We start from the raw sequence: 72,089 nt of genomic DNA, 5'->3' as shown, positions 1-72,089 counted from the left end.
ATAGAAGAATATTAATGGTAATGCATGTGATTTAGAAGTGATTTGATAAGGAGGATTCTGAGAAGATTGTGGAGCAGGAAGCCCTAGTCATTTATCTCCAAATCTAAATAAAAGCACACAGGCAGGATGTGTCCAAGGTAAATACTTTAGAGTTCTGGAGTCTACCGAAGGCTTAAAACTTCCAGAGAGAGATTTGGACAATAAATTGTGGCTAAGATAAGATCAAACAATTTCAACACTTTAGATCAGCAGCTGCTACCCTTAACTCCTTGGAAGATAGCCATGAATATGTTTCTGGAGCAAACATGCATGTAGCTTGTGGGAACCATAGGAGGCAATAAGGACCTTGTCTTCCACATGCTGGAAATCTATGGTCCAGTGACTAATTGTTTGTTCTGAATGTAGAGGCTCAGACAGTCTTGCAATTCCCCTCCCAATCTGGTTGAAGGATCTTTCAACTGTCTCCTTTACTTATTTTCTCTTAGTCTTTCATCTCCTCCGCCGCCTACTAATACTACTACTACTACTACTACTACTACTACTCTTCTTCTTCTTCTTCTTCTTCTCTTCTTCTTCTTCTTCCTCTTCCTCTTCCTCCTCCTCCTCCTCCTCCTCCTCCTCTTCTTCTTCTTCTTCTTAATATTCTCTCTTTTTGAGAGCTGGATATTAAAAACTAAGATATTAAAAAACAAATTCATATGTGGGAGATCAGAAAATCCCCACATAGGCCCAGGAGAAAGTCCACACTCATGAAATCTGAAAAGACACTGAACTTATACCTCAGGCTCCTCTTTACTTGGAAATAGCCTACAAAAATATAAAACAAAGCATTAACAAAGGCAAAAGATTTCTAGCTGGGGAAAGGAGAGAATCTGATGCAGTTACCACATTACTAACCAAAAATGTCTCAATGCGTATAAATTTTTTAAAATGGAAAAATTCAAAGGAGAAAAAACAAACTGTTCTTAAGAATACAAGGCAGCAGACAAACTATATAAGACTTTAAAACTGTCTTTAAAATGTTCAAAGAATTCTAGGTAAAATAATTAAGAAAATTATGCATGAGAAAACAAATATCAAATAAGTAATATAAAGATGAATCTACTTTAAAAAGAGCAATATAATGATTATTTATACCACATAAATATGTAAAATATAAATAAGTTTACGAATATGCAAATCTATAGTTTATACACTGTGAGACATGAATAATTTTTAAAATAAAATAATAATTTAAAAATTCATCTAGAGGGATTCAAAGGAAGATTTGAGCAGCCAAAAGAAATAATCAATGAACACAAAGACAAGATAATTGAAATTATTTGGTTAAAAGAGGAGAAATTTAAAAAATGATTGAAGAAAAATGAATAAAGCCTGAGAGATGTTTGAGACATCATTAAATGGACCAATATCAACGTTTTTGAAATTTCAACATAAGAAAAAGCAAGGAACAGAGATTATTTTAAGAAATAATGGCCCCAGACTTTCTTAACTAAACAGATAAACATCCAGGAAGCTCAACAAACTTCAAGAAGGATGAACTTGGAGAGACTGGCTTCAAGACACAATACAAATTGTCAAAGGCCGAAGACAAAATAGAACCTTGAAAGAAGCAAAAGAAGAGAGACTTGTCACACAGAAGAAATTCTAAAGACTGCATGCAAATTTCTTATCAGAAACTTTGGAGGCCAGAGGCTGTGGGCTGATATATTTAAATTTCTAAAAGAAAAGCAAATAAAAGCAAAGCAAAAAAACAAACAAAAACCCCACAAAAAACAAAACAAAACAAAAATAATAATTTATTTAAAAAAACTATCCATGTCCATAAGAATCCTATAACTAGAAAAAAGGTATAACCAGAAAAAGGTATTTTAAAAGTGAGGAAGAAATTAAGACATTTTAGATAGACACAAGCTGAGGGAGTTTATCACCCTAGACCTACCCTGCAAGAAATATGAAAGGAAGTCCTACTAGTTGAAATAAAATTCCCTCAACATAATAAAAATAATAGGTGTAAATCCACAGTGAAGATCCTACCACCACCACCAACAAAACAATTTAGTACAATAAAGGAAAAACTATCTGGATACACATCAACATGCAATAATCAGTTGCATTTTTCTATAATAACAAATAACAATCAGGAGATTTAAAAAGTAACTTCATTTAAATAGCATCAGAAAAAAATTAACAGATTTATTTAAGGTGAAAGACTTAGGCAATGAAAATTTCAAAATATTCCTTAAAAATTAAAGAAGATATAAATCAATGGAACGATATATCGTGTGCATGGATTAGAAGACTTGGTATTGTTAAAATGTCAAAACTACCCAACATGAAATATAGATTTAGTGCAATCCCCTTTAAGACCCAGTGATTTTGCAGGAATAATAATAAAAAAAATCTATCATAAAATTTAAATGGAACCTCAAGTTATAGCCAATAAAATATTGAAATCTTGAAAAAGAAAAACAAAATTGGAAGATTTATACCTTTGGAGTTCAAAACTTATGACACTGTAATCAAATAATGTGGTATTAGCATAAAGGCAGAAATTTAGATTAATGGAATAGAATCAAGAGCCCAAAAGTAAACTCCCACGTATATGTTCAAATGATTTTTATTTTTTAAGCAATGTAGGGGTTGAGCTTAGAGGTACTTTCCCACTGAGTTACCCCAGCCCTTTTCATTTTTTAATTTTGAGACAGGAGCTTGCAAATTTGCCCAATACTTAACTAACTCAAAGTTGTGATCCTCTTATCTCAGCCTTCTGAGTTGCTGGGATTAGGAGTGTGCACAATCTTCTCTGACATTCAAATGATCTTTGATAAGGGGACCAAGACTGTTCATTGAGAAAAGGTTGATCTTTTCAACAAATGATGTTGTTGAAAGTAAATGTCTACATGCAACAAAAGAAGAAGAGGAAGAAAATGAAGTAGGTTGCCTATCACCATATACAGAAAATAGCTGAACATAGGATAACAACCCAAACTATAAATCTCTTTGAAGAAAGAAGCCGAAGTTTCATAACATAGAATTTTGCAATGATTTCTTGGATTTGACATCAAAGACAGAGGTAAATTAAAAAAAAAAAAAAAGAATAGACAAATTTGACTTCACGAAAATTAAACACTTCTGTGCATAAAAGAACACTATCAGCAGTGTGATAAAATAGGCTATAAAATAGGTGAAAATATTAACAAATCATATGTCTGTATGGGACCAATATCCAGAGCATATAAGAAATTCCTAAAGCTTAATAACAACAATAGCAAACAATTAAAAATGAGTAAAGCTTTCAAATAGTTATTTCCCAAGGGAACATATATAAATGGCAAGAAAGTACATGAAAATAAGCTCAACATCACCATCAGTATGGAAACGTAAATCAAAACCACAATGAGAGACCACCTTACACATATTAGAAAAACTTCATTAAAAAAACAAAAAGGTTGGTGAGAATGTAGAGAAATTAGAAACTTTGTGCACTGTTGTTGAGAATATAAAATGGTAATGAGGAAAACAGTCTGGTGGTTATTCAACAAATTAAAAATAGAATTGCCATATAAGCCAACTATTTCACTGCAGGAAGCCATCTGTGAAATACATGAAGAACTTCTCTCCTCATGGAAGCTGGGGAGGGATAGGCCTTGCAATAGGAACTTTACATGGTTCTCCTGTGGCAATCTCTCACCTAATGCAGGTGACCTTTCCCCCTGCTCTGTTAGAAGGGTTACTCCTAGTAGTACTGAGAAACTGATGGGACTCCATTTTGGAAAAACCAGCCTCTACCTCAGAGCAGGGCCTGTCCAAAGGGGGGGTTGACCCTTGTTCTTGGAAAACCCACAGAGCATTCCCAGGCATGTAGCTACCCTGCTGAGTTATCTGTCTGTAAATAACAGGAGAGGTCTGAGCACCAGATGTCCCTGACTCAGCAATGCTAGTTTCTAGAAAGACCAAAGATTGTTTGAGGCCTAAGGCCTGACCATGATAACCCAAGCAACCCCCTAGCAACAACCAATCAGTGAGAGTCAGGGAAAACATCTAGAATGCCAGGCAACCCCCCCCCCCCCAGTAGTCTCAGTGATTGATAACATGTTAGAAAACATGCAAACCCTCTCGTCTTAAACCAATCAGTTCAAATGTATCTATCCCTTGAACTAACCAATCACCCTTACCCAACTTGTTCCCACCAATGAATGTGCTAATCAATGTTAAGAGTTGTTGTTTGATTTTCCTGTGGTATGGAATGATTTGCTGTGTGAACAAAGGATTGGGACTCACTCCTCAGAACTGCTGTGTCGGAAATGGTTGTAAGTCCAGGCTTGAGCTTGCAATAAAGAGTCTTGTGTGCTTGCATCAGATTTGGCTCTTGGAGGTCTTTTGGGGTCCCTAAAATCCGGCATTACAGTACCAGAGATGGGCATATCCTGTTAGGAACTGAGCAGCCCACATTTATCCTATTTTGGTGAAGAACATTCTATGGAAGGCCTTTGATATTTCCCAATATAAATAAAGCAGACATGGGCCCCATTTTGTCCAGAAGCTCAGTCTATCTGATCAGCTTGCCTGTCCTGCCCCACTTTTGAAAAGACTTTCTGTGTTGTATGGTTTTTTCATCATTTTATTTCTCTTAGCTTTTATGTCTCAGCCAGCCCATTCCACTGAGGGGAGATCCATTCCCACCACCTGCATGTGACATGGGCAGGATTTCACATATCCCCCAAATAATTGAAAGTAGGACTTCAAAAATAATATATGTGTATATATTGTTCATAGTGGCATTATTCACAATAGCTAAACTATGGAAGCAACAGAGGTATTCACCTACAAATGAAAATGAACTGACAAGTGAAATGTGAGATATGCATGCATTGTGTACACACACACACACACTCACACACACTTTACGTTAGTTAATCATAAAGGCAGAATGTAGAAAGGGGGTTGGTTTCCAGTGGCTGGTGGAAAGGAGAATAGAGTTACTGTCTCATGGGCTTTGCAAGATAAAAAGTGATCTGAGCATGGATGATGGTGATGGTGGCCCAGTCATATGCAGACACTTTACATGACTGTACTGAGCGCTTAAGAACAGTTAATATAATAAATATTTTAAGTTATATATATATATTTTTTCACAATAAAAGAGATCAAATAAAGAAAGTCACCCCACAACAAAGCCAGGTACATTCCTATATGCAAAAATAAATTTTTATAAGAAATATTGATTTCTATATTGATAAATTAAGGAGTTGGGAGCAGAATCAAATAATAGAAGTGGAGAAACTGGTTACTGTTGAACCTGGTGATGTAGGTGATTGGAATCAATAATAAGTTGTCTCAATAATAGCTTTCAAGGCATTTAATTGTTCACCCTATGCCCTGGAATATATTCATACAGGAGGGTACTACTGGTTTCATTTAGGAACTGTCAGTGAAGAGTGAATCAGTGTTAATTGTGATACCCACTGTTACCGGTGACAATTTCTGCTCCCCCACATGTTGAAGTACAGCATTAGAGAAGCATGCAGGCTGAGGCAAGCAGATAAAGCAGGATTTATTTAAAAAGGAGTAATTAGACTTCTCCCAGGAGGGAGAAGGGGGCCCATAGCTGGTATCCTGGTATCCCAAGAAGCCAGGGAATTTTGCCTTTTTGTGTGTTCTAGGCTTCCTTTGTGCTCCTGCCCTCTTCCCCCTTGTCCTTCCTGCATATGTGACTAGGCCCAGAAGAGGCTGGTGGCATGGCCAAAAGGCGAGAAGCAGATGGACAGGGGAAAGGCTGGATGGAGCAGCACATTTATGACACATTAATTAACAACTTTCACAGCTCCCTGGGACAGGTTACCTTAGCAACAGGTTGGAGCAGGGGCAGGTTCTTGATAAGGGTGGAGGAAGGGCTCTGAAAGAATTAACTTTTCAACCGCTCCATTCTCTGGATGTGACCTTTGCCTACCTGCCTATCTAATTCTGGCTTCATTTGTCCTCTCAATCTGGTCAGATAACCAAGTCCTAGCTCTGGGTCTCTAACTCATTATCCTCCTCTGGATCTCCAGGCCAGCTTTGATTGTTGAGAATGACATAATGACATTTCTAGAAAAATGTCTTGGGACAAAGATCATGAGGTTTCCACGGACAGATTGATATTTCTAATTTTGCATCTCTGAAAGTTTATTCGTTAGGGGCAATGTTTCTAGTTTCTGTGAAGTCAGATTTTGTTGTGGCCTAAAAATCTGGAAAACAAGGAAAGCTGATGGACAAAGGTTGTTTTTGATGAATTATGAGCTTGAAGCAAAATATAGAAGACCACTAGGAAACCTTGAGGAGAGAAGAGAGTTAGAAAGCAAATGCGGAGTTGCTGGATCTGTGAGAAGGGAAGTTAGAAATTCAGGAAGTCTGGTTATCAAGTCAGGCTGACCAGGAAGGGGGAAGAAGACACCAGAGAGTCAGCAGCTTTTGCATCTCATACCCGGACCTCCTCTGTCTCCTCTGATGACTGTCTTTAGCCACCAAGTCATGCCCTTGTGTACTCAGCAGTGACAGGTAGGTGCAAAGCAAGTACCCACATTTTAGCCCTCATTGTTTACTACGTGTGTACTACTAACTTATGTGCCATGCTGTCTGTATATTCATAAGCACCTTACTTAGCCCTCCCACAATCCTATGATTATCAATCCTGTATTATCAGTCATGTTAAAATAGGAAGAAATGGAGGCTTAGGGAATGAAGGTTAAGTGATGCACCTAAAATTTCACCACCACCTTCTCCTAGTGGGTGGTCTCTGCGTCCAGATCTTTAGTATCACAAAGGTCTTAAGGCCTTAATTTGGGGCCGATATAACTAAGCTATTACTATTATTAGGTTACTTTTTATAGTTTTTGGAACCAAAGCACTTTCTCATATTTAGGGTGAGAGTTTCCTGTGGGTGGAGGCGGCAGGTGTTTCTGGGCTACATTTTATCCTGTCAAGGAAGGCCTTCAACTTGCCACCCACTGTGATTGCTCCTACAATTAACCAAGCATCACTGAAGTGAACTCTGGCTTTAAAACAAAAATATGCTTTTGAAAGCAATCATCGGAGAGGCAAGGAAAAAAAAATAGTCAGCAGTTTTGAAGCAAAAAAGAAAAGGTTTATGAAGAGAACTCTATTAAAGTCCAACTTTCCCTTGCTTAAGGTCAAAAACTTACAGCATGCTGGAATACTATTATATTACAAATGAGTTCCAGCAGTCATCTGTTTTCTTGCTCTTGTCAGGTTTATGCCTGGGGTCTTTCTATGTGATCATTGTTGTGTTAATGGCTGTGAACCAGTGACTAAGCTGTGATACCTACAGTTCTAAAATAATAAAAAGGAGGGTGGGGGAGTCAGCATGTAGTCACAGGGACATTCTTTTTTTCCTTTGGCATCCTGGAACTCAATCTGATATAGATTAACTACTGATTTACAGCTGAAGGCAAGGAAATGGGTCATAGAGGAAACCCCAGCATGTGCACCCTTCTTGAAAGTCAGAAGACTCTTGGTGAGAATGGAAAATTTGAGGCAAGTTCCTCTCCAGTATGTTTGGCTATCTCACTGAGATCAAAGGTCTGTTCCCAAAGGTTTTGCTTCAAGGCAAATTAGCCTCTGAAATGTACATAATGCATCAAGGTCAGAAAAGAACTTTTTTTTAACCACTTAATGAATCAAGCATGTGGCTAGAATTTGTGTTTCATCAAAGATAAATTTGGCCAAGATGTGGGTGTCTAATTTAAAGGAAATGCATATAAAATATTTGTGATCTTCCTTAGGGTAAATTCACAGAGAATATGCATTTAATAACTATAGGGATGGATGAAAGAACAAAAGGAAAGGAAGGGATGGAGGGGGAGAATTTATCAATTCTCTTTTTACTAGTGTCAAAAACACTAGTGTCAAAATTATAAACATGTTCTGCAACTCTAAAACAATCATTTTATAGCCAGATTTTTATCTACCAAATGATTGTAGATTTGTGTGTGCTGGGGAAAGAGGGTTATCTCAGATCTATGAAGTTAATTCTTAAGAAATTTCATTCTGGGCGCAGTGGCGCACGCCTGTAATCCCAGCTCTGAAGACTGAGGCAGGAGGATCAAGAGTTCAAAGCCAGTCTCAGCAAAAGCAAGGTGCTAAACAACGCATTGAGACCCTCTAAATAAAATACAAAATAGTGGTGAGGATGTGGCTTAGTGGCCCAGTGCTCTAAATTCAATTCACTATACCACCACCCTACCAAAAAGAAATTTCAGGAATCATTTAAGTAATTATGTAAAATCTCCAGATTAGGTAGGGAGAGATTAAGGATGAGAGATTAGGGAGTTGGGAAGAGAGAGGAAGAGAATGAAACAAGTCTGTTTTAAAAATAAATCACAGTGGGAGAACAGCATAAAGTGGACTATTGTTTTTGTTGTTGTTATTGTTTGGGGTTTTTTTTTTTTTTTTTTGGTACTGGAGATTAAACCCAGGGGCACTTAACCACTGAGCTCTTTTTACTTTAAGATAGGATCTTGCTAAATTGCATAATGCCTTGCTAAATTTCTGACATCAACCTCAAATTTGCAATCCTCCTGCCTCAGCCTCTCTAGTCACTGGGATTACATGAGTGTGTCACCATTCCTGGTAAGTGGAACACTGTTTCAGAAACACCCATGGAAAGTTACTGCTTATGGGAGTTGCTAGTGTAATCAATCATTCTGAGCAAGGACCTAGGGGACACAGCACAGAATTCAAAGGAGCAGTTGATGAGAGCTTATCGCATGCCTTTTTTTTTTTTTTTTTTTTGAGTTCTTAAGTATTTGCAAGGCATTTGATGGTATGATATGATTTTTATTTCAAAAGTTCTTAAATTTCAGGAAATTTCATGCAAAATCATAATCCAATTTGAATACTAAAATGAGTATCAGAATAAAGTGCTAAAAAAGAGGTGAGAAGCAGCAGCATAGATCTCAGAGCTGGAGAGTCTATGACTGCTTCATGGAGAAAGTGGCATTAAAGTTGTGTGCATTAACTGGAAGGGTAGGGCTCTATTTTCAAAAAGAAAAGAAATAAAGGATTAGAGAGTGCAAAGCCCATTTGTAAGTTGGTGTGGACAACGAATTTGAAGTGTTACCCATGCTCTAAGAGTGAATGGTCTTGAATTCCAGAAGATAATAAGTAGAGAATTTTGAAGATATCTAAGCATGGACATATGTTTGGGGTTGAAGTCTGAGAAAATTTAACATCTAAAAGGATTCTTAATTTCTAAGAAAAGGAATTTATACCTGTATCTGGGAAAGGATCTTGTTTTGTTTTTGCTGTACTAGGTATTTAACCCAGGGTGCTTTGCCACTGACTACATCCCCCAAACTTTTCTTTCTTCTTATTTTTTTTAGTTTCTATTTTTTTTGTTTTTTAATTTTTGGAGACAGGGTCTCACTAAGTAGTTAAGGTTGGCCTTGAATTTTTACTCCTCTCACCTCAATTTCTCAAGTAACTGAGTGTGTCATAGTGCTGAGCAAACCGTATGTGTGTGTGTGTGTGTGTGTGTGTGTTGTGTGTGTGTGTGTTGTGTGTGTGTGTGTGTGTGTGTGTGTGTGTGTATGTGTGTGTATTTACTTGGGATCAAACCCAGGACTTTATGCATGCCAGGCAAGCACTCTACCATTGAATCACATCCCAAAATCCTGGGAAAAGATCTTTAAAAGACATTATTCTTTGCTCAGAAGAATTAAGAGAATACATGCTATTTAGTAAATCCACTTAAGTCACCTTACTTGGATGAGCATACTAGTTCTAAGGATGTCAAAATCTGGCAATACTTTTCCTAAATCATAGACTCACTATCGCCTTTTACACAGGAAAGTAATGTCTGAGAATTTAAGCATGTAAAATAATCTATGTATCACGCTGTTCACTGTAATATTTTTTTTTACAAATATTGGATTCAACCAAAGGGAATTTCAAGAAGAGTCTAGTTAAAATAAATTTATGATTCATACCTAAAAAGAACATCACAGACCTGTTTTAAAAAACAAGACAATTACTCTATGTTAAATGAAAGTTCTCCAAGATTATGCTTTTAAGTAATTAAAAATGGTACAAAGAAAACTTTGAAATAATTTATGTACACGCACACATGCATACAGAAAAACTGACCAGAGTTATCACAATGGAAAATTGAAAGAGCTCCCGGTGGCCAACACTGGAACCATTTTAATCAAAGTAAGATTTGATTACAATCCATAATGTAAAAAGGATGTCCATACTAATATAAATAAGCTTTTGAATAAATAGCAGAAGAGTTCCCATATAGAAGACTTGCAAATAATCTGTGTGGATATTCTCCACTGAAGGATGCAGAATACACTCCCTTCTCCACAAACGTGGGCTAAACATGGTAACCGCCATCCAAAGAGCGTAGGATGGAAAGGGAAAGAGATGAGTAATTTTACAGGGCCAAAACCCTGCAAGCACTATTTTAGCCAGGTAATCAAAGTCAACATCCACAGGGAGATATGATACGATAAAAATGCATTCCTCAAAATCCATGACTCCACCAACCATAAGACCAACACTTTTAAAAACCAGGATCAAGGGACAGTCTAGAAAATACCTGACTATTATTCCTAAATAATGCCATAAAGGTTATCAAAACCAAGAAAAATTGTAAAAAAAAAAAAAAAAAAAAACAATTACAGCCAAGAGGGACAAATGTAATGGAAACTAAGTGTAATGGAATACTTGATAAGAAATTAAATCCCCATCTCTTACCATGCACAAAACTCAAAGTGGATCAAGGGCCTAGGAATTATACCAGAAACCCTATGCCTAATAAAAGAAAAAGTAGGCCCAAATCTTCATCATGTGGGATTAGGCCCTGACTTCTTTATCATGACTCCTAAAGCACAAGAAATAAAATTAAGAATCAGTAAGTGGAATGAATGGGAGATAGGACTGAAAAAAGAGCACTTTCCCATAATCCTTAACATTTTTTCCTGAACTGTGAAAGAATAATACAGAGCCAACACAGGAAATACTATACAAACATTCCCAGAACAGACAATTAGCAGGGCAATGAGACATGCATGTTGCTGGGCTCTTAAACACAGTTTAACCCAAAGGAAGGAAGGAGGCTGAGGACAGTGGGTCTCCATGCATTTTGAGGCCCACTTAAAGGACACTGATGCTTTCAAATCTCCTCAGAGAAATCATTCTGATTCTTCCTTTGTGCTATCAGGCAAAGTTGACTTTTCTCCCTCGGCAAACCCAGGCCTCCAGGAAGTCTATGGCAGCAGTGAGTCAGGGGTGTGCTCAAAGATGTCATTGCCATGAGGAACTGTACCCCCACGCCCAGCCCAAGCCAGCACCAGCTAGTCCCCAGAGTTCTATGGTCAAAGCTTCCAAGGTACTTCTCATTGTATCCTAACAAGGTGTGTGTCCACAGATAGAACAATCAGGAAACATGGGGTGACACTTACTGATATGTTCATACACATTGCGTATATTCTTCTCCCATTTGCTTGAATGAAGCTGCCTAAAACCAAGGATGGTGGTTCATTCTTTTCGGGTATTGGTCCTCTTGTGAAATATTTTGGCAATAAATTTTAAATGCTTATGGGATCAATTCCCCATATACAGTGGAACCCAAGGCATGACCTTAGAGCTTTTCCCCCAGATAACTTAAAATTTACCAAGTCCTCCCTTTAGATAGTCTCTAGGTAAGGTGGTGTAATAAATACATTCTTTACATGTATATTAGTCATCAACAGATCTTTATTTATTTATATGTGGTGCTGAGAATTGAACCCTGTGCTTCACACATGCTAGGCAAGCACTCTACCACTGAGCCATGATCCCAACCCAATTAATAGATTCCTATGACTAGTGTTCACAGACTTGATGTGGCAAGTATTGAGGTCGTCTTCATTTTAGAGATGGAGAAATCAAGTTTCAGAGATATGTAGTGGTGTCTCAATGTCACAGAGCTGAAACTCTGGAGCAGCAGGATTCAGCACTAGGTAGCATGTTTTATGCTTCTAGAGCCCACCTTCTTACAGATTGTATCTGTGCTGTCATTTTTGTTAGCCTGCACACATTTGTATGTGCCATGTGGATGTGTATGCAGGGAGAGACAGTGTGAGAAGAGGAGAAAAAAAATTCAGTGGATGCAATTTTCAAACATTTTCATTTAATAATTAAATCCCTTTTGTAAACCTTTCTCATTTCTTCTTCACATTCTATACTCACAAGCCTTGCGTATTGAGATCATTCTGGCCATTTTTGCAGGAGGACAGGTCCCAAGTAAACCTTGGTCAAAACTCAGCTTTGCCCCTTCATCTTTCCAATTCTTGGGTAGAATGAACTAAGAATGCAACATCCTGAGATGAGGAGGAAACATCTGGACAATTCAGGCTATGTCCTCCTTTCTTATAGAACAGGGTGTTCTGCAACACTTTTCTCTCTTATCCAGTGTACAAAACTTAGATATCCTGCAAAGCAGTACATGTGAGGACAAGACTCCACCCACCCTACACAGCTTGCCTGGGCCTTGGTGATAAGCTCATCACAGATCCTAGGTTTTTGTTTATCCTTGGTGTTTATGGTTACCAATAAATTTGCATTGCCCAATGAGCTATGTAATTGCTCCATTACACCAGATTCATACTCTTGCATCTAGGTTTGTGTAAAAACTTCTGCCTGCCCTAGGAACCTTTACAATTTTACCTCCCATTTGTAATTTTTACATTTAAGCATGGTATATATTGCCAGGCCTAGGGACACAGGCTTGTAATCCCAACAGCTCAGGAGACTGAGACAGGAGGATCTTAAGTTCAAAGTCTGCCTCAGAAAAAAGCGAGGTGCTAAGCAACTCAGTGAGACCCTATCTCTAAATAAAATACAAAATATGGCTGGAGATGTGGCTCAGTTGTTGAGTGCCCCTGAGTTCAATCCTGGGTACCAAAAAAAAAAAAAAAAAAAGAAAGGAAAGAAAGAATAGTATATATTGTTATCTTTTTTGAGTATGACTGAGAATCTCATTATTAGTAAAAAAAAAAATATTTTAAGTGTCATTTATATAGTTCCTCCTCATCATTCAATGGAATAAATTGGGATACTCATGTAATCTTTCGTCCTATTTCTAAGTTGAGGTAAAAAAAAGTTCAATGATGAGATAAACCAGTATAATATGAAAATATAGAAAGGAAAATTTTTTAAGGTGATGGAGATTTTGCCCTTTCTCCTTAGCCCTGAGGTCTAAGTCACACAAGCTTAGAACTGAATATAGGAAGGCATGGGGTACAGCCATGTAGACAATACCAGTACCCTCCTAAAACAGCAGATCTTCTGACCCAGACACCATTTGCTGAACATGCATAGAGTGAAAGTCCAAAAATTATGAGAATTATGCAAATTATTTATACTATAATCATCCAAAAAAAAAAAAAAAAGATGAGGCCCTGGTGAAACCAATCTCTCTGCTCTTTGGAGAGATGGTTGTTTCTGAAGAGTAGATCCCACACTTTGATCTTTGGGACCTAGGATACTACAAAGCCTAAGAGGTAGAGGAGCCCCCTGTACCACATACCCCTCCAGAATCACTGCCCCCTCTGAAAGGTAAGAGCCAGGAGACCAGGACTGCCATTGCACTTAAAGATTGACATTGTGCCCTGCTAGGCTGACCTACCTATTCAGTGTTGTCCATGCCAGAAAGCATTCTCCATACGTCCTCTAAAGATGAGAACTCAACCTCTTGTTGCTTTATTCTGTTATATAGTATTTATTGAGTTCTATATCATATTCTATGCTATACTCTATTTTAGACAGTCTTGCTATGACATTTGATTTAATTTAATATTAAAAATATAATAAATACTATGAGGTAGCCTCTACTAGTATTGCCATTTAAAGATATGGAAAATGAGCCTTCTGGAATACAAATAACCTAGCCAATGTCACCAGGATATGGCACACATAACTGTGTCCATTCATTTGCTCTGTGTTCTTGCTGCATAATTTGGGCAAAGATCCTAAATACAAATAATGACTAAATGCTTGCCATAATTTGTTATTTTTGAAAGATAAATCGATGAGATTCAATAATTATGCTTGGGCAGGAGCAATAAACTGGAACTGCCCCAAGGAAGACAAGACATGCTGTCATTACACTAAGAGAATACTCCTTCATCTATAGCCCACACTGATAACAGACTTCTGATAAAAGCTGGAAAGCTTTTCCTGTATATTCTCTCTTTGGTCTTCAAACCAACTATCTGAGGAAGAAAGAAAACTGTTTCCAAGCACTTTAAGAGACACCCAGGTTGTTGCAGTCTTAGACAAGGACCTAGTCTGTTGACTGAAGTGGCCTTCTTACTATACTACACTTTCCTCTAAGCAATACTCTGAGGAAAGCCTCTCCCCTGTCAATGGCCAACAGTGAAAATCATAAACTTTGCAGTGGGTTTGAGGAGGAGACATTTGGGACAAGGAAGCCTCATTACTACGCTTTTGGGGTCAACACCAATGCCTTTCTTCAGCCCCCAAATGACCTCTTTAATTCAAGCAAGTGATCCCAAGAGTGAACTGGGGCCATATCAGAATGGCACTGGGTTTGAAGGATTACAGGGCCCTGGAGAATTCTAGAACAACAACTCATACTCCTGTGGTAAAGAAGCATTCAGATGTTCCTTTAATTTCACTTTAGTTTTTTTTTGCCTGATAAATATGCTCATATGTATAACATATGTGCATATACGTATGCATCTATTACAAGCATAAATTATCTATATGCATTATTTATAAATAAATAAAATTACTGTAAAATATTCCCTAATCATAAAATTATGAATTCTATGTATATGTCCATTTATTCATCTATACACTTATTCCTCACATAGAAAATGATAATTATAAAAGATTTGTTCAAATAAAATCTAACCTTTTCCCCCTGACTGGGGAAAGCTATGCCAGGTATTATTTTTGTTCAATTTCTATATATTTCTACAATACTTAAAATATCATAACAAACATTTTCACTTTTTAAAAGATGTAGACATTAAAAAAAAAAGACTTTTTTATGAGGTTTGTTTTTTTTCTAAAGACAAAAGATTAATAAATTAAGAATCTTTACCCTGCATTCCAGGCAGGTTTGCATAGTATGAAACCTCAACGAAATCAATTCCCTGCTTTGGCTACAGTAAATTAGGGTTACCATAATATCCTTTTTGCTGAAAACAGTATTAGTTTAAGTCTGTTGTTCCAGGAAAAATATTTTAAAAACCCGTTTCTTCTCCTGTGTCCTTTTCTGGAAGACACATGCATGGCCAAACACTGTAGCACGTTGGGTTCTCAGAAGAAAGACTTGGATACAGAGTTCAGCATGCAGGATATTTATTTAAAAGCACCCTTGCAACCATCACCTGTGGAAAGGTTAAGCAGGGCTAGGAAAGCTCAGTGGGGAGACAGACCCAACAACTGTCTTGGGCTGATCCCACAGGAAGCGCTGAGCTAGAATGGTCCTTCTGTGGTCTGGGTAACTCTGTGGTGTATTTTAAGAGGGTCTGAATAGAGTCACTGTATGTGGCTCATGGATGGAGCCTGGCTTAAGGTGTGACAGCTGTCTCCTGCCAAGGGAATTCCTGATGGCATGTCTGCAGACAACCCTGGTAGCAAATGGGCAACAAGATCTTCGTGAGAGTGGTATTGGGGGACATCTCCATGCTCTTCTACTCTTACTGAAGTGTAGTTTTATGAGCCTCAAGCATGTATTCAGTGATAAATTTGTCCCATCTCACTACAAAGAAAAGAGGAACTGCCTCTAAACATACCAAATGAGGTTGAGAAGGGACCCTAGCAGACCTGGTGGGGCAAAGTACTCTCCCCTCATGGGCCTGAAGATTTGCATGGTCATAGTGGTTAATAAAAGTCACTTTAATTGCATTAAAATCCTTTATTGTAACTTCCCCTTGCCATCATGTTTTGCAATTTTGAAAAAAGACGGAAGTGCTTCCGGTTGAAGAGGTTTATTTTCGAGACAGTACAGCCAAGCTTCTCACTGTCCATTTCTTTCTCTGAGGTGATGAATATTTTTTAACAGAAACACATTACCACCAGTATCAATATACTAACATCATACCAAAAAGTGGCTTTCTGTTACTCCAATGGCCTCTGGATTCTGGAAGGAAGCTTGTATCTCTTGCACGTTTTTCCTGATGGAGGAATTTTGAATTAACTTCAAGAAGGCGACCTCAGGCCCTCACACTATGGGGAGGATTCTTCTAATCTATCCTATCTCAGATCTTTCACTGGCAAGATAAAGCTGAATTTTTCTTTTCTCATTCTTTTTCTTCTCTTTTGATTCTGAATTTACTCATTTATTAATAACAATAAATACTCCCACCAATAACCATAAAAGTAGGTAATACTGCTGCACCTGCGCTCAAAGCTAATGCATAACTTGCCAGAAGGTTTTAGGGTCTATGACACAGTTAAGAGTTCAAACCAAGTCTGACATCAGACTCACTCACTAAATCATTCAAATACACTATCTTCCCTGATGAAAGGGGTTGAAATTTTAAAATGGGCCACCTTGCAAGTGGACACGATCTTGCTTCAGCCTATTTTCTTGTCACTTACAAAAAAAAAAAAGCTGACTGGCCTGTTTGGCCTGATTGGAATATGAATGCTTTAGTGGAGGCTTTTAAAGCACACAGGTTCATTCTGGGTCTTGATGGTGTGTGGATGGTCCAACTCAAAATCACTGATGTAGTGGTAATAATCAGTTCTTTTCAGGGTGGATTGTGCAGTGTTTAAAATAGGGTTCAGGACAAAATGTGTTATTTAGCAAAGCATCATTACAGCTCCAGAGAAAAATGACCCATCATTTGTCTTTAACTCTAGTTTCCCCCTAACCACCCCCACTCTCTGGTCCCTAATTTGGACACGGGATTTCCTCATTAATTTTATAAATGGGATTAATTAGTTCATACCAGCAGAGAACATAAAGTCCTTAAGAACTTCAGCGATGTGACACGTTATTGTAGTAGCAAATGAAGTATTTAGCATTTATATGGTGCTTTAGTTTCAGTGTGCCTATTCTGATCGCACATTCACACACACGTTATAATCCTAATGATCACTTTGTGCTTTTCTATTTGTCATGCTTGTATTTGCAGCATTTAAAATTTGTAATATTAAGCAAAATTAATGCTCATGAAAGCCTGCAGCTGCCTGCCCTGTGTGGTTTTGTGCTTCGTTTTTTTTTCATAGAGTCATTTCCTCCTCTGCTGAGAACCCTAACCAAAGTCTCCCAAGCCACCAAGGTCTATATAGGTACTTTGGGATCAGTGACTCCAGATCCTTCATCTGCAGCTGGTAGAGGTTTGAATGATACCCTGGCAGTTACTTGGTTTACGGAGGGGTCTCTCGTAGGGCAACTTCTCTATGGAGAGCTCTCTATATCTGGCAGTGAATTCCATCATCTTTCAATCTCTTTAAATAAGGTTATACTTTTCTTCAGTGTTTCTTCAGATGCCAGCTCCCAGCTGACAGCTACCTAAAGAAATGCCAGCAGGGTAGACTGTGGTGCTTTTTCACATCTTTTCATTGTAAGGTCATTTATGTGTCTTTTAATTTCTCTATGTTTGGTGGTGGTGATGATGGTGGTGATGGTGATGATTATGGGGGTAGCGGTGACGGTGGTGGTGGTGATGATGATGTTAGTGATGATGATGATGGTAATGGTGATGGTGGTGGTGGTGATAATGATGACATTAGTGATGATGATGATGGTGGTAGTGGTGATGGTGGTGGTGGTGATGATGGTGATGCTGATAAATTGTCATAGTGACATTTCCTAAGCACTTAAGTAACTCTTGGGCCTATACAGTCTTGTTTACTTCTCCTAAATTCTTGTGAATTCATTACTAACACTATGCTCATTTTGGAGAGAATGAAGCTGAAACTTGGAGAGTTGGAGGGGCTTGCCCAGGATTCTATATCTAGGAAGTTCTATTCAGACCCAGAAGATGACATTAAAGGAAGGATGGACCTTAAATTGCACCTCAAATCACCAAATCTCACAATCAACGAGTGGGAGGATTTTGTGCCAGTACTGAAAACAGACAGTGATAATTTAGCATGGTCTGTGGCCTGCTTTGTGCCCACAAATTGTGTTGATGCGCCAAGTTAAAAACCAAGGAATTACTACTCTCAGTCTTAGATTCCTATTTGCCTCCTCCTTTTCTCCTTCTCCCCCATTTTTTTTTAATCCCTTGTAAAAATGACTGCTGCTATCCTGTTCCATTTAGAATTTGTAGTATTCTTCATTTTATAATTCAGGACCTTCTACTCCATGCCCTAATAGGATTTAAGTGGTCTTTGAAGTGCTACTCTTTAATGACACATTTGTGATAATGAGATAATATACACTAAGTGGCCTCTTATTTTTTTTTGTAAAGAAGATACATTAAATTGAGATTTGGGACAGGGCAACCTCCTATTTTTCCCCCCTTTGGCTCTTTCCTCTGTTTCCTTCTCACCTGTTTCTGCTGCAGCTTCACCAAATTACTCCCTAGGAAGGTGACCTGGGATATAGATTCGTAACTGACGTTGACAACTTAATGAGGTGAATCTATCACCTCATTGGCATTAATAGGACTGTACATGTAGGTGCTGTAGAGGGCAGTTTTTAACTTTAAGGAATGCTTCTTGATTCTAGAATTTGGTGTAAAGCAATGGCATGTTTTTAAGTGTATGTATGAAGTTTCAGAGAAGATACTAAACTCTTCTCACATTCTTTCAACACCTGATTTTTTTTCCCCTAAACATTGCATTTACACCAAACCACTGAAGTATACCTGGGTGGAAGACAATGAAGCTGGCAGAGTCTTCCATGCGACAGCCCAATGCTCCACCTATGGTGCCACAAAGGTGGCCTTGGAGACAATTAGCTGCCGTCTCTCTCAGTCCCAAAGTGACATTCCCTTCCATCTGTCTCTTGGTGGTGACAGAGGTTGAAGAGGCTTCTGAACACTGGCTGTTGCAGAGGGAGCCCATTTCTGCCACAGGCTCAGGCTTTCTGCAGGGGCAGTTCCTCTTTGGGCAGAGTTAATTCTTCTCTTCTTCAAGGATAAAAGCAGAGGACTAGTGTGTGAAGAAGGAGAGAAGACCGCTCTTTGAACATTTACAGTGTGATTGGCACATTGAGACTCATCTCATGGAAAATCTATTGCTTTTTACTTGTTCAGAGTTGAAACTCTGATTTTTGAGGCAGACAGAGGGATACAAATCCTAGAGAACTTAGTTTGAAAGAGCATCACCACCCTTGGCATTCCCGTGGCCTTCATTGCCCCAAACAGGTCTTGGATTGAACCTCTCCTGAAACTCCCCACTCTAGGACGCTGTAATACAGAAAGCTGGAAATTGCCAACCCTGGGAACCAATATGTTGCCCTGACTTTTCTTCCAAATTCCTCCTAATTTTGAGCATTTATTTGTGATTCACTCCCTAGTTACCCACCTGTTACTACCCCCTTTTTCTGGAAGTGAGAAGGTTACATGGTTTTGAGTTGTTTTTACAATCACCTCCATCCCTACAAAAAAAGTCAAATGGGACCACAGTAACTGAACAGTGTCCTTAGGGGTCCAGGGTTGTTTGTCACATGTCTGTTTTACAGTGTTGACCCTGAAAAAGTTGAGAACGCTCCATACAACATTGAGATTAGTCTCCAGCAAGCATCGTTGTGCTCTTAGCTGCAAATATCACGTGGAAAGGACAGCGTCACTTTCAGAGCTGCTACAACTCAGGGCCTCAGCCTGCTACCAACTGTAGCATCAAGACAGATAAGGTGAGTTTTTCACTGAAAGATCTAAGACACATGAAGATCCAGGGAAATATCATCCAGAGGGCTCAAAGATTAACGAAACACCCCATCCTCAGTGTGGAGTGAATAAAAACATAAAAATAAAAATGTCAGAGAGTGAAGAACTCCAGCATGTCAAGGGTCATAAATCATTTAACAGCCTTAGCATTCAGTGTGCTTGAAATTAAGCAAGTCATGTTCTTTTTCCAATGTTAATTTGAATAATATATTCTTCATTACAGACAGATTAACTAGTTCTCAGCTGGTAAACAAGCATGTGGAAAACAGGAAATGTTTTACTCTCATTTTAATTTGCTTTTGGATCAGAGTTTAGGGTAAGAAGAGGCCAAGCATCAGGATGAAAAACAATGTGCAATAGCTGAGAGCAACCCACTTTTAGCTGTGCTTCATGAGGTGGAGTTGGTCATATTGATAATACTTTGAGTCTCATTGATCTTCCCATATACCTGAAAACCTTGGTGACACTCTTGCTTTCACATTTCCTATTTCTTCTTTTGTTAAAATGAAAAGTATGGATAATGAAAAAAAATATTAATCACAAGTTCATTGCATGTATGGGTCATTGGTTTCTTCTGATGATTAATTTATTTAAGATATTTGAAACTGCTACCACTGCTATTGATGATGGTAATTTGTATTAAAACCTTATACAGATTTAATGCAATTCCAATTAAAATACCAACAACAGTCCTCATAGAAATAGGAAAAGCAATCATGAAATTCATCGGGAAAAATAAGAGACCCAAAGCAAAATTTAGCAAGAAGAGTGAAGCAGGAGGCATTGCAATACTAGAACTTAAATTATACTACAAAGCTAGAGTAACAAAGATGGCATGACATTGCACCAAAATAGACATGAAGACCAATGGTACAGAATAGAAGACACAGAGACAAATCCACGTAAATACAGTTATCTCATACTTGACAAGGGTGCCAAAAACATACATTGGTGAAAAGGTAGCCTCTTCGAGAAGTGGTGCTGGGAAAACTGGACATCCATATGCAGCAAATTGAAATTAGACCACTATCTTACCTTGCACAAAACTCAACTCAAAGTGGATAAAGGACCTAGGAATTAGACCAGAGACCCTGAAACCTAATAGAAGAGAAAGTAGGCCCAAATCTTCATCATTTCAGATTAGGTCTTGGCTTCCTTAACAACACTCCTAAAGCACAAGAAATAAAATTGAGAATTAATAAATGAGATGGATTCCACCTAAAAAGCTTCTTCTCAGCAAAGAAAACAACCCATAGAGTGGGAGAATACCTTTACAACACACACATCAGATACAGTACTAATTTCCAGAATATATAAAGAATTCAAAAAGTTAACACCAAAAAACTAAACAACCCAATCAATAAATGGGCTAAGGAAATGAACAGACACTTTACAGAAGAAGAGATATAATCGATCAACAAATATTTGAAAAAAATGTCCAACATCTCTAGTAATTAGAGAAATGCAAATCAAAGCTAAGATTCCATCTCACTCCATTCAGAATGGCAATTATCAAGAATACAAGCAGCAATAAGTCTTGGCAATGATGTGGGGAAAAGGCACACTCATACATTGCTGGTTGGAATGCAAATTGATGAAGCCAATCTGGAAAACAGTAAGGAGATTCCTTAGAAAACTTGGAGTGGAACCACCATTTGAACGAGCTATTCTACTCTTTGGTCTCTATCCAAAGACTTAAAATAAGTGTACTCTAGTGACACACCTGCGGGGGGGGGGGGGGGGGGGGGGGGGGGGTGACAAATAACTTGTGTATGTTGATGCAGCAGGAATGGAAGCCCTTTATTGTAGGATAACAGAGGTATTTATACATTTTGCACAGCTTATCTTAATTAGCATAAACTAGATACAGCAGTCAACCAATCAGGAATCTCCACACTTAATGGCTCGCTTTTGTTACTTTACAAACCACTCCCTCTGGCATTTTGCCAGGCGCCATCCGGATGGCTAAAGAAAATCCTGTAGCATTTCACTAAGAAAACAACCTTCTGAACAATTTAGTACATTATCTCAAGGTTTTTTACATTTGAAATAAGCCTTAATAGTACTCATTACTCATCAGCCTCCAGGTGTGGGAGACCCATTGTAGTTACTGCCCTTGGAAATGATCAAACTTCAGGGACGCCAGTAGCGTCTTCTGCCAGCTGTAGCATTCCTGGCAGCCCCAGATGGCCCTGGGGAGAGTCCCAGACTCAAACTGCTTCTGGGCACAGGGAGCAAAAGCCTGCGAGAATGTGCCTCCAGGTCAGGTCTAGATTTGGGCTCACAGTGGCTATCCGTTCCCCTGGGCAGCGGGGCGGGGAAGAGCCCGCAACTGCCGCTTGGAAAATTCTTGCTTGGAAAATTCTTGCTGCGTCATGATAGGCTTGGGCCTGTGGTAGCCGCCTTGTCGTTTCACACACCCTCTGGTATCGAAAAGTATTCAGTAATAGCCTTTTGCTGCAACTTTTTTCTTGATAATCCTTCTTCTTCTGAACTTTCTTTTTCTTTCTGACTAGATTTTCTGGGCTTTTATCAACACATGCCCTAACTATTCTTGGTTCCACTGGGGTGCCTTTTTCCCTTATCAATTTACTTCTCACTCCTTCCATATTTTCGTCACAAAGACAATACAACATTTCAAGACAAAACAAGACACAAACATACTGTATCAATCTTCTCCATTTTCTCGAAATGGCCATTTTTCCTCTCGCCCTATCTGCCTAGGGACAAGCAGATTGCTCCTGTCCTATCTATGGATGGGCAGCTTTTTTCGTCACTTACCCCCGAGTGTCCCGGGGCTCCCCGAATGGGCCACCATCTGCCGGGGGGTGACAAATAACTTGTGTACGTTGATGCAGCAGGAATGGAAGCCCTTTATTGTAGGATAACAGAGGTATTTATACATTTTGCACAGCTTATCTTAATTAGCATAAACTAGATACAGCAGTCAACCAATCAGGAATCTCCACACTTAATGGCTCGCTTTTGTTACTTTACAAACCACTCCCTCTGGCATTTTGCCAGGCGCCATCCAGACTTGTTTACAGACTCTAACACACACCCATATCAATGTTTATAGCAATTCAATTCATAATAGCCAAACTGTGGAACAAACCTAGATGTCCTTCAATAGATGCACAGGTAAAGAAACTGTGGTATATATACACAATGGAATATTACTCAGCCTTAAAACTGAATACAATTATGGCATTTGAAAATAAATAGATGGAGTTGGAAAATATCAGCTAAGTAAAGTAAGCCAATCCCAAAATACCAAAGACCAAATGTTCTCTCTGATAAATGGATGCTAATCCATAATGAGGGGGATGGCATGGAAAAAATGGAGGAGCATTGATTGGGCAGAGGGGAGGGAGAGAGGAAGACATGGGGGTAGGAAGGATGGTGGAAAGAGACAGACATTATTACCCTAGGTACATGTATGACTACACATGTGATGAAAGTCTACCTCATAAACCATCAGAGAAATGAAAAGCTGTGGGTTCATTTGTGTACGATGAATTGAAATGCATTCTGATGTCATATATAACTAGTTAGAACCAAAAATATAAATTAATCAAAAAAGTGGACTGCCTCAACTATATACAGGCAAAGGAAAGAGATTGGTTTCATTTAATTGGTTTTGGTTAACAAGAATTTTTATTGATGAAATGTTAAATTATTTGTGAATACCACTGTTAATTTAAAATATATTTTTTATATTTATTAAATAGCCTGATTTTTCAGGTTGAATCTATTTATCCTGTGTATGTTTTACTTCTATGGAATAAAATTCATTTTAAAGGCAAAATAATAATAATAATAACAATAATAATAATATTTTACCTTGCCAAAAATCTCAACATTCCTGCTTCCTGTTAAATGAAGTACTATGTATGTAGTGAAAAACTTGGCATCTGCCAATTTCATCAAAACATTGTCCATGGGCTGGGGCTGGGGCTGGGGCTCAGTGGTAAAGCACTTGCCTTGCATGGATGAGGCACTGGATTCAATCCTCAGCACCACATAAAAATAAATACAGATATTGTGTCTTTCTAAAACTAAAAAAAAAAAAAAAAATTGTCTTTTTGTGCCATCTCAAGAGAAAGCAGCCATAAGTAACATGCTTTTTTATGATTACTTCATGGCTTGATAAAAATAAAAATCCTAAAAAAATGTTTCAAATTTTTAAAAAACACTTTTTTACTTTTAATTTTTTTTTTTTTTTTTTTGGTACCAGGATTGAACTCAGGAGCACTCTACCACTGAGCCACATCCCCAGCCCTATTTTATATTTTAATTAGAGACAGGGTCTCACTGAATTGCTTAGTGCCTTGCTTTTGCTGAGACTGGCTTTGAATTCATGATCCTCCTGTCTCAACCTACTGAGCTGCTGGGATTACCACCATGCTTGGCAAAAAAATTCTGTTTTAAAATATCTGCCTAACCCCTAATCCTCCTAACCAGTTGATCTAAAAGCACATACAATATGCTCTGTGGTGTCCACAGCAGATAAGAAGAAACCAAGGATGGCTCTGAACTGCATTGTAAAATCAGTGTCATGGTCTAGTCTTAGCACACTTTTAGCTTATTTCTGAGTCTGGGACCCATTAAGATTGCCTATACCTGTCTATCCCAAAACATAAACACACACATGTACATACAAATGCATAGATGTCCACTCTGTTCCAGGCATCTAATTACTACCACTTGAAAATTGAGTAGTTTAAAATGACAATCACTGTCTTTTAGTTCAGACTTTTGTGGACCAAGAATTCAGATATGACTTGGCTGAATGATTCTTATGTTCCATATGACATTGATGGAATGCTCTTCTAGTGTACAGCTGGTGGACAGACAGGTTGAGAGTGTGCAATTACATGGCTGGCATCTTCCTTGGGAAGGATGGAGGGCTGGAGTTCAGGGGAATGGCAGACCAAAGAGCCTACATGTGACCTATCCAGCAGGGTGGCCTCAGCATGGTCAGCCTTTTATGTAGTGGCTCATGGCTCCAAGTGTAAGTCTGTCAGTAATCAAGGGAGGCTTTATATGGTTTTCTGTGACCTCAACATACAAGTCATGCAATGTTACTACTGTCATATTCAATTGGTTAAAGCAGTTGTATATCTGTCCAGATTTTAGGGTTTAGATCTCACTTCTAATGACAGTAGTATCAAAAAATATATACCTGTATTTGAAGTTATCACATCATGCATACACACTCCTTTTTATTCCAAATCCAAAGTTCTAGGTATAAGCAAGAAGATACCCCAGGTAGAAAGAGGTCAAAGTTCATGTCTTTCTGCAAACTTTGGCCTCCTGAAGTGACTTATTTCTGTCTCATTTTCTAAGCGGCAACATAAAGAGCATGTATAGCTAAAGATACATCTTGGATGTGGTTCTGCTGACTTTAAACTGTGTGATATTATGTGAAACACTTGTTGTCTTAGTCTCATAGACCTTATTCTGAGAACTGAAATGAAAATACCTGCCCTTTCTTTCTCACATATTTTTCTAAGAATGAAACAAGATGATATATGCCACAAAACTCAGTCGATATTATTGTATTTATTGTTGTTTTCATTAGATAGTAATATATATCTTATATAAATGGTATGATATAGTTTTAAAAGGAACTAAATGTGCAAGGATAAAGCTTTTCTCCTAATCCAACTGGGTCTTGACACTTTGGGGAACTGAAGAAGTAATAACCTCTTCTTATGTTCACATTTCATTTAACCACATAATTCTTTACTTTTCCTTCCTTCATGCTGTTCTGTCTTATTTTAATTTTGCCAATTATCATGTGATATCAGAGTCTAGTTCAAAGAAGTGGTTTTACTCAGTTGATGGTGAAATAATTTATCCTTCTCCTTCTTTCACTACCTCTGCAGTCTTCTATAATCACAAGCTCAAACCTGAACACTGTCTTCCATGGTAACTCAAAGGAAAAATGAATGCAAAGAACATGTAGATTTGGGATGGGGATGTAGCTCAAGCAATAACGCGCTCGCCTGACATGTGCAGGACGCTGGGTTTGATCCTCAGTACCATATAAAAATAAAATAAAGATTTGTGTCCACTGAAAAATAAATATTAAAAAAATTCTCTCTCTCTCTCTCTTTAAAAAAAAAAAAAAGAACATGTAGACTAGGTTTTCCACTAATGAAATTCTGATAGTCTCTAAAATCTTACCAGTAATCACCTCCTAATATTGGGGAGTAGAATCAAAGAATCAGGTGCTCCTTCAGAAAAACAAAACAAAACAAAAACTAGCTGTTTAGTCATGGTAAGAATCCCCTATAAATATGGGATGGTAGATTAGGGGATTCCTATAATACTAATGGGCTTTATCTTAAGACAAACCTGACTTACAGTTCATTTCCACCAATTATGTCTATGCACAATTGCTAATTTTCAGAACTTGGATTTTTTTTCATCCAAACAGATGACTATTAGGGTGGTAAGATTGTTCTTATCAAGTTGTTACAGGATTAAATGATGTAGTTATCACTGAGCAAAGTATCTGGCACTAAGGGAATCTGAGTCTAGAGGTCACCCTAATGCAATGTTGTGTATCATATCAGCCCACATAAGCCTCATCTTCTTTAGTTCCTCTCTCTCAGGAGCTTCCTGAAGGTCACCTGAATGCCCACCCTGCAGGGAACTGTCCTCCTCTGTGCATCTGGCTGAGCACAGCAGATTGTGATTGCATTAGATTGGCGCCTGGATCATCAAGGCCAAATCTGATCATTGGCTAACTCAGAAAACCTGTCCTTGCAGAGTCATGGCCCAAGAAAGCTCTTCCAAGAAAGGACCCGTCTTATTTTCTTCAAAGAGCAGGTTATTCATAATTGTCAAAATCCAAAGACATCTCCATCATCCACCAGCCTAATTTAATGAAATATCTTGTTCACTGAAACAGAAGTACTCAGAATGGATATTGATTCCAACTTTAACCCAGGGACAAACTAATTTCCTCTGAATAGGGATCTCATTCTGACAAAATGCGATGAACACCCCAGCATTTCCTGCTTCATCCAAAACATGATGTCACAATCACTTAAAGCAACCAGACATTGACAACTTAAGCAGGAGCAAATCAAGAACATACTGCTTATGAAACTTATGCAAAGGGGAAAATGGGCAGATACCAAGCCCTGTGGCTCCTAAATGGAACCCACAGTCTCTGCCATTATCAGACTTATTGTGTTGCTCAGCAAGGAAGGGCAAGAGCAAGGTTTATCAAATCCCCATGCAACAATCATCATAAGTATTAACTTGACAGACCTGGAGAGAGGCAAATGTTACAGCTTAATGGTTACTTAGCTAAGAAACTCAGCCTATTAGTCTATTGCCGCATAACAAATTACAGCAAATCTAGCAATCTTAAACAATGCCCATGCATTAGCCCACTGTTCTAAAAATCAGAAGTTCAGACAAGGAGTTACTGAGTTTTCTGCTCAGGGTCTTACAAGCCTGAAATCAACCTGTCATGTTGTGTCTCCATTTGGAGACACTTCCAATTTATGCAGGTTGTCAGTGAAATTCAGTTCTTTTCCACCTAGGACTGAGGTCCTTATTGATCATCAGGGAGCTTCTCTTTGCTTCTACAGGCCTCTTTTATTCCAAGAGACATGGTGCTATCCACCTTCAAAGCCAGAAGGAGGATTTCCCATGTGTGAAATCCCTTTCACACTTCTGATGGCTGACTTAGTTTCTTTCTTTCTTTCTGACCTCTAGACTCAGATTTAAAGGGCTCATGTGATTTTTGTCAGTCTTATCCAGATAATCTCCCTACTTTAAGTCCAATTATGAAGACCATAATTGTATCTACCAAAGCCCTTCATGTCTGTTATGGTTTGTATGTGAAGTGTCCCATAATAGCCAGTGTGTGAGACAATGCAAGAAAGTTCAGAGTGAAAGATTGGGTTATGAGAGACTCAATGTAATCAGCATTAATTCTCTGACCCCACAGTCACTGAGTGGTGACTGTGGTCAGGTAGAGTGTGGCTAGAAGAGGTGGGTCACTGAGGGTATGACTCCTTGCAGAGTGGAGCACTCTTTCCTCTCCTCTCCTTATCTCTCTTTCCCTCCCTTCCTCCCTCTTCCTCCTTTCCTCTCTCATGGTGCCATGTTCCCTTCTGCTTTCCTCCACCACATTCTTCTGCCATGATATTCATGAATTACCTCCTGTTTCAAAGAATGGAGTCTATGGACTGAGACCTCTAAAATCGTGAATCCCCAAATAAACATTTCCTCCTCTTAATTGTTCTTGTCTGGGCTTTTGATCACAGCAGTGAGAAAGCTAACTAAAAACAATGTCTTTATTTATAAATGTTTGATTGGATACCTGGTGTATATACCATTGGCAGGAATCTTTGGGGCCTTACAATTCTGCATACAACAACAGAAGTTAGGCTTCGATGAATACCAGGACAAGCCTCTGCATCTCAGCTTTTGGTAGAGAACTATTGGATACATTTCAGCTTTAGAGTTTTGGTGAGTGTTTATGGCAACTACCATTTTGAAAATTATTTCCTTGCTGTAAACCATTGAGGTGGGGAAGCTTTTCAGTTCACTTGGGTGGTCATGAGGCAGGTTTATATTCAATATTTTTCTTAGACATCAATCAAATCAAGGCAAGAAAACTACCTTGAAAACATAATTGTTTTGTAGACTAGAAATAAAAAGCAATTATAATTCAATGAGTAATAAATAATAGCAACACTAGCTGTAAAAATTAGATACATATTTTACTTCCATTTTCTTACTAGGTCGTCTTTTTTTTTTTTTTTTTTGAACCAGGGATTGAACCCAGGGATGCTTAAACACTGATTCACATTCCTGGCTCCTTTTTTACTTTTATTTTGAGACAGAGCCTCGCTAAGTTGCTTAGAGCCTCCTTAAGTTGCTGAGGCTGGCTTTGACCTGCCTCAGCCTAGGTCTTCAAATTTTTGAAAGCAATTATATGATTTGGTTTAAATGTGCTTAAAAAGTATGCTTTGCAAGACAATGCTAGCTCTCGGGGTTGGGGCTGGTGAAGGTGAATGTTGAAAACACAGGTTTATGAGCCCCAACCCAGAATTCACTGAGAATCCCTGTGGGTTTGGCTTTGAAACCTGCATTTTAAACAAGCTTCAAAAGAAATTTGTTTGTATTGAGAGTGCTGATATGTTTTTCTCTCTGATGAGAGATCAATTAGTGTAATTTCTGGCTACTTTCTCTGCCCGGTTAGACTCTCTAACACAAGGGATATGAAACAAAATGTCTTTTGATAAATTTGCAAACAATAAATTAGGCATGCTTGACTGAACTCATTTTCTTCTTTTGGGGAGGACCTGCCTGTGGGGGGAAGTATCCTCTGCTACTCTGACAAGATAGGCTTTTTCCCCTGTGAACCCCCAAAACACAGTCAGGCCACCCTGGGTTTTATGAGATTGGATTATGAATCTGTCTAATTTTTCTATTTCTGGGGTCATTTGTCAGAATCATTAGGCTCTTAAACTGTATCCTTCAGCTCTTATATTAACTATAAACTTTAGTCAGTTTTAACTGATGATAATATTTTGAACCTGCATCTGCCTTACTCTATTACTTTATTTCTTAGTTGTTTTTTGTTTTGTTTTGTTTTGTTTCTCCAAAAATCCAATAGAGCGGCAAGCTGTTGCTTTTGGAGCCTCTTAAAATCCCTGATGGTTTACATTTTACATTGGCCCTTCCTCTATTGTGTTAGTAGCTTTTTCACTGCTGTGACCAAAAGGCCTGTTAAGAACAATTTCAGAGGACAATTTATTTGGTACTCATGGTCTCAGGGGTCTCAGTCCATCGATGTCCAACTCCATTGTTCTGGGCCTGAGATGAGGCAGGACACATGTACAAGGCTGTGACAGAGGAAGGCAGCTCGGGACAGGAATGAACAGAAAGCAGAGAGAGTATTCTTCACCAGAGGAAAAAAAAAATCTACCCCAAAGGCACTTCTCCAGTGATCCCTCCTCCAGCCAGACTCTTCCTGCCTAGATTTATCACCCAGTTAATCTCTGGTGGATTACCATGGTCATCAGATTAAGGCTCTCATAACCCAATCATCTCACCTTTACATGTTCTTACATTTTCTTACACATGAGCTTTTGGGAGACACCTTACATCCAAACCATAACATCTGTTCTCCTCTCTGTTCCCTTATCCCAAGGGTATTCCCCCCAAATAAGCATCTGCTTTCACAACTACAGGCTTCAGTTTTCCCCAGTGAGAGTATGAACTGGCATCCTTTCCTGTAATCATAAAATCTCCTCCCTGCAACTGGTTCTTACCCAGCCCATCTCCTCACAATCCCCTTCTTTTATTCCATCCTAGCATAGGCAAGTACATTTCTTCCTTAAGCCAGAAGGTGATTTTTCATCTCATTAAATCTTACCTTGAATGAGAACTGCCTTATTTATTTCTGTCAAAGTAGGAGACCCTGGGATCTCCCTAGCGAACCCTACCAAGGCCATACTGCAGCAGAGGTTATTTTTTAAGGGTTAGTGCAAGTAAATGTCCCCTCTGTGTATATTTTACCCTTTCCACCCACCTGCTAGAACATGCCATATACAACATTTTTGAAAATTAATATTTTCTGTTTTAAGTAGTGATTTATGTTTTTGTTTTTAATCACTAAATTGTAGGTCCCTCAAAATTTTTCCCTTTAATTCTTTGAAAAGTTAATACAATATCAGTCAAAAAGTAGGGATATGAGACATGCATGATTAAAGTAAAATTCCTTGGAATCTCTTGCTGTAATTTTTATCATGTAAATAGCATGTATCATTTGGGAAAATCAAGGAAATCTAAAAAAAATATGAGCATAAGAAAAATAACATGATGCCATACTTAGTATTGCACTTTAACACATTTTAAAATGTTTGATAAATTGAATTTTATAGTTAAGGAATACTTATTATTACAGACAATTTCTCAGTGTTATTTAAACATAACACAAAAAATAAAATGTAACATCTTAATTATATGCCAGTAGATTTACTAATAAATATTTTATCATTTTATCATTTCCAATTTGACTATAGAATATACACTGAATATTTTTATGTAGGAAAGCTTTTTGAAAATTTCAAAAGCATTTTCTTTTTTAAAGAGAGAGTGAGAGAGGGAGACAGAGAGAGAGAGAGAATTTTTTAATTTTTTTTTTTTTTTTTTTAGTTATTAGTTATCTTTGTTTTGTATGTGGTGCTGAGGATCGAACCCGGGCCGTATGCATGCCAGGCGAGCGCACTACCGCTTGAGCCACATTCCCAGCCCCCAAAAAGTGTTTTTTCTAGTGGAATTTTTTACTAGTTTAAAAGAACAGACACTTCTATAATTATTTGTATAAATATTGTATATAATAATTTAGACTAACTCTCTTTCTTTGTTCTCTGATAAGAGTTTTATCAATTTTGAGCATATTAACTATAAATAATACATGTAAGTATAAAAATTACAAAAAATACTGCAAATTTAAAGGACAATTAACAAAACTGCTATCGGGGCTGCTGTACATTTTTACAAAATATATGTACTACACAAAGTCTCTACAAAGATGACAGTGTTGAAGAGCTTAGGTAAAATAAATCTCTAAAGTTTTTTTTTGTTTGTTTGTTTGTTTTTAATAGTGGTTGAAGTTTTGTTCCATAATTGACCTATCCAGCCGTTTCTCCCAATGTGATCCATCTGATAGCCTAACTCATGCCAAGTTGTATCTACTTCTATCTTTATGCTGATTTCTCTCACTCTGACCCCACCCCATCCCCCACCATCTCTTTGTTTGCATAAATCTTACCCCATCATTTAAAACTCAGCTGACTTGATATCTGGCTTATTCTGAGGCAATTCTCCAGGGTCTCTATATTTCTGAAACTTTGCAAGCAGTCACCCACTGCCTTTTTTCTTGGATTATCTATTCAAGTGTGCTTGTATAATGAACATGTTTTAGAAGATAGAGCAATCTTGGAAGATCACCATCTTGGAAGGTAAAGGTGCTATCTCTCATTTAAGAAAAAAAGACAAGTTTTCTTACAGTCAATTATACAAATTCTGCATTCCCTATGCTGAGGGTTCTTCCTTTGTAGTGAACCCCCCATGAATATCAGAAATTGAGGGACTGGTGCTAATGCTGTTATTCCAGCAATTGTGATTACTGTAATATACTGTCCATTGTCTCTGACCCAATGGTTTCATATCTTCTACCCGTGTTTATGAAATTCTGGCTTTTTCAGCTTCCAGGTAGCTTAAGACCTCATACCCTGTATAGTCCTCAACAGTTCTATGAAACCTTCTCTGCAATTCTTAAATATCAATAATCTTTTCCATTTTTTGAACATACAGCATACATGTTTTTCAAGTTATACCATATAGTTAGTATTCAGGGTGTGGAACCAGATTGCATTGATTAGAAATTAAGTTCCACCACTTATATACTCTGAGAGACTTTGGGGACTTTTCTCACACTGGCTTCATTATCTCTAAAGTGGTTAATAGTTATAGCATCTATTGTGTAGGATTGCAATGAGTAAAACCAAATTACTTTGATCATCACTGTAGTGTGCACTCAGAGCACATTTTGTTTTTGTCATATTTTTTTTGTTTGGTTGTGTGTGTATGTGTGTGTGATCCTTTCCTGTCTCTAAATTATACTATGGCAGGGTTTTTAAAAAAGGTTTTCTTTCCTGCATCCTCTGTCTCTTCTGGCTCTACGGCTGTCTCTTTGGGGCTTTATTTATATTGATTCTTATACATATTTGCACATGCAAAATCTAGGTAATTGTTTTTTAAATCTACAAAAGTACAAATGAACAAAAACAGATTTGATAGAACTTCAGGATAGATCTCATTCCTTTGTGCTTTTGTTCTTCCATACATCATTCCTTCTCCCTTTCTTTCTTTCTTTTTTTTTTTTTTTGCTTTGTTTTATTTATTTATTTTTTCTTTCCTCCTTCCTTCAGTGGATTACTATTTATTGAGTATCTAATGGATTTCAAGATCTAGGTACACAAGAGGAATGTGATCTGTATCACAAAAATCTGAATAGGCAGACTTGCAAAGAATGACTGGACTGTGGTTAGAACCGTGGTGGACAGGTCAGGACAGGAGGCTCTGAGTGCACAGAAGGAAGACAACCGATCTAGATAAAACCAGGAAGGCTTTACACACAGTTAGAACAAGAACAATTCGAGGTCATTCCTCTCTAGACTAATCTGTCTCATCTCCACAGCCCAATTATGCCAGAGCAATGGGATAGTTTTCACAAAAGTCAAAGAATGTGCCCAGAGACTGCATGGGAGACATGGTTTAAAGAGATCAGCCATTGCTCCAAGAAGAGTTTGGAGGCAACAGGCGGACAGCACCTCCATCCCTCAGGGTGCTTTGTCAAGCAGGGCTTCCTCTTCCTCAGGTGTTTTGCTCAGGGGTGGCTCCCAGGATGAGTGATCTGTTTCCTTTTCATAGTGCCCTCAGTTCCACACCTGTCCCCACTCAGAGAGGAGTTTTATATCTTAGGCAGAAAAAAACAATGACATTATCAGCATTAGCTTACTTCGCTTGTATGACCAGCATCCCAAAGAGCACCTGTCCCTAAGGACATGGAAGAAAATAGCTTTCTACAGGTATCACAAACTTGCCCTGGTTCTCAGTTTGCATGGGAGAAAGCCAGTGTCCTTCAAGACAATATGGATATGGACTTTCTGTCCTAGGACTACTCTCATTATTCCCTTTACTTGGGGGACAGAAAGGAAGCACTTAGGGACAGGGTGTTTTACTGTCTCCTGTGCTTTAGGGATGATATATGGTCCTTATACAGTGTTGAAGAGTAGGTGACAGGTGGAACTGAATTACTGGGAAACAATCCCCACCTTGGGGAAAGAGCCCAGTCAGCAATGACACGTTGCGTTGCTTGTAAACAAAAGGGCCCAGGTTTACCCAACTGGTGATAATGATGTTTTTCCTATGTGGACGGGTATCCTAAAAGGACAACAAAAAAGGAACAAAGTAATCCTTTCACATATAATTAACATTCCCTTCAACAGCCTCCTAATGAGGAAAGGAGAAAGGTTTGAAGATATTTTCATAAATATTTTAGCTGAGTCAAATGTTTCATTTGGTGCCTTTTCAGGCAAAAAACAATGCAGCAAGCCACTTGTGGCTTAATTGCTAGATCATATTAAAGCAACGCAATTTAATTGCAATTAGTGTTACAATAATTTATTCATAAAATGCCAGTATATGTATTTATTCCCTATAATCCATTAATTCCAACCAGGAACTATGTGTGCTTCATTCAATTATAAAATACAAGGTCATTAACCTACAATTCTGCCTGCGATCATATTTTTAGATTTCATTCTGTTTGCTCCTTGGTTAGGATCAAATTGTTAAACCCTCTTAGGTCATTTATCTTTAGCTATTTAATTTCTCTATGATCATCTAAAGGCTATTGTTATTGCTAATTAAACAGGTGTGACCTGCTCAGAAAGCAGTTGGCTTTCCTTGAACATCTGGTAGGGATCTAGAATTGGGTTAGTCCTCTTTAACTTGCCTGGCTCCTTAGAGATAACTCCAGTCATTGGTGACTCTGAAATTGTAACACGCAGCTGCATGTTCCGGATGATTAAGGTTTTGGGGCCCATTACAAAGTACATTTGGCAGGTAGAAAAGTATATACATTTAGATAGTCTTTTTTTTTTTTTTTTTCCTGAATCCAGGTTAGCACTCTACCTTTGAGTAGTCAGGGATTGTTAGTGGAACACATAAGTAACAAACCTGGAATTGGAAATGAAGCTAATTCCCTAGTTTCACAAAACTAATCACCCCCTTCTCAAAATCAGTCCTCTATACATCTGTCTAACACAGTGTTCAGAAGGAGTAGATGGTTCAATTCAAATCCATACCCAATGCTGGCTTATGAACTACATTGTGGTATGAGTAGAAGGAAGATCCAGTGTTAAGTTTCTCCCACTGATATACAAGGAAATATTGACATAGGAATTTTTATTATCTATGGACCCAGATAAATTTCTTAACTCTTCAAGAGAATGATTACAGGTTAAGCATTTCCAATCCAGAAATCTGATCTGTGAAATGCTTCAAAATTTGAAACATTTCAAGTGCCTTCATACCTATGGTAGAAAAGTCTACACCCTCAAAGTTTGCTTCATGCACAAAATTGTTTTTAAAAAAAAATCTTGTATAGCTAGGCGTGGTGGCACGTGCCTGTCGAATACAGAACAATGCTGAGCTTGATTATTGGGAGACTTCACTTGGTATGCTGGTGTATGCTGAGAATTAATGTTATACACACAACGGACCCATGCTAGTAGCCCTGAAAGATGGCAGTGAGGGAAAAATCCTTTCAACTGGAAAAGCTTCACATGGGATTCTTTGTAATCCACTTTTGATGAAAAGATTTAAAAAAAAAATCCTGAGCTATAGATGTATAAACTCTTGGACTGAAAGTCTTGTCTGGTTGACCAAGGACCCAGAAGAAGAAAGAATGGAAGAACCGAGACAAGGAAGTCTGGTTAAGAGGCCTTGTTCACCTCTTTGAGTGAACAAGAAATGTGAAGGTTATTTTTATCATAGGCTAATATCCACTAAAATGTATACAACATAGAAAAATCTCTACGTGGTCAAGTTACAATACAACATAGCTGGTTGACTACACCATTCCCAACATAAAGGCCACATGGATGGAGCCACCAAGTGGCTATAATGGAGATTATCCCCAGACTCAGCAATATGGGCTTGAACTCACCAAAGCTCATCTAGCCATTGCCATTCTCAAATGCCCATCATCCAACATAGCAATGATGAACATCAGCATAATAGCATCCATCAAGGAGATAAGCCATCCACTTATTAGCAAATTGACTATATTGGATTCCTTCCATCCTGGAAAGGGGATCAACTCAATTTGACTGGCCTTCACACAGATTCTTGGTATGACTGTGATTTCCTGCTCTCAGAGCTTTAGCAAGCACAATTTTCCAAAGGTCTCATGGAGCAATGAGCATTGTATGATGTTATATCCTTTAAAGACTGGATTGAAATTCTAGGAATGATTACATGGATGTAGGAGTGATTATGTTTACCATCATGTTTACCATCATGTCTTAGTGATCCACTTGGAGAATTTGATTCCCATCTTCACAACTCTATTTCTACCAATCAAGAAGTCTCTAATTATCCCATTTACTTTACATTGTTTCTGTGACCAAACAATTAAATGTCGTGGTTCCTGAAAAGTGGATCTTTCATAGCCTGCAACATACTCTGAATGCTTAATGATATTTGTTGTTTTTCTATTAAGGATAAAATTTCTCTTTTCAAATCTGAGGTTTAACTTGACATGAAAATTATGTTTGAAAAGATAAAACAGTTCATTCACTTAACTATCTATTTAAGTACTGCCGCAGTCTGGCTGCAGCAAAATAACTGGGGGGGCGGGGGCGGGGGTGACGAACAACTTGTGTAGATTGATACAGCAGGAATGGAAGCCATTTATTGTAGGACAGGAACGGTATTTATACATTCCACACAGCTTATCTAATTAACATAAACTAGATACAGCAGTCAACCAATAAGGAATCTCCACACTTAATGGCTCCCTGGTGTTACTTCACAAACCACTCCCTCTGACATTTTGCCAGGCGCCATCCAGACTTGTTTACAGACTCTAACAAAGTACATAACTTTAGTTGACTAAAATGTAAATGAGTGGCATTCTCACACTGTGTAAAAGAAGAAAACTAGTATATGGACTAAATAATGGTCCCTCAAAAAAATTCAAGTCAAAGTCCTAACCCCTAGAACCTCAGATTATAATCAGATTTGGAGATAAGTTATCTAGAGAGGAATTTAGATTAAGATAAGGTCATGAAGGTAGGCCCCCAAATAATATAATTGGCCCTCAGAGGAAGAGAAAATATGGATAGAAATGTGTAAAGGAACAATGATGTGTAGACACAGGGGAAACTACAACTACCTCCAAGCTGAAGAGAGTGGCCCAAGAGAAGTTCTTCCCTCTGGGGCCTCAGAAGCCAACTCTGAGGACACTTTGACCTTGAACTTCTGGCCTCCAAAACTATGAAGAAATAGATTTCTGTTGTTAAAGCCATTGCAACACACGTTGTTATGGCAACTGTAGTAAACTTATATAATCAGGAAGGTATTGCATCTCTTGGGCTTGCGTTTTTAGGTTTTCCAATAACGAAGACAGTTTTATTTTCATTTTTACCTTCTGGGGGAAACCAAGGTCATTTGATTCCCATTAAGTTTACTTGACAAAGTTTAGAACTCCTAGAGATTGCACCTTTTCATGGATGATGCAGATGTCTCTGGGGTGATCAGAGTAAAGTAGTGGACCAAACAAGATAATGAGGAAATCTGGATATGGTGGTGTATGCCTATAATCTCAGCGGCTCAGAAGGCTGAGGCAGTAGGATCACAAGTTCAAAGCCAGCCTCAGCAATGGCAAGGTGCTAAGCAGCTCAGTGAGACGCTGTCTCTAAATAAAATACAAAATTTGGGGTGGGGATTGGCTCAGTGGTTGAGTGCCCCTGAATTCAATTGCTAGTACCCGCCCCCCGCCAAAAAAAAAAAAAAGATAATGAGGAAAAAAAGTGTTTCCTCAACAATGAAACTCTTTAATGAAAGGACAAATTTGTTGATTGTGTTGATATATCTATGTTTCTATAACATTAAAATGATGTTTTATCATAAAATTCTAGTTTTTGCAATACTCTCACTTGGCATTCACTTGCTATTATTTGTTTAAATATAATCTTAGCCACATCAACGGATTCAGTTTAAGCAACATAGTCACAGGACATGAAGAGAACAATCTGGACTTTTGTTGTTGTTTTATTTTCTTCCAGATTGACTTTTGTCTCTTCTGGCTTAGAAAAAAGCAGGGAAACTGAAAGCTTTATAAGCAACATGTGTTGAATAAATCTAGTGGTTTCACTTCTGATTTAGAAAAATGAAGATGTAGTTATTGCCATTTCAGAGATGAGAAAATGGGAGAAACATTTTAAATTGTCCAAGGGCATGTAGTTTGCAGTTGGTAGAGACTACTGGATTCCAAGTCATACCCTCCTTGCTGTCTTCTCTCCTTTGAAACCAAGTGGCAGGAGGACTTCAGCCCCTGCACCTACCAAATGTCTTTTGTTTAGATGGACAGACCAGCAAGTAAATTGCTTTTAGTGTGGTGAAAGAGCCATTCTACTGCAAATGTTAGTTTTTAATAAAATAATACCCCTAACATAGGAAACTGTCCCTCCCTTCATCAATAGGCGGATGTATTTTTCTCATGGATATGTTTTGCTTTTATCATCAACCTTGTAAAATCAATATTTATGCATTCTTTCATATATCAGATCCTTTGGAGAACTTACTGTAACCTAGCTCTTGCTTGTTCTTAGAGATATAGAGGATCATTAAACATGCACTTTGTCCTTCCACATCTCACATCCCGTGGGGCAAACTAATATGAGACCAGAGATGACAATATGGAGAGATAGATGTGACTTCTGCTGTAGTCAAGGATGTTTAGGGCGCAATAAAAGGGAACTCATTGGCAGAAGTTTAAGTCAACTCAGGACAGCAATTTTGAATGGCTGGACCACAACTGGAGAAGAAATTCCAAGAAGTATAGCTGGAGGGAAGAGTGAGGGTCAGGCCAGAAAATTTGAATATCAAAGGTACAAGTTTTCCAATAAGCTATGGGGAATCTTGGAAGAACTTTGACCTCCGTGGCTCACTTTCTTGTCTCTGTAAGTAGCAATCAATGAAAACAGCCATCTTTCTACCTTGTTCTGTTTTCACTTCTGCAGGAGAGCCATACTCCCTCAATGTGGCCAAAGTGTGACTGACTAGAAACATAGGGATTCTATGATCATGTTTTTGGAGCAATTTTGGAAGTCAATTGGATTACTGTTTCTTGTTATCCTGTCCAGTAGGTTTTCACTTATTCAGCTAATATGAATCTGCATCCATCTGTTCTAAAATCTGAGTACTTACTGATATGCCTACAATTCTGATATGGTTCTAAGTGTCATATTGTGATAGTGGGTAAAATTGTCTTTTTTTTTTTTTTCTGGCCTCTCCTCTTACGGAGTATGTGTTTTTACCAACTTAGGGCTTTCACAAGTCTCTTTACAGAATGGTCTCCCTGGGTCTTTTCTCTAATATTGCCTAGATATCATAATCAACTTGGAAGTACTTAAAAGCACTGAATTCCAAGAGATACATGACCAGATAAATCAGAATATCTGGAGATGGAATCAAGGAAGATATATTTATATTTTAATTTTCCAGATAATTGTAAAGGGCAGTTAAGGATAAGAATGAAGGCTTTCATTCTTACATTATACCATGAATAATTTGTTATAACTTCACAACACTTAATGTTGACTATGTACCTGTTATGTACCTGATATCAAAGTGTCAAGCAATGATTAAAACAACACAATAGATAATAGAGTATATATAGGAGGTAGAATTTTGGATTAAGGTCCAAGTAGGCTCACATAGAAAAGTATATTAACCAGTTTCCTGTTATTATAACAATTTATCTGTGATAATTAATTTACTAATAAAAAAGCTTATTTTGTATCAAGATTTTGGAAGTGTGATGGCATACACATAGATCTTTTGGGTGTATATCTAAACTATAGCAAATAAATAAATGGAAAATCAAAAGATCATATTACTTAGTTGCCCCATATGAACCCTTAGGAAATACACTGTGTTTAAAAAGTATCTATTCACTTAGAGTTTGTTCCAGAGACAGTCATGGCTTACATCTGTTTACTTGGAGTAATTTTAATAGCACTCTACTCACTTATTTCTTAGTTTAGACAATAAAGTATATGCTTATCTCAAATCTTAATAAAGCAATGGGAAATCGGGATAGATCTATGAAAGAGGTGGGAATTAATGCACTGTTGTGGAGAAACTGAACAGGAGGAAAAGAGACAGAGGTCTTAGTTCTTAGAGTTGGTACGTGATATTGGCCCATGGAAAGATAGTGAGTGGAAACTTCACCCTGCACAAAAGAGATTTAGAGAAACGATTCCATCACCAAATGTGTAAAGATGAACTTTGGAAGCCAAAAGTATCTGAGTGAGAGAGATGGCATAAGATTTAATCAGTCAGATATAGTCTTTTGTCAGCAGTTTTACTCACATGGAGAAAGATATTGAGAGAGGCAGGCTTTGCCTGTATCTACCGCACTTAAACATGGAACCCACAACCTGTCTTCTTGTTCTTTGATTTTACTCAGTGTAAACACCATTGTGTTCCTTCAGCCTATATTTCCAACCTCAGTTTTTCCTCCCCTTACTTTTCTTGTCCTGTTTTTTAGATTTTTTTTTTCTCCTTCTCCTTAAAATATTAATTTAAATGTCATATTTTCAGGAATCCTCTCCCTAACTCTCATAGCAGGTCACCTCCAAAAGGAACCAGGTTTGCCTCACAACTTTGTCCAGGGAGTCAGCCTTTGTCAATGGTAATTCACAACCACACACAGTTAAACCTCCATTCTCATTGTCTCTCATGGCTTCCCAACATGGCGGAGAGTTTGTATAACATCAATTTACGTGTAAGTCCTCTTATATCTTCGGGGCTTATATTTCTACTTTAAAAAAAAAAAGCCACCATTAGAATCACCATTTGTTTTCAGAACAATAAAAATTCATTTTGTAAGAATGAAATGACATCTTTGGCCTCTGCTTATTTTTATTTTATTTTTTTCCTGCAATAACTGTGTTGCGATGAGGCTGCCAATTCCTCGAGTGTCCACAGTCTACTGATTCCTGTTGGGGTTTACTCAGCATCCGTTGACCCACCAAGGCTTTTAGAGGATTTTGGAATAATAAGATTGACAACTCCAACATAATGTAATTTGCTGAGAAATTTTCAGCTCCATCATTGACCATAAAGTGGCCACGTTGATAATATAGTGTTATCAAGCAGTACTTTGAAGAAAGTTGGTAACCAACAGACTGAAAAAGAACAGATAGGTAAGAAATTAACCAATATCCACAGGTGACACCTTTTCAAGGTCAATATGTTTTCCTTACCACCATAGGAAGCCAATTAATTTAACTTATAATTATTAAATACCTATGTGTCCAGCTCTGTGCTTAACCCATGCATACAGCGTGGACCTCTAGTCCCTGTTGTCTTGATCTTCATGCTCTATCTTCCTTGGGTTCTGCACAGAAGCCTACATAGAGTTGGCAAAGTAATCAAGAAACTACTCTTTTCCACGTACACATTGCCAACTGGCCCCATAAATAGGAGTCCACCTGATGAGAAATGGCTGAGAGATGTATCCAGAGAAACCAAGCTACATTATATTTACAGATGGAATCCATTCCTCAGTAATTTCTTCAGTCCATGATCCCGTGGATCATGAGTTTCTACACTGGCATTCCAGGACTCAATGGAATCATTGATTTCAATTGGAAATTCTTCTAGGAAGTTGAAGGGAACTGGAGGACTTTGTAACTAGGTGAAGGTAAGTTCACTAAAAGATGCCAAACCATCGTGCCATTTGTCTCTCAACAATTATCAGATATTAAACAATTATCAAAAAATTATCAGATATTAACAGTGTGCCATGAAGGGGTGTTCCATTCACTGGTATAGATGAACAAGTAGCAAAGCAAATCCATGGGACATTTTGCCAAAATCCTGAAAATGTAAAACATGTGAAGCTGAATTCTACTTCTAAATTTAACTTGAAGAAATATTTGAACATTGGTTTAAAAGATGTGTGTACAAATTTTTCCAATGCAGACATTGTGTAATGGTAGTATATTATTGCTAGTGGACATGTGGCTTAAAAACGCATGGATGTTTTCACACAATGAACTTAAAATAAAATGGTAATTTCCTAACTTCTCACATAATCTGCTCTCTTTTTTTCTACCTTCTTGGTCTCATATGCCTCTTGCCTTTTTTCATACCATAATCCAATGATGGGAGTATAATTAGTAATTAGGTATTCATTAATCAGGAAATGACTAAATAAGTCATAATATACTCAGACATAGAATATAATACATTATACATGAGTTAGATATTGAACTATGTAAATACTGAAAGATTATCATAAAAATATACATAGTGATTCTTCATTTGCATATATATATTATATGTGTGCACACACTTATATGGATATGTATGCATATACAAATAGAGTGAATACACACCAACACACACACATACACACACACACACACACACATGTGTGTGTGTATGTATCAGAATGAAGAATTGATCTCTCCCAATTTTATTGTTATGCTAGGGTTGTATTCAACAACTACACAATTAGGCTTGATAGAATGCCAGAAAAAAAAAAATGAAATCCCCTTTGAACCTTAAGGCAATCTCCTCTTCTTCCTTTTCTCAACTTTTGTGTTGCTGGAAATTGAACCCAGGGCCCTGCACATGCTAGGCTAAAATACATTCTTTGCCCCCTTCTGTTAGGCTAAAATAATATATGTATTCCTTCACAGACCTCCCCAAAAAATATTCCCAGGAATCATGCAAATTTTGTACTAAACTTTAAAATAATTATTTTTAAAATAATAAAGGTATCAAGTGCTTCTTTGTGCAAGATGCTGTATTTAAAAATTTGTATACTTTTCCTTACTTAATTGTCACAATTGTTCCACAAGGTAGGAACAGTCTTATTCTGGGGTTTTGATGAGGATTTGAAATTTTAACTAAATCGTTGACAGTCATATGCAATGAAGAGTCAGATTAGACTACAAATTCAGATTGTGCTATTCCTATATCCAGTCTTTGAATCACTGATCTGTCTGATACTAAGAAGTAAGCCTTCGTACTTTGATTTCTTGAGCTCTTTTGATCTGCCAAAAATTCCACATGTCTGGTGGCACATGATGGAAGAAGTCCACTCTTAAGAACTGATGTGGAAGATGCAATGATCTTATTGCACTGCTCTTCCATAGCAGTAGGACCTGGGGCTTGGTGAACCTTATAAGATGTTGGCCTTAGGATTAGTACCATTGCATTGCTGTCCGCACATAGTGATGACTGCCCCCCGCCTTCCAGAGCTCCTAGAGTCACAGCACACAGTACATCTCCCCTCCCAGGTTGCACTCAGTACCTCAGTTTACAGTGAGAATAGCTACAATGCTATGGTCTGAGTGTATTACTAGTCCTAGCTTTTTCCAAGGGATATGAAGTCAGCAACAGGTGCCACAACACGATGATGTGGAAATAATAACCTAGAGTGGGAAACTCTTGTCTGCACAAGTGGTTTCCTTTTTTAAGTCCAAGAAATCTATTCGTATCTCTCTACATTCTTGGATTCATTTGTCATCAACCAATCAAAGATGTGGGATACCTTCATCCTTTTGATTTTTTGTGCTTGTGTTTTGTGACCAGCTGCTGGCAAAATATTAGAGTTAGGACACAATGGAATTTGGATGAGCTCTAGAGAATTGGTCGTTCCTGGCTCTGCCACTGACAGGCAGCATCTCCAGGCCTCAGATTGCACACCTGTAATTATTCAGGAGCCCATGCTTCTTATTTACACAATACAGCCATTTTATGAGTCTCTTCTAAGCATAGTATGCTCTTAAGATCACCAAATTTTACTCTCAAATGTGTCCTTGTTTTGATCATAAACCTTATAGCTGTTCACATACTAGGGAGAATAGAAGGATTGATTGATATGAGAATCAAATTGGAGATCCTCAGCAAAGATCACCAACAAAGACCCTGTATCAAGAAAAAGGTAGTGACTTTTCCACTGATTAGGTATGCAACTATGGACACACCCTCTGGTAAATCAGACCATTTCTTCAAGGAACTATGGGCTGAACATGATGTGATGGACGTGGATAAAACAACATACAGGAGATGGTTCTTTATTGAACATTGTCCTTGAACCTGTGAAAGCCAAAAATGAAATGATCAGGACTCTGAACACATACACTCTCATGATTCATATAGACAAATTTGGTCCTATTAAAAATCATGCAACCAACATTGCTAGTCATAGGGGAAAGTAAGTGACTAAATGGGCATAACTGGCCCAAAGGAAACGGCCTAATAATGTTTTCTATTAAAAAAAAAAAAAAGGTTCTATTTTCCCACTGCCAAAAGGGCTGTACCTGGTGGATTTCCCCTTACCAGTAGAGATAGGGTTGATCTGAATAAACCAGACTTCCTGGCCTATGTTTGATTATGAGAAGGCTGGGCTGGTTATTATCCATAACAAATGAGAAAGTTACATGGTATAAATACGAACCACATTCATACACCTGGATTTACCATGATTTCATCATATGCAAAAAATATAATCCAACTCACATATCAATAAATGTTATAAGCAAGAGAATGCTCAGGCACCATTTCCCATGTTGGTTGTATACCTACCAACAGAAGCTCTAGGTAGATCACATTGACTATGTTTGTTCTCAGGTTCATCTGATAGGGGACATTTTCCTCACAATGTGGACCAAGTGGTTTTTTGTGCTTTGTGTGAGGAATGCCCCCTGGTGGTTTACATCTATGCAAGGAAGTGGGCCTGCATTGCTTTGTTCTAGGGGGCACATCAGTGAATTCGAGAAAAACAATGGGGTTCTGCTTACTCCTTTCCCTTTCCTCTGCTCCAAGCTCTCTCTGCACATAGCAGGCAGCTGCTCTTCTGAGGCTGACCTTGCACACTGCTCAGTAACCCCACTGAGGGGTTATTCCTTTTCATACTACTAGAGAATAGAAGAATTCAAGTGCTACTCACTTTCACTCTCACTTTGCTCTTTATGACTAAAAAATCAGAATCTGTCTAATCTATCTCCTTGGTGCATCATTAAGAACTATATGTTTTATCTGTGGAAAAGAAGCAAGAAAAAAAGTAACCATTGGAGTCAGAGTACATAGATCATAAAGATTGAGGCCAACCCAGCTCTTTAAGAGGAATGTCTGACTTCTTGAGTCACAGAAAGAACATGAAATTTGGACGTATCCAGGTAGAACCTGGAACAAATCAGTCTCTTTCATGTGGACAAATGATTTAAACTTGCTGAAGCATACATATCTTTACCTGTCTGCAGGAAGGATAAAAATAAAAGCCATCTGGAATTCTTTTTGAGATTAGCTATTGTCGTTGTTGAATGAGGTGGGAATTGGAAATACCTGATGGTAGGTTCTTTGGTTTTGTTCTCTATATGGCATGTTTCTGGTGTTTTGGCATCTGGGGCTTTGTTGACCCTGAAGGCTTCCTCCTTCAGGGACAGCCAATTCCTTGAAATAGTCAGCTATCTGCTTTGGAGGAAGGACACCTTCATATGTAAGCCAACCAGTCCAGCGTCCACAAATCCCACCAACCTCCTCTATTAGACTCCTAAACTCAGGATCAGAATTTACCTCAATTATTCAAGCTAGTCAATCCTCCTAGACCTGTTCACCCTGTCTCATTTTTTCTTCCATATAGAAACCAAAATAAAGTTCTTTTCCATTTTGTGCATTGCTTCTGCTTCCTGACCAAGCCTCCTATTTCGTTGTGTGGCACCCTCCTTTTAAGAATGGCCAGGAACAAAGTATTTTTTCAATGGCAATTGTCTTCCAATCTGTTGGCGTAACCAGGACTGAATAATAAATTACAATGTGACTTTTAAAAACAGGTCCTGGGTTTCAGAGTCACTCATCGGCTTGGACTTTGGCATTTGGCACTGGCTTATTATAGAGTCCCTTGTTCTTCTGGTGATACACCCAAGTGCAGTGACTTTTCCAATTCAATATCACGGGCTTGACCATTGCCTTTACAAAACCCCTTCACATTTGCTGCATATTTGCAACAGGGAATAAAAGACAATGAATAATTAACAATTTTTCAAACACTTCCCTAGAAACAATTTTAATATGGGAATACAATTTTTTTTTTGCACTTTGCACTGAGGTTAAAGGAAGAGTATTATTCAACACTGTTTCATAACCTGAATCTTAGTTTTTACTTTTTAAAGCCTATCATGTACATTTCTTCATTTGATCATTGCAGTAACAGGCTTATTATTTCCACTTTCTAGAGGGAGGACCCTGAGTTCAAGGAGGTTACAGTTTGTAAACAGCAAAGCTAACATTGGAACCCTGGTCCACTTGGTCTCTGTGTTTCTTCCTTCTTGACACATTGTTTGCCATCAATGACGCTGCTTTTCATGATGAAGTAGAGTTAATGATAATGATGATGATGATAACCAGATATCTTCAAAGTGTTTTATGTCTGACACTTTCTTTTATTTCTACAAAAATAAAGCCATTCCTTATGGCTAAACATAAATAAGAGGTCATGTTTCATGAACTAGAGGAAAGAAATTGTTCTTCCAATTTTCCCCCAGGCTTTTTCATTCCACACAATGAAATATTTTTCAGTGCTGTCTTCTTAACTGTAAATAAGGCTACAAGAGGGAGTATTCAACCAAAACAATTATAATTGGCTACAAACATAATCCAATAACCTCACTTCACCCATATTGTTAAAAGAGTTAATTGGACCTGCATAGCCACCAGCTGAATATGTTTCTGTGTGCAGTGAATCCAATTTCCTCCATAAACATAACTCCTGCAGAAACAGTGTACAAAAAGGGGAAGAGGAGAGGATTCAGGATGGAAGTCCCAAAGATTTTCCGTTTGTTACTAATCATTTGATTCTTTCATTTCATAAAGAAGCCAGAGAAAAAGAGAGGGGGGCTACCATCTATACCTTTGTAATTGAGACAGGTAAGCAGTAAAAAGAAAAACTTACACATTGCAACTGAGCTCAACCCAAATTGGCATGGAAGAGCCCCATTTCCTCCCTGGCCCAAACATTTAGTAAGCATTGCACCTAAAATCTATCTCCAAAATCTATACACATTTATCTGGAGGATGATCTCTCTGGGCATATCAGCATATTTTTTTTTCTCTCTTTAAATGACAGATTATAGTAAAATCTTTATTTTTTTTAAATACACCTTTCTGGTTTACGAGTGCTGCCATTCAGGTGGTTCATTGCCTCATCAGAGGTCTGAGAAGATGTGTGCGTGAGGGTTCAGGTCCCACTGCGCCCTTGGTAGGTCAGGGAACATTTTTGTGCCTTTCTTTCTCTGCCTCTGACATGGGGTCATGTTTTTCTTTTACTCATGAGCTCACGACGAGATTAAGTGTGAATGGATTCTTAAAACACGAAATACACAGACAGAAAACATACAACAAATGATGCCAACAAACAATTATGTAAATGAGTATCAAAGAGAACATCTCTTACTTCCAAATGCAAGTTGTTTTCAGTGACTCTTGCAACCTAAGTTATGTCTTAATGATAAAAGTACAAGTGGCACATGCTCATGTTTCATTTTCTGTTTTAGTCAGCCTTTTGCTGCTGTGACCAAAACACCCAACATGAATAACTCAGACAAGTAAAACTTTATTCAGGGCTCACTGTTTCAGAGGTCTCAGTTGATAGACAGCTGACTCCATTGCTCTGGGTGCAAGGTGAGGCGGCCCCCCATGGGGGAAGGGACTAGCAGAAGAAAGCTACTCAGCTCATGGCTCAGTCAGGAAGCAGAGAAATGGGAAGGGGAAGAGGAAGGGGCTTCACATAAAATGCACTCTTCCAGGGGGCACATCCTCAGCGAGTAACCCACCTCCTCCAGTCACACCCCACCTGCCTATAGTTACCAATCAGTCCATTGACTCAAACTAGAATGATTGGTCACAGTTCTCATAATCTAATCATTTCAGTGCTGAACATTCCTGTATTAACAGGAGCTTTGAGGGGACACCTCATATCTGAAACTAAACACTGGGTACACTCTCCCCCTCAAATGCTTTCTGACAATACTTCAGATTTTGTTTATTATAGCTATTATTTACATATTTTATTATCTTTATTTATGTTTCCCTACTAGGATTGGACCCAGTGACACTCTACCCCTGAGTTACACCCCAGACTTTTTTTTTCTTCTTTATTATTTTAAGGCAGGGTCCTGCTAAGCTGCTGAGGCTGGCCTCACTCAAACTTATAAGCCTCTGTTTCAAGAGTTGCTGAGGTTACAGGTATGGGCCACCACACCCAACTTTCACCAAATTTAAGTTGCTGGTTATTTCTGTTAGTACACATTAGTGAGCTTATTTATTAGCAATTTTCTTGGTCCTAGTTGAAAAGCCTTGAAATTGGAAATTTGTTTCAAAATACAAACTCAATTTTCTTTCTAGCAACTTAGTTCTTTCTGCAAATTTCATTAACTATCTCTGCTTCCAAGATATTTCTCAAATATGGAAGAGAAGAACAACATTGGCCCCTCACTCCAAGCTCTATGCTTGTAGAGAGGTTGACAAACATCATATGTTTATGCTTGTGGTTTAGCATTTTATTCAGTATTCAATAGCCCATTTGTGTCTCAGGATAGAGAACTTCCTCCTCCTTGCTCTGGAAATCTTTGTTCTTCATTGTACTTCTTGTCTTTAGGATTGATCCTTAACTTCCCAACATCTGTTCTCATTTCTGTATTTATCAGGAGTACACTCAGCATTGTGATATAGACACTGGGGTCAGAATAAAGGTAATTTTAGCTGTAATATACCAATATGGCTTTTACAAAAGATTCATGGAGCTTAACATCTCATAGGGAAATGAATCCTATTCCCCAAATAATTAATGTATGATAGAAGAGTGTATTGTTAAGGAAATTAATTTGTGAATCTTACTATCTAGATTATGGTCAAAGAGAAAAAAATATATATATAGTACTTGTAGAAAGCTCTTTGAAGGAGGTGAGATATGGATTGATCCTGGCAGAGCTGATGGAGGGGTAATGTCAGTAGGAAGTTTTCACATTGGAGTTACCAAATGGTACTCTACTGCAGAGCTATTGATACCTGTGGGTGAACGCGCATAGTAGGCCATTATTCTTTGCTTACAATGAATGTAATGCATGTGAGTGAGTGATTTAGAATACTCCTAATTTATGTAACCTCAGTAGGTGCTTCATTGTTTTGTCTGAATTCAATTTTCTTCTTGGAATAGCAATCCACTTCCTGAACTGATGATGATATTTAATAGATAAGACCCTGGCCTTAGTTGAACAAATGAGTCATCTATCATAGATTTTTTTCTTGGAACAGGGGAGATCATTAGGTCAATTCTTCCCCAACATCTTTGAGATGTGAAATGTGGATCTGTCATTGATCAAGTGTTTGGTCATGAGTAGAAAGTTGCTATGAGGCAGGAGAAAAAAAAATGAGATTGATAGAGAAAAATGAGACTGGGCACAAGATAGGGAGAGAGAGGGAGGGGAGAAGGGTGTCTGGAGACACCATCTTGAGAGTCCTGATGCTTCTGTTATTTCTAAGCTCCAACCTTGATCTTGTTTTGGTTTACTATTTTAAACCTTGCAATACAAACTTATTCTTGAAGGACTCTTTAAATTTTATGATTTCCCTCTTTCTGAAAACTTCCATTCATATATTTGCTTTTGGTCAGAATATACTGGGGTACTCACCAGGAAGGTAAACCACTGGGATGGATCTTTGCAATCCTCACAAAATGAGTTTAAGATTGCTTTGCTTCTCTGGTATCCTCTGCAATCACACGCAGAGAACAACGTGTTTAAGAAAGGAGTGTAGAGAGTAGTAATGAATAGGAGTGAAACCTCTCGGGTGAGAGCTAGTTCTAGTTGCCTTTGGTCTTACAATTTGAATACTGTTAAGCATGAAAATGCACCTTGGTTCCTGAGTCATGAATACTTTTGACAGTTACACTAAGCTAGGACACCCAACAATGCTGCTAGACAAATTGAAACTTGGTATGTACACATTATATTGCAGCATCAAATGAAGTCGTAATGCAAACAAAATGCTCAGAGCAGGAGTAGCTATTCCTGAGCAGGTTTGGTCATGCCCCAAGGCCTCTACAAACAGAAGAAGCTTTCCCCAAGGCTTGGGGAAAGGCCAGGACATTATATTTTGTGAATTGGGGAAAAAGTCTTACTGGAGTAAATTCTACATCATAAATTATTGAGCAATTTGTAAATATTTTTATAAAGATGGATATAATTTAGCTTGTCAGCTCAGGGATGGCAGAATCCATTTTATCAATAGAAGAGACCAACTGAATATGGAAATAAGAGGGAATGACCTTACTGAGAACACACACATTCTTTTAGCAACAGCTTTAAAGACAGAGCCGTCTCACTGGGAGGTCAGCGGCTTATGATTTATGATACCAAATGACCAACCCATATTTATATGATGAGCAGGTGGGGAACATAGTTGAAGACACAATTCTTGCCTCCTATTGAACATAATTTCTTATTATCCTTATTCATTTTCCTTTATCTAAATTAGGACAATAGCTTTTCAGTATCTCTGGTCTTAATGTTGACCCCTGAAACTGGGGCCAGAGTGATTTTACACAATCACAGAGGCATGGTAGAGTTCTATGGTCAAAGTAGCTTCCTTCAGATCTCAGCTCTGTCACACTAACTTGATCTCGTTAAGCTGTCAAACATCTCAGGATCTTGCTTTCCTCATCTATAAAATGGAGGTTCAAACAGCATCTACATTTTAGGGTTGTTATAAAGTTACAAGGTATATATATCTTATTTGTTTAGAATGATGTGTGGCTCCTGGCAAGTGCTCAATAAATACTTTGTTCACGACAATGTCAAACCTCCAGTTTAAAAGCAAATTTGGATTCCCTGTTGCCGTTCAGCTGGTCTAAATTCTTCAGCACGCCATTGAATGTCCTTTGAATTCCAATGTCAGCCGTGTACATCATCCTCTTCTCCCTCATATCTTCCCCTTGTTGTTGATGCCAAACTTACAGATGTCCCCAACCCCCAACATTCCATCAAGAGGACATAGGTTTTCATTGTTACTCTGCTATCACCCCCTTGCTGTACTTGGTACCCAGCTACTTGTCCTTCCAGGTGTGTCCTTGGAAGCCCAATGCTTAGGAATTCGGGACATCACCTGATTGTGAGCCTGTCTACTCTATCACTCCACCACCATGTGTTCTTGGGGGAGATTATGGTAATTTTTGTGGTTTCATGTCCTTCCCTGAAGATTGTGTTTTATGGGTCACAGAGTAATTATGAAAATTAAATGAATTAGCATACCCACAGTACTTAGAAGAGTGACTGGCACATGGCAAGAACCCAGGAGTGTATCACAGCAATTATGCCCCAACCCAAACAAGTGGACACCATCATCTGGCCATATAACACATGTAACATGGAGATTCTATAACACTATTTAGAACATTTTAAAAATTGAACATCAGCTATTTGATTAGAGGTCTGTTTTTGACAGGGAGTATATTCTGCTTGAATGCAGTGGACTTTGCATTATTCAAATGCACAGCCTGGTATAGAGCACAGTTCCTTGGAAATAGGAGGTGAAGTGCCCAATGAAGCTCCAGACGCAGCTACATATAGAAAATTTCATCATCCTAAAAGCTCAGTGTCCCCTCTCAATCACCCACCCCACGCCACCCCTCCAGGCATGTGTCTGATCTTTGACTGCACACCTGCTTCATGATTATACAACATTATGAGTTCTGTGGTTTCTTTCACTCAGCAACTTGTTTTTGAAAACCATTTATATTAAATGCCTTAGCAGTGTTCCCTCTTTTTGGCTTTGAGTAGCATTCCATTGTTCAAATATCAAATATTTTTAAACATACACATTCACGGTCATTTTGGGGTAATTTAGCTTGGGGCTATTGTGAATGAAATTGGTGTGAACATTTGTTTACAAGCCTTTTTGTGGACATGTTTGTGTATCCCTTTGGCCACGTGCTAAGGGAATGGTTAACATTGAAAGTACGTGACAGTTTTCCAATGTGATTGTATTATTTTATACTTATAGCAATAGCCGGGTAAAATTTGAGTTAAATTTCTATCTTGGCAAATATTTAAAATTTTCCATCTTATCTTGGTTAACGATTCATAGTGAGAGTTCGTTGTGTTTTTAATTTCCATTTACTGATGATTAATGATGTTGTATATTTTTTGCATTACCATTGGACTTGAGTGTGTATGCATGTATACATTTGTAATTTTTATATATAATGAGTATTTTAAAATTTAAATTTTATGTAATCACTGCATTAGATGGATTTCCCAAATTTTATTACATTGTATTATTGTTAACATTTAGTTCAAAATGTATTTTCTAATTTCCTTTGTGATTTCCCATTGGACCAATGGGTTATTTAGAAGTTTATTGTTTAATATCCAAATGCATGTTATTTTCCAGTGGCTCTTTGTTATTTATTATTAATACAATTTATTGTTGACAGAGAACACACTCTATATGATGTCAATCTTTTTAAATTTATTGAAACCTGTTACATGGTCCAGTATATTACATTTTTGTTCATGTTTTGTGTATTCTTGAAATAAACATGCATTAATGCAGCTTAATGTCCTGTTCTGTAAATGCAATGCAAATCAATTGGATTGGTAATGCAAATAGTCTTATTGACTTTTTGCTTTTTGTTCTATCAATATTAATAGAAATCTATCTACTATTTTTAGTTCTACAGGTTACTCTCCTTGTGTTATAAGGTGTTCCCCCCAAAAGCTCCTGCTCATGCAAGAATAAGTCTATCCTAGAGTAAGAGAACTAACTTAAGTGGTAACTGTAGGCAGGAGGGACATGACTTGGGGAGCTATTTTCTGAACCCACCATGAGTTGAGCAGCTTTCCTCAAATGGGATATTTTCCCATGAGGTGTGGCCTCATCTTGGTCCTGGAGTAGCAGAGTCAGCTACCTATGGACTGAGACCTCCAAGGCTGTGAACCCCTAATAACCTTTCCCTCTTCCAAGTTGTTCTTGATGGGTGTCTTTGTCAGAGATGAAGAAGCTATTTCTAATCACTTTTAAAGCATACACATTTAGTACTGATTACTTCAGAATGACCACATTTAGATGATTACTTTTCATTTAAAATTTTTAAAAATTCTCCATAAGAGTTAATGTCCTGAAGCCTTCTTTGATGTTAATGTAGGCACCATAGTTTTCTTTGGACTAATATTTGTGTGATATATTCTGTCCTATCTCTTTTACTTTTCATCTGTGTTTTTATTTTAAAGGGTTATTTTTATAAATTACATTTAGCTGTGACTTTTTATGCAGTCCACAAATTTCTGACTTTGTAATGTTTTACTCATTTACACCTAACTTATTAGTATAGTTTGATGTAAGTACACCATCTTGGTTAACATGATTCAACTTTTTATTTATGACATTTACCTGCATCCTTTTTGAATAATAAACTATTATTTAGAATGCCATTTTAAGCTTTCCATTTTCATGTTCCTTATGACTGTACATTAGTCATAAGGAACATCCTTCCTTAACTCATCAATATCTCTCTTCAAATAATCATACCACCTCACATACAATGTAATAAATGCTTAGTTTTCCTTCACCATTTTATTATACTCCTATTGACATAATGTCACCTTTTCATATGTTATAAATTCCACAATATATTAAAATGTCTTTTAAATAAATAAGAAAAATAAATTACTTTTTTATACATTATCTAAAGTTTAGTATTTATGACTGTTTTTGTTCATTTGTTTATATCTGAGTTGCTTCTGGTATCATTTTCCTTCTAGCTGAATGGATATGTTTTTTCTACTTCCTGTTATATCATTCAACTAGTGATTAATTCTTTAAGCATATTCTTTTCTGAAATTACCTGGACTGTTTTGTTTTGTTTTCATTTTTGGTTTTTATTCTTAAAATGCTTCCCACTCCAGATATAAAATTATAGAATTAAAGGTTTTTGTTTTTTTTTTAATTTTCTGATTTCTTAAGGCATTAGGAATGTTATTTCCCTATACTCTGGCTTACACCATTTCTGAAGATATGTAAACTGTCATTTATTTTTAAATGATATATAATTCACATGACTTAAAATTCACACTTCGGTTTCTTTGCCAAGTTCTATAACCATAGTTACGGTATATTTGGAATATTTTCATGTTCTGAGAACCGTGTGTAAGAAACTGTCACCCAATTCAGTGTCACAAGAATTTCTGCCTATGCTTTTACTTTCTTTTAAGAATTTTGTAGTTTGAACTCTTTCATTCAGGTGTTGGATCAGTTTTGAGACAATTTTTATATTTTGTGAAATAGGAAAGACCTGTGTTGGTTTTTTTATTTGTGGTCCCAACAGTTTGTAAAAAACACTTTTGGATTTTCTTGGCACCCTTGTTAAAAATCAATTGACTGAAAATGTAATTGACTTTTAATAATTGCATATTTATAAAAATCCATATAAATACACATATAGATATGACTATCTTTATGTCAGTATGAGAAATTCCTGATTAGTATAGATTTGTGTTAGCTGTGCATGTGTAGGAGGATTTTTTATTTGTTTGTTTTGTTGTGGAATTGTTTTTTGTTTGGGAAGTCTTTTTTTTTTTTTTTTGGAACTGAGGATTAAACCCAGAGGAAATTCACCACTGAGCTACATCCCCAGCCCTATTTTATTTTATTTTTGACTCAGAGTTTTGTTAAATTGCTGAGCTTAATCTCAAACTGGTGATCCTCCTGCCTCAGTTTCCCAAGTTTCTGGGTATTACAGACATGTGCCACCACACCTGCCTTCATATTAAGTTGGAATAATAAATTTCAGTTTTGCACTTGATTTTTTTTCAGGTTGGTTGGCTATTCTCAGTTCTTTGAATTTCTATACAAATTTTTTATTTTTATTATTATTATTTTTTAAATCTCATTCTCCTGTTCCCTTTGCCTCCCATTCTCTCTCCCCTTGATTGACTTTCTTTACTCTCCTGTTCTCCCTATTAATATTATTATTATTATTATTATTATTATTATTATTTATTGTTATTTTCTAATTTGTTATAGATGATAGCAGAATGCATTACAATTCATATTATACATATATAACACAGTTTTTCATGTCTCTGGTTTTACACAAGGTAGAGTCACACCATTCATGTCTCCATACGTGTACTTAGGATAATGATGTCCTTCTCATTCCACCATCTTTCCTACCCCTATGTCCCCTCCCTTCCCCTCCATCTCCTTTGCTCTATCTAGAGTTCATCTAAACCTCCCATGTTCCTGTCCCAACCCCACTATGAATCAGCCTACTTATATCAGAGAAAACATTCAGCATTTGGTTTTGGGGGATTGGCTAACTTCACTTAGCACTATATTTTCTAACTCCATCCGTTTACCTGCAAATGACATGATTTTATTCTCTTTTAATGCTGAATAGTATTCCATTGTCTACATAAATTTTTAAATTATCTTGTCAATTTCTGGGGACATGGACATCTGGAAATTTGATAAGAATCAGATTGAGTCTGAAAGTCATTGTGTGTGGTATTGCCATTTTTAACAATATTAAGTCTTTCAACTCATGGATAGAGCTTGTCTTTCCATTTATTTAGGCCTTCTTTATTTTTTTAAATATGTTTTAAGATTGCATTGAATCATTCAGTTTGGGTGTTTTGTATCTGTCTGGAAAATTTTCTATTTTATTTAGTTTACCTGATTTGCTAGCTCCTAATTATTAATAACATTCCATTATAACCCTTTTAATTTCTGAGGGTTATTGGCCTTTTCACTTGTAATCTTGATAGTTTCAGTTTTCTTTCATTTTTAATTCCTCATTCTTACTAAGAGTTTATCAGTTTTGCAGACTTTTCCCAAATAGGTAAGCTTTGAATCTATTCATTTTGATTTTACTGTTTTCTGTATGGTTTTCTACTCTTTGTCTCACCTGTGCTTTGATTGTATAGTATTCCTTTACCTGTTTTGGGTTTTGGTTCTTCTTTATCTGATTTCTTAAGGCAGATGCTAAAAACATCCATTTTGAGTACATTGTTGTTTTTCAACATATGCATTTCCACCTGTAAATTTTTCTGAGCACCACATTTCATATCTGTTTAGGTATGATGCATTATCATATTTATCTATCTCAAAGTGTTTTCTGATTTCCTCTGTGATTTGACTTTTTACTTCTACGTGTTACTTTAGGAGTATGTTGTTTTATTTCCACATTTGTAAATTTTCCAATTTTTTTAATATTGATTCCTGATTTAATTCCATTGTGATTGAGGAATATAGGTTGCATAATTTCTGTTCTTTTAAATTTAATAAAATTTGTTTTATGGCTGATTTCACGGTCTATTCAAAGACCTCAGTGTTGTTGAATGCAGTGTCCTATAGAGATCTATTAGATCTGATTGGGTTGTAGTGTGGTCCCCATTTATTTTTCCTTATTGATCTTCTGTCTAGTTGTTCTATGCATTATCATCCTATGCATTATTAAAAATGGGATAATGAAGACTTTGATGACCCCACTAGATTTTGTGAATCGTTTCTTCATGTGTAATGGTACATGCCTTCAGTGCTTAGGCAGGATGTTGATAGCTCCACCTTAGCCTTAATTTCTTGATTTCACAGAGACCCAAGGTCAAACTGTTATGAGAGAATAGAGTATACTCAAGTCCTTTCCTGGGCATATGCAACCTTGGGCATAATCTCAGCCCTGCATGCATGTCTCTGGTCTTCCACATTCCAAAGAGAATATCAGAGATGTTCATAATAGTCCCCTATGAACATATAATTCACTGACATTTCCACTATTATTGTTAGTGGTATTATGTCCATATTTTCGTTTTTGTTTGCTCCTTTGTTTTTGTTTCCTGTGGGGGATACCAGGGCTTGAACTCAGGGACACTTAACCACTGAGCCACATTGCCAGCCCTACTTTGTATTTTATTTAGAGACAGGGTTTCACTGAGTTGCTTAGTGCCCTGCTTTTGCTGAGGCTACTTTTGAACTCAAGATCCTCCTGCCTCTCAAGCCACTGGGATTACAGGCATGCATCACCATACCCAGTCTTGCTTGTTTATTTTTAGTAAGCTTGATTTTTGCCCCAATTCATACTTCCAACTCAAGGTGATGTTAAACAACTAGTATGTGTACACATGCAAATATTTCAGTGCATCCATTTGTAAGCACACATATGTAACCCCCCCTTTAAATGAGTATATTCACATAGTATGAGCTTTCAGTCAAATCATATCGACAAGAGTGATAGTTACTGAAGTCTAAGGTGTGTGTTGCGGGGAGGCAGATAGGGAAGGTGTTGGTGAAAAGATAAAATTTCAGTGTGACAGGAAAACTTAAAAAGTTCTCCTGTACAACATGGTGACTATTGTTAATAACAGTCTAATGAGAATATATTTAAAGTATTCTCACAAAAGAAATGATACACGATGACATATGCAGTGGTATATAAGCTAATTAGCTTGATTTAGCCATTCCATAATCTATACAGATTTTAAAACAGAATTTTGTACACAATTAATATATAATTTTTGTTAACTTAGTAAAAAATGAGTGGAATTTCATTGGGAACTGAAAGATAAAATATGATCCATCCTTCAGGCATGGGTCTTTGAGGGACATACTCCTGCTCTGCTGCTTGAGGGCTGCTCAGCTCTTGGTTTTCCCAGTGATTGTTTTCAAGGTTACTACAAAAAAGGAGAGAGAAAAGTGGGAATAAGGCAAGTTCAGAGGGAACAAAGTTCCCTGACTTAACAAAAGTTCAGCCATTTTTATTGAACAGGTACTCCCCAAATTCTTACAGGCATTTGATTACTTCCTAAAATTCTGATAAGAGCTAAGTTTGACAGTTTTTGCTACTGCATTAGTTACTTCATGGAAGAGAGAATGTTGAGGTCTTCACTAGACCATTCTCACATTACCCAGAGGCAATTTTATTTTCATTACCCTGTAAGGAATATTTCAATTACCTTCTTCTTTCTTTGAAGTTTTCATCTTTATCAATTTCTTTTTTTTTAAAGCTATCTCATTACGATTTTCTTGATTCAGTTTATTTTAGCTTCTTGTCCATATAGGTTGATGTTGTTTTTTTTGTTTTTTTTAAAGAGCCTATTTATTTATTTATTCTTTTATTTTTATTTTTGTTTATTTATTTTGTCCAGATCCTCTCTCTTTTCTTTCATTGACTCCAACTATCCATATGTAGAAAACCTGACACTGTCCCTGGCTCTTTTATCAATCTCTAACCCTTATATCTTCCATTTGGAAAGTTTCTATAACTGTATAGTGGGGTTCATTGTTTCTATTTTTCTACTGTGTCTAATTTTCTCACATTTCAATGATTTCTTCTTAATTTTAAGATATGATATTGGCACCTGAAGAAATTTTGTTAGCTTTGTTTCTAATCTTTAATGTTTCTGCTGGGAATGGGTAACATTTTAACATTTCTTCTCATGTCTAGTCAATTTTAATTTCTGAAGTTTTGTGCTTGATTTTATTTTATGTCTACCTTACAGGTCACTGGACCCTGGAGCTAGTAAGCAGTTAATTGTGGAAAAGCTTAAACCTTTCAACCAAGGAGAAGTTCAGAGCAGGCTTCATTTCATTTGTTATTTGCCACAACAAATGTTTCCTGGGTTCATGTTGAATATGCTGGATGTTCAACAGTGACTCTTGACACTGCTGAGCTTTCCCAGCCCATGTAAACTCTAAGAATGGTTTACCTTGGAACTTTTTGGACATTCCCAAGTCTCATGGAGTTTCACAGGCTTCTTGGTATTAAACCCAAACATCAAAAGGACTCAAATTTAAATCTCTGATACTATTTTTCTAAGGAGATATCTCTATGGCACTCAGTCCTCAAGTTCTATTCGCCTCAACTACCCAGAATTCTAATGTCTGACTCAGAGTCAAATCAAGAATTCAACCACGTTCTATCGAATTGCCCCTTCTACCCTTCAAACTGTGATCTGGAAAATATCTCAAATCAGGACAATTAAATGTCCTTTTTTTCAGGGATTTTATCCCTAGGTTTCCTGTCAGACAAAGTCTCAAAAATAGTCTTATTTTTCAGAGGTTTAATTCCAGTTTCAGCTATAGAGTAAAGGCTGAAAACAGAAATTCCAGTCACTCCAGTTGATTGATTAAACTCTTTGGTATTTTTAAAATCTTTTTTCCATAAAATGGTTTATGTAATTAGCAATATGAAACAGCATTGAAAAGATTTATTAGCATCAGTAAGAGCAAAGCCATCCCTTTCTTGCTTGATCCCTTCCCTACTTCCCCATCAACTTCTGCAGTAAACAATTTCTTTTGTTTCTTATTTTTTCTTGACATAGATTAACCATTAATTTGTTCCTTTCACCCCCCCCCCAACCAGCATTGATAATGGTGTTATCTTTTGTTAAGAAAAGTTCTTCTATACCTTAATAAGCCAATCCTACTCGCTTTACATTAGTGCTACCGTATACAAGGCTAAAATAAGGAGTTTTTGTTGTTGTTTTAAGTTGATACCATACAGTATTTATTGGTGAACATCATTAAGTCAAGGGAAATACAGTAGAAGCTCACAGAAGTTCAGGGACTGTCACTTGTTCAGGGGTCCATGATTGGAGATATATTATGACCCCATGCCATCATAAATGAGCCACTTCTCAGCCACCATGTCTTCAAATTCATCTTGGTAAAGTCTCACTTGCTTAAGATGTGAATTTTCTGGAGGCCAGGAACTTGAACTTTTCCCTGAATAAGGCTTCAATTACCTGTTCATTGTTCTTTGCTTGGTACAGATGGATATGATGAGTTAACCAAAATGAACACTAGCCAATAAGCCCTGAGATTTCCCAAAGGAACCCCATGTACCTGTCTGGAGCCTAGACTGGGGACAGTTTGGGATCAGAAACAAGAACATCACTTGAGAAGTGTTGTCTTCAAGGATAAGGAGTTTCTTAGTCACTCCAGCATATACCCAGACCTCTGTATCAAAGTTTCAGATTAGATGTAGTATAGTATAGTCATTAAAGTCCCAGACCGTAGATTTAGAAAGACATTGCCATCCATGATACTTGTAATCATTTAGACTTCTGAAAATTGCAGAAGAATTCTCTAAATTTTACTTGTATTATGGCTTTGGTAAAAGTATGCTCACTTTATAGACTTTTTCTTTTCTTTTCTTTTTTTTTTTTTTTGAGAAGTAAATGAGATAGTGGCTCTAAACTGATTAGCCTGATACTCTTTTTGTCTTTTATACAGTAAGCATTCATATTTTGTCAGCATGAGAGAGAGGAAGGAGGAGGAGGTAGAAGAAAGAAGAGCAGAAAGAGGGAGAAGATAAAGAAGAGGAAGAAATATTAATGCAGGGGAGAAGACATGAAATGCCAAGAGTCATCAAGAAATATTGTAGTTAGCTTTGGGTGGGCCCTTGAAAACTTAATAAGGGAGTTTACCTAAGCTGTTGTCAAGAACACTTCATCAGCCCATTGCTGTTGATAGATGAGCTATATAACTTTACTTTTCTACCGGAGGAAAATTGGATGTGTCACTTGTTAATTGCAGAAGTTAAATATCTTGAAAGGCGGTAGGAATAATTCACTAGGGGACATACTCATGCCAGCATTCTGACAACTTCACGTGGGTGCAGTTAATGATGGCCTTATTACAAATTTAATCACATGTAACTATATATATATTTACTGTGGACCTCTGAGACACCAACCAAAATTAAACCCTAGAAAAATGACAGTACAAAGAATAACGGAGATGAATGTTTTCAGTAGCTCTTGTAAAAATGGTTAATCTTCAGGGAATGCAATAGGAGAGTTTCCCAAACCATACTGATTATTAGGATAGATGAATATCAACTTCAGATGTGCGAAAGGCTTTATTCCTCTGTCTTCAGTCACCCCTTTTTTTCTTTAGGGTGCTGTTAAGACTGTAAGGCATGAAACAGAGTTACCTGCTTTCAGAGCCCAGTGACTATGGAAATGTGTTATGATATATTTTGCTTTGTACAAATCATGAAATTTTATCTGTACATTCCATATCTATATGCATGTACATACACACAAATATGCCTGTTTGTATCTTTATATCACGTTGGGGAGAGAGAGATCCCCTCAACACCCTTCCCTAGTTCTCACGTGGCCTCTTTGACTGGATCTAGGAACCTAGTTGGTACAAGATGTTATTAGCAAGAGAAAAGTACAGGTTTTATCAACTGACATGTCCATGGGTATCTTCACCAGAAAGTAAAGTCCAAAGAGATGACCAAAAGTTGATATTTTATAATTTTTTTGCATAAAAATTCATTTTTGAAGGAATAACAGGAAAAATGGATCTTGGGACTACGGTAGTAAATTCTACAGATGCTACCAACAGATGTATGAGAGAGCATGGAAATGAGTGGAAGAGAAGGGTTACTTCAGGTTTGTTTCAGCCACTTCATTGCAGCCCAAATTGTCAGCAATCTGTTGATCCAGATTATTAACCAGCCCTGCTACACAAAGGAGATCTCTCCTGAAGGATTTGCCATGGCTTGCTGAGCATGGGAGAGTGAGACCAAAAAGTCCCTTCTAAAGATCAATATACCTGTTCTGCATAATTTGCCCTAACTTCTTCCACCATAACCCATCTTGCAGGTAAATCACAACCAGGGTCAGATATGCAGCAGCACTATCTCCTCCCAGATGGTTTCCACCTAATGCAGTCAGGGGCAGAACCTCCCTTGATCCCAGACACTCTGACTCCTGAATATACATATACTGGTGATAGAATCAAGGTTTCATACAGTTGAACAACTGCATTATGACTACTGTCACAGCAACTTCTAGCAAATCAGAACTGTGTGTCAGCTGAGAACACACATTGGATTTCCAACACAATAGTGTTGAAATAATCTCAATATCCTAGAAATGAACGTAACAACCATGCTCACTCCATCAACCTCCCAACATACTCCTGGTCAAACACCATGCCACAATTTTGTGTCTATAAATATAGTTCCTTTCACAACAGCTGGAATAAAATTTACTTAATAACCTGCTAAAAATAAAAAATATAATGCCACATGCAGGTGATGTTGGAGCTTATTTCTTTACTCCTACTGAGTAAAATTGGACTTCTGCACTATATTTGCGACATTTGGAGATAGTGACTTAGGAAATATTGTTGTAGCCTAGGGATCATTTTTCCTAACAGACATATTGACTTTGTTTTTCATATTATATAGATGTGTACGTAGATAAAGATATAAACAGGTATATTTGTGTGTATGTACAAATAAAATTTCATTATTTGTACAAAGCAAAATATATCATAAGGAAACACCAGATAGGAAGTCAATTTTATTTGGAACAGATGTGCTGTGGACCAAAAGTGTGTGACTTCTTTTTGATATTTAGATGATGAAAGCAATGCCCACACTAAGCTGTCCATCTTAATACTGCCTCCACTTTAATTCCAGAAGCAATTGCCCATGAGAAATGTATGCCTTTTCTTTTAATACATCACCATTGTCAGAATATCCCTCACCAATACTACCATGACCAAAGGTGCATAGGAAAAACCTACATTTATAACATATACCTTAGGGCACACAACCTAATTGTTGATTAAAAGTGGGGCCAGGAACTGTTTGTTTTGTGCCAGAATTTTACATTTATTCTCTTAATAACCATGCAAGACAGCTCATTTTATAAATTAAGAGGAGATTCAAAAACATTGCCTAAGGATTCAGCTGGTAGTTTACAAAACAGAAATAAGTTTTTTGGTTTTTTTCATGTATTCAGAGTTGCTCCACTCTCCATTGCTTCAAGACAAAACTAGGGGTGGGACTGAATCATTATTGTGCCATGGCAAAAATGACCTGGATGATATTAAACAGGCAGTGAGATTTATATTAAAGGCAATTGCAACAGGAGAAACTGACCAGAACTGATACTGGACTCAATTCCACTGAAAGGAAGAAAAAATGTTTTTAAAAACTGAGGTAAGGAGATCCTAGGCCATTTCCATTTACTAATTGATGTTACCCAAAGGAAAAGTCAGCTTTGGTTGGAAGAAGGCAGTTTCACAACCCAGGGAAGTTAAGCTCTTAACCTCCCCCAGAAACTGGGAAATAAGGAAGCTATCTTCCTTGATGATTGCCTTTCAAAGAGATAGTCCTTGGGTCCTGGAGAAAGACATTCTGGTGTAGTAAATCTGGCAAGAGGCTCTTAAAAAGATTTATACCCCGGAGAGTCAGAGAAAAGGATTTTACAATGACATCTTTTCCAAGGTAAATGTTCTAAGAAAAGTGAAGACAGGGACCCACAGGTAGAAAGAATCTTGTTGGAAGTTTAGTCAAGCCAAGGGGAGCAATGTGGTGGTCTTGGTCAAGAGGTGGCCTCTGTGACGGGCCTCCTGGCTCTTCCTGTGTCTTTTTCCTCTGTCTCCTCAATTTCCTGTTTATTATCTCAGCATTGATGAATAATAAGAACAATGTAAAATATAACTCATGCAGATGCTATAAATAGCTCACTATGGAGATTGATTTTTTTTTTCTTATTGATTATGGCCCTGGTGCCCCAAAAAGCCATCTCTCCGGGCACTTCATCCTTACATCTCCCAAACCATTCTTTCAGTGATTCTTCATGTCCTCCAGAGCCCATAGCTTAGCATAGATTGTCTAAAAACATGTTGTTATTGCCATTTGCTTTTTTCAGTCATTTATCTTGACAGTTTTTATTGATGTATTTCATTGTCTTTTATTCTAATATTTGAAGAGTGATATTTTAGGAAAATCATGTGCAATGTGTGCTTAGATTCTATATTAGATACTCATCTTGCTTTCTCAGCTGCAGAGTTGTGAACATTAAAGCACTGCTGGGCAAAAGAGGTTCTTAAGGATACCTAGAGCCTTTGGGTTTCACCAGCTGCATCTCCTCCCGACACATACTCCCGCCCTTCTTCTTCATGGCTCCACATTCCTGTCTGCCTTTCCCTGGTTCTCTCTTGGTTCCTGGTGAACTCTCAAACAGGTCGGCTGGCAGCAAGGCAGAAGGGAACTAAATTTAACAGGCCTATTTCATACTCCACACTGTCCACCATGCAAATACCTCTTCTGGGTCAATGTCATTACCTTGAAAATGCCATTACTTTGATCTTAGAAGATGGGCACATTACGCAAACATGAGCCGTCAAATGAACGTTAGCTATGACAGAAGATCAGAAGAGGGGATAAACATGTCATTAGGAGGGGAGCCCAGGTTTCTGTCTATCAAGGAATAAGACTATCTGTCCTAGTATAATAAGCAAAATTGGAAACACTGGAATATTCATGAAGGGCACAGAAGAAAGGACTTACAACCTAGAGCTCTAGTGTCATGAACACTGTGCTTCTACGATAGAGGGGAAGAAAAATGAGCATGAACAAAGGCAATGTCCCTCTTCAAGTTTTGTTTTTCCTTTTGCTTTTTGTGATATTAGCTTATAAAATGAGAATGTGAGAAACATAAATATAAACATATGTGTTTTGTATAGTACATAGAAACTTTCAAGGCCATATATTTGTCTTCCAGGAATATCTTTGTGAAAAATCAGTGAGAGTCCTATTATTATTGGACTGAGTGACAGAGGGAGCACAGTGACTTCAAGGCTGGAAGTAGAAGTTAACCTCCGTACAGTGTCACTGTCTAATAATATTGTTTCCTCATTCATGCATGAGGTTCAGAGTTCAATCATCACCACCACACTTTGATAATATCTCCCTGATGGAATGAAGACAGACAAAACATTCCACTCACAGAAGATGTGCCAACAATGGCAAGAGAATCCTCAGGGCCATAAATTGTGTTAATGGGAATGAGGCCCTTTGCTTATTGTTACAGTTTAAATAGTTTGTCCCCTCTGAATTTCATGTTAAAATTTAATACCCATCATGAGATCTTAAGAGGTGGGACTTTAAAAGATAATTAGGACTCTGTCCTCGTGAATGGATTTATAAATTCATGTGATTGATGGATTCTCTTAAGAGTAGATCTGTACCAGGAGCCAGTTTGACTAGGTCTCTTGCACACTATCTCTCACCATGGGATACTGTGAGTCACCTCAGGACTCCTAGCAAGGAAGTCATCAACATATGTAGCCTGTTGGTCCTGGGCCAGAACTGTGAGCAGAGATGAACCTCTTTCCTTTACATTATATATAGTCTATGGAGTGTGTTCATAGCAGAAAATGGACAAAGACCTTTACCAAGATCTCAATGACCCTCTACATTCTTTGTTACTGCTAACTCTCAACCAAAGTTTTTTTTTTTTTTTTTTTTGCTTTCCCCTTAGAATGTATATCAAATAAGTTAGTAGAGGAGATGACTAGATAGGACACAATAAATGCACTAAAAATGTTTCCATGAAATCCAGCCAATGACACTGCTGAATTCTTTATGAAGATATATGAAAAAGGAAACAAATTTTGTTTGTGAATATAAATTATTTAAAAGAGCAAGTTGATAATTTACATAATAAAAGTACAGAAGAGATAAAACTTATTTTCCATTATACTTTACTTCTGTGCTCTAAAACAGGACAATTTCAATTTCCTGTAAATAACTTTTATCTAATGACATAATCCAGCTCATCCATATTCTTGAATCACAGTACATTTAAACTAGAGATGAAATGCTATACAGTCCTTATGGTCAAGGAAAACATTCGGTAAATATGTGAATTAAGGACAAGAGGAACATTCCAAAAATTAATGAAGCAGAGTTCTGTTTATAATTCTACTGTGAAAATAAATAATTTTTAATATGGTCAGAGTTAAATATAAAAACAATGCTTAAGACAATAACTGATTTTAAAGGATAAGTTATATGAAAATAAAATTTCATGGATACAAATGCCTTAATTAGAATAGATCATCACACTGTTAAAAAATCATTGTCATTGATGGGTAGAACTGTGCCAAATAGATTTGGCCATTATTTTTCTGTGTTCCTACTCTAAGACAGAAGCCAGTAACTATATAGGACACACAATTAGCATTCATTGGTCACCAATCTTTATGTTGGTACATAGTCACCTTTTCTTTTAAAACTCTTCCCATGTGAACTTACTTCATCTGTGGTCAGAAATGTTATTTGGAAGCCTGTGGACTTAGTTCATTTTGATAGTTTCCTGGTTGGTTCAAAGTATTTGCTCATAAAACTGTCCCTTCCTTTTGAATTTCATGTTAGATGAGCCTGCCTATTGCTACGTTTCCCCATTTGTTTCCTGCTCTGCTTCTCCCCTTCATGTAGAAGTCAGGATTGCTCTAAGTGTTCCCATTCTTGGAAGTTGCCCATACCACAACTCTGCTTCTGGATGGAGTAAAACTCATAAGCACAGCACTTTCTACTATGGAGAATTACAAAGCTCAGTGTATTTTTTCTCATTATATATACGACAAAGAAATCCAGAGCAGAAATTTTATTTGTGCTACTTATAAGTATGCAGATCTTTGTTTTAGTCCATTTTGGAATGAAAAAATTTTTTAACCAAAGAAAAGAATATGAAAAAAGAAGAATAAGGGGTGAGGAAAAGAGGTAGAAAGAAAGGAAGGAAGGAAAGAAAGCAGAGGCTGGCATTTTTTTCTATCCTTTTTGCCCTTTGGCTATTACAGGGTTCATGAGCAATATCCATCTCCTTCCTCCCTTCCATTTCTAGCTCACCAGCCAACCAAGAAGACTAAAGAGGGTGGATATACCCATTGTGACTTGTTTACTCTGGAGAAAGTTCCTATTTTAAGGTTGAAATTAGACCATGTATTATATTAGTGGTTGAGTAAAGGTGCCATGCCTGCTAAACAAGCTTTTTAGGAAATCTACAGGATGATGGATGTCCCACCTGTGGCTGTGAGGGGAGGAAGCTACCCACCCCGCTTCATTCTGCTCAACATTTATAATGATCGCAACTTTCTTCAATCATTCCCCTTGACTTTATGAGCTCCTTGTTTTCTTGGAAGACATGCTTCATTCCCCTCAAGAGCTCTATGCTGTGGCATTGTTCCTTGATCTTACTCCAAATAGGTTAGTCCAAAAAAGAAAAAAAAAAAAAGAAAAATTCAAGGTGGGTAGTGGTGACATATATTAAGGCAGTTGCTTCCATCTTTTATGAAGCTTGAAGCTAATCATAAGCTGGATGGTAAAAAAAATACTTCATGGTAGAGGTTCGCATTTCTATTCTGTGATGCTCATTGGTGGCTGTGAGGAATTGCTATGAACTTCGGTACAGCTCACTGAAGATGCCTGCTCTTTGAGGATTAAAACAATTACCACAAACTTATTGCAATCTTCTATAAAATCCCATTGGTTTTCCAAGATTTCCATAGTAATTGAGATTCCAGAGACCTCCTGTTGAGATCTGAACATTTATTGAACAGCCTTCAGGGACCCAGTGGTTCAGTGCAAGGCTTGCAATAAATAAACTTTTTGTTTTCCCACTTACCTGTCATTTCTCCTCTCTTCCCTCCACTGTATCCCTGTTCTTTTTCCTTCTAACATCTCCTTGTCTAATGCATTCCAATTTTATGACAGCTGGCTCACCCTTTGCCTAGTTTCTGCCATGAAGTATATACACGTTGTTATTTAGGGGAAAATGACTGGCTTGTATCTTCCATGAGCAACTCAACTGGTATATGTAACAACTTGCTGTTCTCCACTGGCTCCTTGAATCAAATGTCCCACCAGGAACTTTTCTTCTACTTCAAACCATCTTCCTCAGCATTTATCATCCCAGGAAATGGCATCACTGTCCCCTTTGCCACATAAGCACAGAAGTCTTTCCATGTTTTTCTCTCTCAAATCTAATTGTTATCAATAGAGGTATGAATAGTACAAAGTCGTTGATTCTATTCTTAGACCTTGTTATTTATATCCCCACGGTCACCAGTATAATTTTACTAAAATGTAAATAGAATTGTATTTCTTCCTGGTTTAAAAATCCCATGGTGGTTTCCTAAATATCAGAGTATGAAACTCCAACTCCTTAGTTGGAATGCCTACCAGGCTCTTCATACTCTAGTGTTTCCCCAGTTCACCCTTAGATTCCAAATCCAATTAAAGTGTTCTGCTTCCTAATGACTCCGCACCTACATGGTGTCCTCTTCTCACAAAGATTCACAAATGCTTTTTTCCCTGAAAAATCCAGTATGAGATCATAAAATAAGGCTCAGAGATCACTTCCTATCCTTTTCACTTTATAGACTAATGATTTTTTCATTTTGGTTTTATTATTTGCCCTTTACTAAGCTATTTTTCTAATCCAAGATTTTCTTGTTTTTTTTTTTTCCATGAAAATGTGAACTTACGATGGCAGGGACTATAATTTAATTTTTCTTTATTCATGGGGATTGGCTTTGTGTATGGTACTCTCTCTTTCTCCTCTCTCTCTCTCTCTCTCCTCCCATGTGATTGAGTGAGGGAAAGCGTATATTCTGCACTGATGTTCATGTTTATCAACATATGAATATAGAGCCCATATACTTATGTGTATATATGTGATATATATATATATATATATATATATATATATATATATATATATATATGACATAAAATATATTTTTGCTACTATAATAAAAGTACCTTATACTCTGAAGTCTATAAGCAATAGGAATTTTTCTCATAGTCATGGAGGCTCAGCAGTCCAAGAGCCAACTCTGGTAGATTCAGTGTCTCTTGAGGACCCACTTCTTGTTTCATAGATGGTGATCTTTTTGTTGTGTATGGTTGTATGGTGGAAGGAGAAACAAAATCACTGAAGTCTGTTTTATAAGGTTATAAATCTCATTTATGAGGGGTTACCTTCATGGCCAAAACACCTCCCCACTATATTGGAAATTTGGTTTTAATATATACATTTTTGGGGTCCACAAATATTCAACATTAGTTGAGCAAATAAATCAATGAAATAAATTTTTTTTCAAAAAGGAGGAAACTTTCACTTTTGGCTGAGGAGTAACTGAAACCAGATTTGATTTCCAGTCCAAAATAAATAAAAAGCTTGAAAATGAAATGAATGAAACAGCGGTTTTCAGGACATTGGACATTAGGCCAAGGAAGACAGTCATCTTTCAAACAAGATAAACAAACAAAACACTAGGTGAACTCTGTGATGTACAGCTGTGATTAACAGCTTGAGGTATAGAGACCATGTCTGAGTCATGGCTCAGCAGGGTGATCCTAGCACAGCCTGCTGGTGCCCTTCTGGTGACACAGGACTTCAGAGCCCAAAAGGCTACAGCAGCCAGAGTTTGTAGGGCGAATACAGGAGAAGAGGGAACTGAGTGTAAGACCATAAATGTCGAGGTTTGTTTTATCTGCTTAATGAATTGTCGTTATTAATATCATTAAAATAGTTCTCTGTATTCTTGAAATACCATTTGCCCTGAATTCTAGCCTTGCAGTTTTATATGGCTACTCCAGTGTTCACTTAATTATTAGAATGGTATATCATTTCCCATCCTTTTACTTTTAGCCTGTTTATGTCCCCATACTTCAAGTGGGTTTTACATAGACAATGAACATTAGTGTCTTGGTGTTTGAGTTAAAATGATAATCTTATAATTGAACTATTTAAGCCATTTAATTTAATGTAATTATTGACAGAGTTGGGTTTTATATTTACCTTTTTGTTTCCTATTTTCTCACTTGTGTTTTTTTAAATTATTTTTATTCTTCCTTCTCTTGAGCTTTGTACATCTAAGCAGTTTCTAGTTAAAGAATGGTAGCTTGCAAAGTAAAATTGTGATCTAAAACGATTCTCTTTTTTTTATTAGTTACACATGACAGTACAATGATCTTGACATATCATACATTTGAATCAAATGGGGTATAATTTCTCATTTTTCTGAGTGTACAGGTTGCAGAATCACATTGGTCATACAGTCACATATATATATATACAGAAATACTAGTGTCTACTTTATTAAAATGATTCTCTTTATTATGATCAATTTATTGTGAAAAAGTCAAGCATTTGGATATTAAGGAACATTCAGAAAGAACATATTTGATTCCTCAATTAAAAGAAGAATACTTCCCTGTTAGTACAGCCTGGAAAGGAAACAAGTAGACCTGCAGGACAGGAGTAAAGACCAAGAAGACGTAGAGAGAGATGGATGTAGATAGAGATGTACACACAATTTTGACATTTGGATCCCTAGGTTGGAGTGTACGTAAGACTCTGCTCCAAGAGCTTTCCAGTTCATTTCCTGACATAGCATTACTCTTTCAGAAACGTTATTTTGACTGTAGCACATGATAAGACATACTGATTTTTCACCCTGTTCCCCTTGCGTATTTTTCTTTAAATGTCTTACACCCTGTCTGTCTTTCCCCTCATGTCTCCTGGAGGCAATACCACAAAGTTCTAAGTTGAAAGAAAAAGAATCACTGGTTTTGTAGGTCTTACTAAGGTAAGAAGTACCTTACCTCTGAAGTAAATAATCAGAGAAAATAATAATTTTAAAAACAAAAATGGACCGAAAGAAAAACAAAAGGAGGCAGTTAGAGCCAAAGCCCAAAATCATTCTAGGCCAAAGTCAATTAACAACTTTACATGTGTTATTTACCTCTATGAGGGACTGCAATTCCACTGGCACTGGAGTCGTGCAGAAATGTGAATGCTCTTAAGACACTGTTGCACGCTGTTCAGAAACTGAGAGAAACAGGGATTATCAAACCTTCCCCAATGGGCTGTCCATCCACAGTGATGATTTCTGAGGTCTACTTCATTTGGATAAGCTTTCTGATTTTATGTATTGATGCATAATGCTAAGTGAAGGGAGAGGAGAAAAATAATAATAAATGACTTGTGGGCTATATCATATGCAGATAAAAGGAGAGCCCAGGAACAGAATGTCCAAGGTATCCCCCTAAAGAACAGAAATGTAGGTACATACATATCATGTTATAAAATGTATCTTCAATATTAAAATTAGTCATATTATTAAGTTGCCCAATTTAACTGCTAATTGAGGTATTGCTGAGGAACTTGACTTACATCCTGAATGAATTTCTATTATTTCTGTTTCTGAAGGTCACACAAGAGGGAATAATCATCACAAGAATGTTTTTCTAATTACATTGTTTTCTAGAAATGCTTGGCAACTTTACATATGTGACAACCACTTTAAAAAAATGCCACTAGGACTAAGGAGTTTAAAACAAAAGAAAATAATGTCAACTAAGAGTCCAGGTACTATGGTTCATAAAATATGCAATAAGGTGCTTGGAGTAAGATTGAAAAATAGGAAGAAAAGGTATGCTCCCAGCAGACAAATTATTGCTGACATTTTAAATAATACCAAGACCTCAATCCATTTTGCATGTCAAAGAATAGGCATTTAATTTGTTCAGGTTACTTGGTTAAGTCTTATATTTCTTATGGAACAAGTTCAAGGATATTTAAAATACAATGAAAATCTATATTATTATAGAAAAGGAAGTGACTGATAGTTGACTTTTCCAATCAGATTAAGGTAAGAAAATTACATGCAGTAAGTGAGTCCCCATCATAGTTTCATTGATACAGCTTTTTTTTTTTTCATTTTCAGAAAGTGGAAAGAAAAATCAAAATATTAGCCAACTTGTACTTATAGGTTGTCCACCTGACTACACATAAAATTAAATTCTGTATTTCTACTTGTCCTAATTGGTGAGGTTTAACTAATTGTAACATCTCTGAATTTTCCTTAAGATAAATTCTATCACACTGAACTGCTGATGTTTAATGTATGGAGGTCATCTAATGTGTTACTGAGTCTCTCCCTCATGGCAAGAGGTATAGACAGAACTGCATTCAATATGAAATACAACTCCACAGATCAAGTGGGATTGACAATATTCCGTTATGGCATTTCACTTATATGAACATTATATAACTGAAGTATATAAAGTTCAGTTAGCCTGAAAAATTTCAAACTTGAGAGAATTTGTGCCCAGCACCGTGGCGAATGCCTGTAATCCTAGCAGTTTGGGAGGCTAAGGCAGGGGGATCAAGAGTTCAAAGCCAGCCTTAGGAATTTAGCGTGGCCCTAAGCAAGTCAAGGAGACCCTGTCTCTAAATAAAATACAAAAAGGGCTAGCAATGTGGTTCAGTGGTTATGTATCCCTGGGTTCAATCCCTAGTACCAAAAACAAAAACAAAAAGAAAGAAAAGAGGGAAAAATTATAAATACCCTTACAGAACATCAAAAGGAATAATTTTTGCAATAATATTTAGTTTTCTTTAGTTATTTTGTAAGTAAAAATTTCCTTTTATGATATGGTTGGGTGGACAAGTCTTTCATACACTTTTATATTTTAATTCA

This window comes from Callospermophilus lateralis, chromosome 15 (assembly GCF_048772815.1).
Source record: "Callospermophilus lateralis isolate mCalLat2 chromosome 15, mCalLat2.hap1, whole genome shotgun sequence".
In the NCBI taxonomy this organism is placed as follows: Eukaryota; Metazoa; Chordata; class Mammalia; order Rodentia; family Sciuridae; genus Callospermophilus; species Callospermophilus lateralis.
The sequence above is the reverse complement of the archived record's forward strand: the minus strand, read 5'-3'. Positions refer to the sequence as shown.